Genomic DNA, 72,089 nt, shown 5'->3' with positions numbered 1-72,089 from the left:
CAGACCCCCACATGACAAACAGGGGACCATGACACCCTGGACCTACCGCTGATAGATAATTGAGAATTATACCATTTTACGGAGCGCTTCTAGTTTCCCTGTAGCAGCTTCTAACCTTTGGCACTCTTACAGCGGTCCAGTAAATACACCACTATTACACACATTGTAGAACCTCTCACATTATGTTACTCAGACAATCATAATGCATATCTAATTAGCATTTGAACTTCATTTGGATACTCTACAAGTACTTGTAACTAGTGACTAAATATCTCTAGTTGTACCTCTTAAGAATAACGATTCATAAATACCATCCTAAATACCCGGCAATATATTCTCAGTGTCTACTGTTAAAGCTCCATTGGCAACTTCTAGACTGAACTCAAGAACAATACTTATTTAACCGCTCTCGTCAGCTCTGAAGTCATTCCATAGGCAACGCGGCGGACCTGACGATGACCTTAGTTCTCTACAGAGACCATTTGAAACTTATATCATCATTAGTGTGTTTTTTGTTAGTTAAATCACATTAAAGTCCATTAGGAAAATGATTGTTGGCAGAACTTTGCATTAGCTGCATATCAACAGCCTGACACAGACGACCAGAGAGGAGACGAGAGGACCAGAGAGGACCAGAGAGGACCAGAGAGGAGACCAGAGAGGAGACCAGAGAGGAGACCAGAGGACCAGAGAGGACCAGAGAGGAGACCAGAGAGGAGACCAGAGAGGAGACCAGAGAGGAGACCAGAGGACCAGAGAGGACCAGAGAGGACCAGAGAGGACCAGAGAGGAGACCAGAGGACCAGAGAGGAGACGAGAGGACCAGAGAGGACCAGAGAGGAGACCAGAGAGGACCAGAGAGGACCAGAGAGGACCAGAGAAGAGACCAGAGGACCAGAGAGGACCAGAGAGGACCAGAGAGGAGACCAGAGGACCAGAGAGGACCAGAGAGGACCAGAGAGGAGACCAGAGGACCAGAGAGGAGACGAGAGGACCAGAGAGGACCAGAGAGGAGACCAGAGAGGACCAGAGAGGACCAGAGAGGACCAGAGAGGACCAGAGAAGAGACCAGAGGACCAGAGAGGACCAGAGAGGACCAGAGAGGACCAGAGAGGAGACGAGGATGGATAAACTTCTTCTGAGCGTCGTCGTGGTGTCGGGCAAGACTTTAATATCTTTTATCCTTTTCCCATCTTCTACATTATTATAATACTGTTTCATAATGTGTCCCTGTGACGTTCCTCTGACTTCCACTTCTTTGTTTGTCTTTTGTACTTTTATGTAAAATGATAATCTGAATGAGTGAGTTAGGTTATTAATATTAAATGTAATCAATAAGCTGTTTGTCCATCCAGGACTGTGTGCCGTCTCATCAGCTGCTGGACGTCACTACCATGTTGTTCATGAGCTGAAGACCATGTCTGAAGCCCAGCGTCACTGCAGAGAGAACTACAAGGACCTGGTCACCATACGAGACCTGGAGGACCTGGAGACCCTGAAGACCCTGAAGAGACCGGTCCACTCAGTGAGTTTTACTACGTCAGTGACAGGTGGTCTGAACCTTCTACATTCACACAGTGGAGGACAGTCTGCAGATGAACTGGACCTCAGTGTGTACTTGTACTTCACTTGAGTATTTTAGTTCAATGCCTGAATCTAACATTTCAGAGGGACATTTATTTGATAGAGTTACTTTACAGATTGATATTATTCATATAAAACATGTGATTTAATGCAACATACGGTAACACTTTATAGTAACTACACGCTATTTAGCATTAGTTAAGTATGAGTAAACACTTCATCATTTATAGAGCATTGTTCCAACATTTACACTCATTAGTCAGTAATTCATGAACGCAGTTATAAATGTTTTATTCTCGATTAATAAGCTTAACTATTATGCGTTTCATGATTGGGTTTTCCTACTTCATAAATGATGTATTCTGCATTTGTAAATTAAGTAATATGTATTGCAAACCCTTTATTAAGGACTTATATATGATTAATGAGATCATTTAGTTTTAATTAATGCAGGCAGCTACGAGTCGTTAGTTAATATTGTGAGTGACCTCATCTAAAGGTAGGACGATCTATGCCTTACAAAACATTTATGAAAGACATTGAGAGGCCGGCAGGGCACGAGTGGTGAGTTGTTTCTTAGTGTGCTGGCACATACACATTATTGATTATGAGTATCTAGCCACATGAAAATCATTCCTGGAGCTGCGAGGGGCTGAGAGGGTTCAGACCAGAGGGAACGGACAGGAAATTACACATTTGGAGATCTCGTCTGAATTTTCTGAACTAAATATTCTAATTTCTTTTCTGCTTCACTTCATTACAGTCAACCTTTGCAGAGACACTCGTCACATATGGTCTTATTATTTAGGAGAGGTTTCAACAGGCAGCTGTATCACTCCAAAATGAAACAAACCTGAAACTTTTTAATTTGTGCTGTGTGCCAAGTTAATGTACTAATAACCAGTAACATATAGACTGATATTTACAAATCAGAAAGCTCAACTTGTTATTGTTATTATAACACCAACATTATTAAAATAGCCCATGTGGATGCTTAGATCCACCCTTTTTAGTCTGGGTATGTTCTATTTTTACTTCTAGATAACGTGTAGTTATTATAAAGTGTTACCCAACATTCTGCTAATCTGAACTGGATATTTACAGCATTAATATCTCATCAAACCAACATCGTCCATGTAAATATATAGTGGAGTCATGTTGCCTTTGTTAGCGCCGTTAGCATCGTTAGAAAGTCTCTTTCTTTATATCACAATGAAATATTGCTTTCAGCGAGCCTGGATCGGACTGTACCATTACCTGGACAACTGGAGGTGGTCACTGCCAAACACAAGTTACTACAAACCCGGGGAGACGGAGTTCAGACGATGGAAGTCTGGACAACCGAACAACTTAAAAAATCAACAACACTGCACACTAATGCAAAATACAAATGCGCTATGGAACGACATCATGTGTGAGAAGTCCTACAAGTCAGTCTGCTTCGATGTCAGAGGTGAGAATATTAAAGTTACGAGAACCTTTTCTTCTGTGTGGATTATGGCGCCCCCTGTGGACTAAAGTGGAAGTGTCTCTGAACATCAGGTCTCTTTAGAAAACCTCTCTTTACTGCAGCAGGGTCAGACAGTCTGCCCCTCTCAGTCCTGGTTCTGGTTCTCTTGGTTCCTTGAACTCGTCTTCAGCTACATGAAGGTCCTTTAAAGCAGATTATTGTCTGTTGCCTTTATGAATGTGCATGTTCATATTCACACAGCTCCGTGTTGATTCCACCTTCATGCTCAGATTCATGAAGCAACAACAAACTGGTCTGCATCATGTGGTCTGTTATGGTTCCTCTACTCAGCACTTCTCTCTGGTCTACTTTCAGGGCCAAACAGATTTGTCCTCATTTCCACTGCGATGAATTGGACTGAGGCCCAGAGCTACTGCAGAGAACACCACACAGACCTGGCCCTGGTGAGGAACATGGAGGAGAACCAGATGGTCCAGAGTCTGGATCCCTCTGGAGGAATAGTCTGGATCGGCCTTTTCAGAGATCCATGGAAGTGGTCTGATGGAAGTGACTCCTCATTTAGGAACTGGAATCCTCCGGAGCCTCGTGGACTTAATGGCTCCTCTGAGACTTGTGTGGCAGCAGACTTCAGTGCCGATGGACGATGGGAGACCCTGGACTGTAACGTCAAGTCAGCCTTCATCTGCTACAGTGGTGAGCTGTCAATCACTCTCTAAAGGTGGACTATAGAGTGCTGGCCTGAGTGATGCAACAATGCTAAGTCTATGCTAAGCTAATCAAATGTGTTCTTGTACCAGCCATATTTAAACATTTAGCCATACTTTTCTCTTTTATCATTCATATTTTTAAATATTCAAGGATGTTGATTATTATCATCCAAAATGTGACTGATGATGTTGTTTGTGTTTTAGACGTTCCTGTTTCAAAGCGAGTGGTGAAAGTGAGGCTGGAGAAAAGAAGCTCCTCTCTGGATCTGAATGACCCCGTGGTGATGGAGGACCTCTTGAAGCAGGTACACCTTCATCTCATTAACAACAGAACAACAGGTGATACCTGAGATGTAGTGGACTATTAAGAACAATGTAGAGGTGATACATGAGATGTGGTGGACTACTAAGAACAATGTAGAGGTGATACCTGAGATGTGGTGGACTACTAAGAACAATGTAGAGGTGATACCTGAGATGTAGTGGACTACTAAGAACAATGTAGAGGTGATACCTGAGATGTAGTGGACTATTAAGAACAATGTAGAGGTGATACCTGAGATGTAGTGGACTACTAAGAACAATGTAGAGGTGATACATGAGATGTAGTGGACTACTAAGAACAATGTAGAGGTGATACCTGAGATGTAGTGGACTACTAAGAACAATGTAGAGGTGATACATGAGATGTGGTGGACTACTAAGAACAATGTAGAGGTGATACATGAGATGTAGTGGACTACTAAGAACAATGTAGAGGTGATACCTGAGATGTAGTGGACTATTAAGAACAATGTAGAGGTGATACCTGAGATGTAGTGGACTATTAAGAACAATGTAGAGGTGATACCTGAGATGTAGTGGACTAAGAACAATGAAGAGGTGCTGCATGAGATGTAGTGGACTACTAAGAACAATGTAGAGGTGATACCTGAGATGTAGTGGACTACTAAGAACAATGTAGAGGTGATACATGAGATGTAGTGGACTACTAAGAACAATGTAGAGGTGATACATAAGATGTAGTGGACTACTAAGAACAATGTAGAGGTGATACATGAGATGTAGTGGACTACTAAGAACAATGTAGAGGTGATACATAAGATGTAGTGGACTACTAAGAACAATGTAGAGGTGATACATGAGATGTAGTGGACTAAGAACAATGTAGAGGTGATGCATGAGATGTAGTGGACTACTAAGAACAATGTAGAGGTGCTATGTGCAGTGCAAATGTGGACGCTTCATTATTGAAGCTAGACTTGTATCCAAAAAACATGCAAACAACAAAGATGCAGACCAGAGTTCTTCTAGAGCTTCACATGAGGACAGAGAAAGGAAGCAGGATGTAAGGGAACACCAGTCTAGTGAAGAGCTCTTCTAGAGCTTCACATGAGGACAGAGAAAGGAAGCAGGATGTAAGGGAACACCAGTCTAGTGAAGAGCTCTTCTAGAGCTTCACACGAGGACAGAGAAAGGAAGCAGGATGTAAGGGAGCACCAGTCTAGTGAAGAGCTCTTCTAGAGCTTCACACGAGGACAGAGAAAGGAAGCAGGATGTAAGGGAACACCAGTCTAGTGAAGAGCTCTTCTAGAGCTTCACACGAGGACAGAGAAAGGAAGCAGGATGTAAGGGAACACCAGTCTAGTGAAGAGCTCTTCTAGAGCTTCACACAAGGACAGAGAAAGGAAGCAGGATGTAAGGGAGCACCAGTCTAGTGAAGAGCTCTTCTAGAGCTTCACACAAGGACAGAGAAAGGAAGCAGGATGTAAGGGAACACCAGTCTAGTGAAGAGCTCTTCTAGAGCTTCACATGAGGACAGAGAAAGGAAGCAGGATGTAAGGGAACACCAGTCTAGTGAAGAGCTCTTCTAGAGCTTCACACGAGGACAGAGAAAGGAAGCAGAATGTAAGGGAGCACTAGTCTAGTGAAGAGCTCTTCTAGAGCTTCACACGAGGACAGAGAAAGGAAGCAGGATGTAAGGGAACACCAGTCTAGTGAAGAGCTCTTCTAGAGCTTCACACGAGGACAGAGAAAGGAAGCAGGATGTAAGGGAACACCATTCTAGTGAAGAGCTCTTCTAGAGCTTCACACAAGGACAGAGAAAGGAAGCAGGATGTAAGGGAACACCAGTCTAGTGAAGAGCTCTTCTAGAGCTTCACACAAGGACAGAGAAAGGAAACAGGATGTAAGGGAACACCAGTCTAGTGAAGAGCTCTTCTAGAGCTTCACACGAGGACAGAGAAAGGAAGCAGGATGTAAGGGAACACCAGTCTAGTGAAGAGCTCTTCTAGAGCTTCACATGAAGACAGAGAAAGGAAGCAGGATGTAAGGGAACACCAGTCTAGTGAAGAGCTCTTCTAGAGCTTCACACGAGGACAGAGAAAGGAAGCAGGATGTAAGGGAACACCAGTCTAGTGAAGAGCTCTTCTCTACATGTTTCAGCTCAAACAGAGGCTGAAGGACCAGGGGCTGAACGACGACATCAAACTGAGCTGGAAGAAGCAGTCGGATGGAAAAGTCTTCCACAAGGAAGAGAAGAAGACCTAGAAGAAGAGAACAGATGAGCTGTAATGTTCCTTTCTCCTCCTCTTCCTCCTTCTCTTGTTCCTCTCAATCAATGGTAGAAGAACCAAAGTACCCAAGTCCAGACCCTTTGCTGTGAAGTACCCTGTTTCCATGTCATCGTCCTTTAGACTCCACTACATCGATCTGTCAGCTATAGTTTATACACTCTATGAAATAAGGGTTCCAAACAGGTTCTCCCGAGAACCATTAGCTTCTGAAGAACCCTTTCCTTCTCCAGAAATCTTCTTTATGAACCGCATGAGGAACCCATAGTGAGTCCTAGACAGAACGCTTGGTTCCTGGTAGAACCTTTAGGAAAGGTTCCAGCAGAAGACCCTCCAGGGTTCTAGTTAGCACATTTATTTGTCAGAGTGTAGTTCCTTTGCACAGTAAGATGTTAAATATAAAAAGTGTGATGAGCTTTTAGAATATGAAGCTTTGTTTTGTAGCATCTCAGCTGTTTATTATATTATAATAATAATATATATATACAGTATGATATAATAATGATCCAATTACACACTGGTTATTATATTATAGCTCTCTAAAAGAGTTTATTCTGCATAAAGAGTACTTTTACCTTTGATAATCAAGAACCTTCTTCTGTAGTTTGTACATCCATAACTCTGAATGTAGCTCTTTTATGGGTAAAGGTGTGTTTCCATGGTGACGATGCTTCTTTTGCTTCAATAAAACATTTGACTCAGCGTTCTGCGTCACCACAGTTCTTCATGTCCTTCAGAGTCTGAAGACTGGAACTAAACGAGCCTCAAGAGCAGCGTTCCTGTTATGTTCCACTGAAATATGACATCACGTGAATATGAGATCACATGAATATGAGATCACATGATATGAGATCACATGATTATGAGATCACATGAATATGAGATCACATGATATGAGATCACATGATTATGAGATCACATGACTATGAGATCACATGAATATGAGATCACATGACTATGAGATCACATGATTATGAGATCACATGACTATGAGTTCACATGACTGACACCACATGACTATGAGATCACATGAATATGAGATCACATGACTATGAGATCACATGAATATGAGATCACATGACTATAAGATCACGTATCTATGAGATCACATGACTGACACCATATGACTATGAGATCACATGAATATGAGATCACGTGAATATGAGATCACATGACTGACACCACATGACGATGAGATCACATGACTATGAGATCACATGACAATGAGATCACATGACTATGAGATCACGTGACTATAAGATCACGTATCTTTGAGATCACATGACTGACACCACATGACTATGAGCTCACATGAATATGAGATCACATGATTATGAGATCACATGAATATGATATCACACAAATATGAGATCACATGAATATGAGATCAGATGACTATGACATCACATGACTGAGATCACACAAATATGACATCACATAACTATGAGATCACTATGACATCACGTGAATATGAGATCACATGACTATGAGATCACATGATTATGAGATCACGTGACTGACACCACATGACTATGAGATCACATGAACATGAGATCCCATGAATATGAGATCCCATGAATATGAGATCACATGAACATGAGATCCCATGAATATGAGATCACATGACTATGACATCACATGACTGAGATCACATGAATATGAGATCACATGAACATGAGATCACATGAATATGAGATCACGTGAATATGAGATTATGTGAATATGAGATCACATGACTATGAGATCACATGACTATAACATCACATGACTGAGATCACATGACTATGAGATCACATGACTATGACATCACATGACTATGAGATCACATGACTATGAGATCATGTGAATATGAGATCACATGAACATGAGATCATGTGACTATGAGATCACATGAACATGAGATCATATGAATATGAGATCACATGAATATGAGATCACATGAATATGAGATCACATGAACATGAGATCCCATTAATATGAGATCACATGACTATGACATCACATGACTATGAGTTCACATGACTGACACCACATGACTATGAGATCACATGAATATGAGATCACATGACTATGAGATCACATGACTATGAGATCACGTGAATATGAGATCACATGACTATGAGATCACATGACTATGAGATCACATGAATATGACATCACATGACTATGAGATCACATGACTGAGATCACGTGAATATGAGTTCACATGACTGACACCACATGACTATGAGATCACATGAATATGAGATCACATGACTGAGATCACACAAATATGACATCACATAACTATGAGATCACTGAATATGAGATCACGTGAATATGAGATCACATGAATATGAGATATAGGCTCCAGCGCCCCCGCGACCCTAATGAGGATAAGCGGTTGAAAATGGATGGATGGATGGATGAATATGACATCACATGACTGAGATCACATGACTATGAGATCATGTGAATATGAGATCACATGAATATGAGATCACATGAACATGAGATCCCATGAATATGAGATCACATGACTATGACATCACATGACTATGAGATCACATGACTATGAGATCATGTGAATATGAGATCACATGAATATGAGATCATATGACTATGAGATCACATGACTATGAGATTACATGAATATGACAACACACGTTCCACTCACTGCATAAGGATAATCAGACCCTTGAGAGCTAGTGGCTTGTTGACTTTTGTTCCTATTGGTCTAGCTGTAAGGGAATGTCAGGGTTATGGCAGTCAATTCCTCTGGTGGTTTATAGGGACACGGCAGTTATTCACCACGGTGTCTTTGTGTTTCCGTTCCGACTACATTGAATGGGGACATTATGGAAGAATGCTGCCATATGGAGGACCGATTGTATATGGGTCGAAAAAAATCCTCAAGGGGTGATAGAAGCTAAATACTAAAGAGCATTGCCAAATGGGACCCCTTGGGACATCTTTCAATGGGGAACATGGCAATGATGCCAAATGGGAACGTATCTTCCACTTGGGTCAATTTTCAATGGGGAACAAGGCAATGGTGCCAAAAACATGGACATTATGGAAATGATACCAAAAACATGGAAGTGTGTCAGTTATCACCGTACAATGCCACATTGGACCTTCTGATGAAGATAGCTCATCAGAAGGTTTACACACGACGACAGAGAAAACCCTTCAAGAATCAGTTAGTTGTAGCTCAATAGGAAGTCCCTGAAAAAAGATAGCTTTCCAAAGGTCAGCCCCTATAAATGTGCCATGTGTCCCATACATTCTCTTTTAAATAACATAGTGGACAACAGAGAACACTTATTAATAATCAGTCAGTTTTAGCTCAATTGGGGGTTCCTGGAAAAAGATATCTTTCAAAAGGGTCTGCAGAGTTTTTGCTTTAGGTGCTCATCAAGTTCATTCAAGGAAATGTTTTCTGCAACTTTTAGGCAGTTTGGGCTTTTTCTAATAAGTTATGACCCTTTGAAGGAGTGAAATGTGGGTTTTTAAAACCCCTCCCATGCAGAGATGCTAAGTACTAGAGAGTGCTAGCCAACATGATTGGGCCACATTTGGGAGTGGGTACAGCATAGAAAAGAAAGCAGAGCTCTGATATGTTTAGAAACAAAATTCCTCCAATCTGACAAAATTCTTCAGAGGGTGTCAGACTTGTAAACCCTGACACCCTTCTGAAGTCCATCATTTTAGACAATTAACTCTTGTGAGTGCGTTTGAGGGGTTTTGACCACTTGACCTTATTGTAGACCCTGACCACAGTTTCTGTACAATATATGGAGTGTCTGGGACTAATATTTGAGATATTATGGCCGTTCTTCCATTGGTTAAAAAATACCAAAAGATAAGGGGAAAAGGCCTCAATTTTACCCGTTGGAAGTGTTTTTGGGGACCTTACCTTGCAGTAATCCACACCAACTTGTAGGCATTTCCTATTCAAAGGCACCTCTTTGAATATGAAAAGGATAAATTGCTCTACCTTGATTTATAGTATAACAAATAAATTAAAAGACTGGTGTGACTTCCCGAATGGCAGTTATTGTCCGAAAGCAAGAATTTTTCTGAAAACTCACTTCAGATTCATTCCTGGACTCAAGTGAGATATTGCTGGGTGCACTACAAACACATTTAAACGACTTGAGGTCACAACATTGGCTTATGGTGGACACCTGGGGCCGGTATATCAAAACTTGTAATCCAGATCAGAATGATCCGGATAACCAAATCCCGCTGTCCTCAGCCACGGATCAACCTGATCCATCCCGGTATTTCAAAACTTTGCCGGATTGGTTCAGAGTTATCCTGATACCGCCCCCCCCCCCCCCTGGATCACAGACGAGAAACAGGAAATAGAGCGATCATTTTACCGAAAAAAGGAGAAGCTGGCGCAACTATTGTCTCTAAATGCTAACAAGTTAGTCAATAGGCTAGCGTCTCTATGTCGCAGTCCACATTTTAATGCATTTACTCGCAAGGCATTGTTTGTAGATTTTAAAATGTGTTGTACATATCTTTTTAGGAAACAGTTGTCAACAAAAGGGACAGCCCTAAAACCTTAATATTTGTTTTTCTTTACAGATATTTGTGGAAAGAGAAAACAGCCAGTTAACCTTTTGAGCTTTGGCTCTGAACATTGTGTGATGTGTACTTCAGTTTTTCACAGCAAAGATAATAAACATTGTTCAAACAGCAGTGAAGCGTAGCTATATCTGTATCAAACAAGGAACTTTGGGATCAGTTACACTTAGGCTGTTCAAACCTTTACATGGAATCTCCCTCAAACCCACCTCTGAGGTGGGATCAGGGTAATCCTGTTTTTTAGGATAAAACCGATCCAGATTTCTCACTAAAGTGTTGAAATACTCAACAGCAGTATTTAATCCGGATCAAAGGCAGGATTGGATTACCAAATCTGAATCTTCAGGATCAGATTTAATCCAATCCAGGAGGCTTAATCCTGTGGGATCATTTTGAAATACCGGCCCCAGAGGACACCACTAGCATGCTGCTAATGGAAATTAGTTCAGAGATATGTCTCTTTGGGTGCAAGTTCATGAACTCAGATCGGATGTTTTCTGCAGTTTTCAGACTGTTTATGGATGTTTGAAAAAGTAAGGGCATTTGGGACAATGTCTGCCTTCTGAGAGGACAATTGGCATACAGGATTGGCCCATATAAATGTAGTCGAAATGGCAGTTTTTAGATTTCAGCAATGTTGATGTTGAGACCATATACTGTGAAATTAACCAGATCTCAACAATGGTAAAATTGCTGTTTTGAGTTATAATGGGCTCTGAAATTCAAGTGGGGTTATGATGAACTATAGTACTACTACACCTGTGTGAAGTTTCAAGCACATTGGATGGATTTAAAAATACCTCCAGGAAGGGGGTCACTCTGCTGGGCATGATTTGGGCCACCTTCCTGGGTTAAGATCAGTGCATGTGCCCCCTAAATCTCAAACTCATCTGATTTAGCTGAAACTCGATACACGTAGAGGGCTGATCCTAGGAATGCCCCCCTAGAAGTTGCAGCATGATCCTAGGAATGCCCCCCTAGAAGTTGCAGCATCCTAGACAAGAGCCTACTATAGATATGGTTGGGGCAAGAAGGGATCATTTCTGCCATTTCGGTTAGGACAATTGTACTACATATTTGGCCGCACTAATGTAGTCGGAATGGCCGTTTTTGAATTATTTCTCTCATGTCATTTAGATCAATCATTTCTCACTCCCATTCAAAGTTTTGGAAGGATCAACATGTCTGGGTACAGCTCCCCCACTGAAGAGTTGTGTGCCTCTGGACTCGTATAGGTGAGCGAAAACACACAAACAATCCTGCACATCTTCATACAGTCTATTCTTTTGTAAAGGGAGAGTATGGCTAAGAGGCACATAGTGCACACTCTTTCTCACACATCTGACCTCTGCTGCCCCCCTCAGGTCTGAGCTGAGCCTTCAACCGATAACAGGTTTTGACTGCTTTTGTGTCACAGTTCAAAGAACTGCAACATATTGGAATTAAATGGAGGGATTCTGAAAACAGAGCATACAAGCAAAATTCATTCACTCTGCTCCTCAGATTCCATTGCCCGCCCCCTCCTGAGAAATACCAAACAGTTCAATGGCAAATATGGGTGTGACTTCTGCCTTCACAGTGGCAGTGGCCCATATATCTGGGAATCTCCAGAACCAGCCTTAAGGACAGAGGCAAATCATTTTCAGCATGCTATGCTGGCAACACCTGATAATCCAGTAATGGGTGTGAAAGGCCCATCATCCCCTTTGATGGAACTTGAGAGTTTCAACATGATCACAGGATTTGAGTACCAGCACAGTGTCTGCCTAGGTGTCACCAAACAGATCACAAATGTGTGGCTATACAGCAAGCATCATAATGAAGAGTGGTACCTGGGCTCGAAAGTCAGGGACATAGACCAGGAATTGCTGTCCATAAACCCCCCTGTGGAGGTTGGTCACAATGGTACCAAGATCAGTGAAAGACAGAACATTCTGGAGAGCATCAGAGTACAGGTCATTTTTGTTGTACTATGCTTTGTTTTTTGTTTTTGCTTTATGTTTTGAATGGCATTTTGACAAAGAAGTACTGGAATAATTTATTTTTATTAGTTTTTGAAGTGCAAACCCTTTACAATCTGTACACCTACAACATCCCTGTCCCAGGACCTTACATCGGATCAGGAAAAACTCCCCACAAAATAGAAAAAACCCTTTCAGGGGAAAAAAGGTAAGAACCTTTCAGGAGAGCAACAGAGGAGGATCCCTCTCCCCGGATGGACAGATGAATAGATGTCATGTGTACAGAATGAACAGCATTTACAAAGTTACATAAACACATTACATGAATATGACAATGTATGAATGGAACTCCAATCCATGAAACAGAAGGAGGTAGAGAGGAGGGGGGGCGGGGCATCAGCAGGGCCAATGGGAGGCCGGCTCACCAGCATCAGACACCTCCAGGTCCAATGGACCCTATGAGACGTGAAGTCACAACGACTCTGGGGAGGAAGCAGAGTTAATAAGGTGCAATGGAGAGATGTAAATTCATCCATAAGGAGAGAGAGAAGAGGAGATAGGTGCTCAGTGTATCCTAAAACATCCCCCAGCAGCCTATAAGCCTATAGCAGCATATCAAGGGGCTGGACCAGGGCAAACCTGATTCAGCCCTAACTATAAGCACTATTAAAGAGGAAAGTCTTAAGTCTATTCTTGAATGAGGTGACTGTGTCTGCCTCCCGGACTGAAAGTGGAAGCTGGTTCCATAAAAGAGGAGCTTGATAACTGAAGGCTCTTGCTCCCATCCTACTTTTTAGGACTCTAGGAACCACAAGTAGCCCCGCATTTAGTGAGCAGCTCTCTAGTGGGGCAATATGGTACTACAAGCTCGTTAAGATATGATGGGGCATCACCAATCAAGGCTTTGTAGGTGAGGAGAAGAATTTTAAATGTGATTCTTGATTTTACAGGGAGCCAGTGCAGAGCAGCTAATACAGGAGTCATGTGATCTCTTTTCTTAGTTTTTGTGAGTACACGAGCTGCAGCATTCTGGATCAACTGGAGGGATTTAAGAGACTTATTAGAGCAGCCTGATAATAAGGAGTTGCAGTAATCTAGTCTGTAAGTAACAAACGCGTGAACCAGCTTTTCTGCATCTTTTTGGGACAAGATGTGCCTGATTTTTTAAATGTTACGTAGATGAAAAAATGAAATCCTTGAGATTAGCTTAACGTGGGAGTTAAAGGACAAGTCTCGGTCAAAGATAACGCTGAGATTCTTTACAGTGGTGTTGGATGCCAGGGCAATGCCATCTACAGAAACCACATCACCAGATAATTGATCTCTGAGGTGTTCAGGGCCAGTAAAATAACTTCAGTTTTGTCTGAGTTTAACATCAGGAAGTTGCAGGTCATCCATGTTTTTATGTCTTTAAGACATTCTTGAATTTTAGCGAGCTGGTTGGTCTCCTCTGGTTTGATCGATAGATATAATTGAGTATCGTCTGCATAGCAATGAAAGTTTATGGAGTGTTTCCTGATAATATTGCCCAAAGGAAGCATATATAAGGTAAATAAAATTGGTCCAAGCACAGAACCTTGTGGAACTCTGTGATTAACGTTGGTGGTCATTGAGGCTTCATCGTTTACAAATACAAATTGAGATCGATCTGATAAATAGGATTTAAACCAACTTAGTGCGGTACCTGAAATGCCAATCGACTGATCCAGTCTCTGTAATAGGATGTCATGATCAATGGTGTCGAACGCAGCACTAAGGTCTAATAATACCAGTACGGAGATGAGTCCTTTATCAGCACTAAGGTCTAACAAGACCAGTACAGAGATGAGTCCTTTATCAGTACTAAAGTCTAACAAGACCAGTACAGAGATGAGTCCTTTATCTGATGCAATTAGGAGGTCATTTGTAATTTTCACCAGTCCTGTCTCTGTGCTGTGGTGTTTTCTAAATCCTGACTGAAACTATTCTGATGTAGGAAGTCGCACAACTGATTTGTGACTACTTTCTCAAGGATCTTAGAGAGGAAGGGAAGGTTAGAGATCGGTCTGTAGTTAGCCAACACCTCTGGATTAAGAGTGGTCTTCTTCAGGAGAGGTTTAATTACAGCTACCTTGAAGGAATGTGGTACATGGCCTGTTAGCAAAGACACATTAACAATATCCAGCAGAGAGGTGCCAATTAAAGGCAACACGTCTTTAAGCAGCCTAGTTGGGATGGGGTCTAAGAGACAGGTAGACGGTTTAGAAGTAGAAACCATTGAGGACAATTGGTCTAGGTTAATGGGAGAAAAGCTATCCAAATATACACCAGGGCATACAGCCGTTTCCAAGGCCACTCCTCTTGAGGACAGATCGGCAGTAGTTGAGGGCAAGAGATCATCAATCTTGCCTCTAATAGTTAAAATCTTTTCATTGAAGAAGTTCATGAAGTCATTACTACTGAGGTCTATAGGAATACACGGCTCCACAGAGCTGTGACTCTCTGTCAGCCTGGCTACAGTGCTAAAGAGAACCCTGGGGTTGTTCTTATTTTTCTCTATTACTGATGAGTAATAGGCTGCTCTGGCATTGCGGAGAGCCTTTTTATATGTTTTAAGACTATCTCTCCAAACTAAGCGTGATTCTTCCAGATTGGTGGAACGCCATATGCTTTCAAGCTTTGGTGAAGTTTGCTTTAGGTCGCGGGTCTGAGGGTTCTACCAGGGAGCAAACCTCCTTTGCCTCACTGTCTTTTTCTTCAGTGGGGTTATCGAGTCTAGTGTCATTCTCAGTGAGCCTGTAGCACTATCGACAATATGATCAATCTGGGACGGACTAAAGTTAGCACAGGAGTCCTCCGTCACATTGAGACGTGGTATTGAATCAAATGCAGAAGGAATCGCTTGGGTTTCTGTACTCTGACAGAAGCCAATCGAGTCCAACAATGAGATAAATGCAGTACTAAGGCAATCATTATCAATATCCACATTAATATTAAAATCTCCTACAATAATAACCTTATCAGTTTTAAGGACTAAACTTGATAAACACTCTGAAAATTCAGATATAAATTCTGAATATGGACCTGGTGGCCGGTACAGTATAACAAATAGAATTGCCTGTAATGTTTTCCAGGTTGGATGTGAAAGACTAAGAACAAGGCTTTCAAATGAGTTGTAGTTTAGTTTAGGTTTAGGATTCATTAATAGGCTTGAGTCAAAGATGGCTGCTACTCCACCTCCTCGGCCGGTACCTCGAGGAATGTGAGTATTAATATGACTCGGAGGAGTTGATTCATTTAGGTTGACATATTCTTCATGGCTCAGCCAGGTTTCAGTAAGACACAATAAATCAATGTGATTGTCTGATATTAAATCATTTACTAATACAGCTTTAGATGACAGAGATCTAATGTTTAGGAGTCCACATTTAATTATCTTGTTTTGTTGCACTTTTAAAATAGTGATGTTAACCTCTATGATGTTATTTTGTATGACTCCTCTTCTGGTTACTTTTGATTTAATTAATTTAAGTGGCCGTGGGACAGACACAGTCTCTATAGAGTTAAGGTTAAGGGTGGGTAACTGCTCGGATGGAAGTGAAGAGAAGGGTGGAAGATTACAACTCTGCTTCTGCTTCCTGATCTGAACTCTGGGTCGTGGATTAAGTCCGCTAATCAACTTGGCCATGTTCACAGAAATGTGACGCGCTCCATCCCAAGTGGGATGAATGCCGTCTCGACTCATCAGATCAGGCTTTCCCCAGAAAGTCTGCCAGTTATCTATGTAGCCCACATTGTTTGCTGGGCACCACCTGGACAACCAGCGGTTGAATGACGACATGCGGCTATACATGTCATCATTGATCAGATTGGGGAGAGGGCCAGAGAAAACTACGGTGTCCGACATTGTCTTGGCATAAGTACGCACCGATTCCACATTAATTTTAGTGACCTCCGACCGCCGCAGTCTGGAGTCATTACCGCCGGCGTGTATTATAATCTTACTGTAACTACGCTCGTCTTTAGCCAGCAGTTTTTAACAAGATTCAATGTCGCCCGCTCTGGCCCCCGGGATGCATATGACTTTGGTCCCTGGCTTCCCTATCTTCACGTTTCTGACTATGGAGCTACCTATAACCAGAGTGGGTTTCTCAGCGGGTGCGTCGCTGAGTGGGGAAAACTGGTTCGAAACGTGAAGAGGTTGGCGGTGCTCAGTGGGCTTCTGGTTAGACTTAAAACCCCTTCGAACAGTCACCCAGCCATCCGGCTGCTCGGGGGCTGCCGGGGGACAGCTAACAGAGGCTAACGCTAAAGGCTCCGCACGGCTATGGGGGGAGGCGGGCTAACTAGCGTAACTGTCTGAGCTTTGATGGTGCGGAGCCGTGCATCTAACCCACTTAGAACTGCCTCCAACCAGCAAATGAACTACACTTGTTGCATGTACCGTTATCATTAAGGGAGGCAGAGGAATAGCTATACATGAGACACTCTGAGCAAGAGGGAGCGGGAGGGGGAGAAGAAAACATCGCGAGCTGCGAAGCTGGCAACCGGAAGTGATGCAATACGCTTACTGGAAGAGAGAGAGCGATGCGTTCAGGAACCTCACGAGACGCGGAGCAGAAGGAGACGTGTGAAGGCGAAGGAGAGCCAGGAGAGCTCTATAAGTCCTTAATAAAGGGTCTGTAATACATATTACTTAATTTACAAATGCAGAATACATCATTTATAAAGTAGGAAAACCCAATCATGAAACGCATAATAGTTAAGCTTATTAATCAAGAATAAAACATTTATAACTGCGTTCATGAATTACTGACTAATGAGTGTAAATGTTGGAACAATGCTTTAGAAATGATGAATTAAGTGTTTACTCATAATTAACCTTTTAAAAATGTTGCCCCCTAATTGGGGTGAAATTTACACATTATGGTTAAATTGTGTAAAACATTACACTAAACATGAGCACATATATTTATGATATACATTAAATTAAACAACAGAACATGGGCTGCAATAATTAGTAAGCCATTTCAACACAACTTAAACACCAACTAAAAGAATTATGAAAATATCATAATCATAATTTTGTTAGGAGTCAGCCCACTCATTTCCGGAACTAGCATCCCGTAGCTCGGTGCTATCAGATAAAGACAGATAGCAAAGAGCAAGAGGACTCCACACAGATTCTAAACATCTTTAAAATCCTTCTGCACCAAAGCATCACCGAGATATGAGTCAAAGAACACAGCAACATGAATCGCTTTAGCGCTTACAGTCACAAATGTTCATTATCTTTGGCTTTAAAAAAAAATAAAAATGTTCTTCTTCTAATCAACAAAGACTGCTGTATTTGTATTGAACACCATAAGTAATATACAAGTGAAATATATGGTTTAGTACATGAGAACATTTAAATTGCACAGATGGTGCCCAAATGTCCACTTTGCATAATTAATCCGTATTTAATCCTCTCTAACTTTGTTCTGCTTTACTTATTCAAAGTCAAACTTTTCAGAGAGACTGGTCCCATGTTGTGCTGTGACCTCTGTGGTTTTTGACCTTTGCTCTGCATCCTTCAGAGAGATAATCATCCTGAAAGTGTTTTCTTTTCCTTGGCGAACCTGGAAATTCAACTTTTGCTGTCTTTCATCTTTATTTACTCTTAACCAGTAACAAATATACTAATATTTACACATCTGAACAAAAGCTCCCATGTGTTGCCTTTATTATAACACCAACATTATTCAAATAGCCTTTGTGGTTGCAGAGATACACACCTTTTAGTTTGGGGATGTTATTTCGAGCAGAAACCTAAAAAAGAGGTCAGTTTTTTTAAATGCTAAATAGCGTGTAGTTACTATAAAGTGTTACCGTATGTTGCATTAAATCACATGTTTTATATGAATAATATCAATCTGTAAAGTAACTCTATCAAATAAATGTCCCTCTGAAATGTTAGATTCAGGCATTGAACTAAAATACTCAAGTGAAGTACAAGTACACACTGAGGTCCAGTTCATCTGCAGACTGTCCTCCACTGTGTGAATGTAGAAGGTTCAGACCACCTGTCACTGACGTAGTAAAACTCACTGAGTGGACCGGTCTCTTCAGGGTCTTCAGGGTCTCCAGGTCCTCCAGGTCTCGTATGGTGACCAGGTCCTTGTAGTTCTCTCTGCAGTGACGCTGGGCTTCAGACATGGTCTTCAGCTCATGAACAACATGGTAGTGACGTCCAGCAGCTGATGAGACGGCACACAGTCCTGGATGGACAAACAGCTTATTGATTACATTTAATATTAATAACCTAACTCACTCATTCAGATTATCATTTTACATAAAAGTACAAAAGACAAACAAAGAAGTGGAAGTCAGAGATGGGAAAAGGATAAAAGATATTAAAGTCTTGCCCGACACGACGACGACGCTCAGAAGAAGTTTATCCATCCTCGTCTCCTCTCTGGTCCTCTGGTCTCCTCTCTGGTCTCCTCTCTGGTCCTCTCTGTCAGGCGGAGTGACTGATGATGTGCAGCTCATGCAAAGTTCCTCCGACAATCATTTCCCTAATGGATTTTAATATAATTTCACTAGCAAAGACAATAGTGATGTGGGTGTCAAATGAAATGGTTTATAGAGATGGAACGAGTGAACAAGATATAGGAAGTGGGAAAGGGTTGAGGGAGCAAGGGATGAAGAGAAGGAATTAATTATTATCCATATTATTATAATTATTATATAATAATTAATTTATTATTATTATTATTATAATAATAATTCAAATTATTATTTGTATTATAAATACATTTCCTATCATTATTTTAATCATAATATTAATTATTATTATTATTGTAATTATAATTATTAGAATAATATTGCACATGTTGAGGACTGAATTCTCTAAATCTCACTGTATTTGTGTAAAAACAGAAAACGTGATTCAATTCTCAGTCTTTTATTTTGGAGGACTGCCAACCGGAAGCGGCTCTTATTGCAGTGAGCTTGACCCGCAGCGGGCGGAAGCAGCAGAGAAGCAGAAGTCGTTGATCTCACAGAGAGTTTAGAGTCTGTAACTTGTCTGTTCCGGACTGTTCCGAGGCGGGTGATCCGGGTCCAGGTCTGAAGGCGCCCCCTCTGTGCCGGGTCTCTGTTAGCTGTTAGCCTGTTAGCTTCAGGTAACGTCTCGTGCCATTAAACATGTCGGCAGGAGAGCAGAGAGCGACGTTCCTGTTCCAGCTGCCGCCCGTCGTCCTGTGGGAGTTCTGCCGGGTCATGGACGGGCTGTCGGACATGGACTGGACCCGCTTCGGTGAGTCCGGGAGTAGAACCCGAACCCGGAGCGCCTCACGCTGCTAACGGCAAACAAGGTGTAGCGCTACCTGGAAAGTACCATTACAATATTACCCTGACAACAAGTACCATTAAGTACACAAGTATTACTGACAACAAGTACCATTAAGTACACAAGTATTACTGACAACAAGTACCATAAGTACACAAGTATTACTGACAACAAGTACCATAAGTACACAAGTATTACTGACAAGTACCATTAAGTACACAAGTATTACTGACAACAAGTACCATTAAGTACACAAGTATTACTGACAACAAGTACCATAAGTACACAAGTATTACTGACAAGTACCATTAAGTATACAAGTATTACTGACAACAAGTACCATTAAGTACACAAGTATTACTGACAACAAGTACCATAAGTACACAAGTATTACTGACAAGTACCATTAAGTACACAAGTATTACTGACAACAAGTACCATTAAGTACACAAGTATTACTGACAACAAGTACCATAAGTACACAAGTATTACTGACAACAAGTACCATTAAGTATACAAGTATTACTGACAACAAGTACCATTAGTACACAAGTATTACTGACAACAAGTACCATTAAGTATACAAGTATTACTGACAACAAGTACCATTAGTACACAAGTATTACTGACAACAAGTACCATTAGTACACAAGTATTACTGACAACAAGTACCATTAAGTACACAAGTATTACTGACAACAAGTACCATAAGTACACAAGTATTACTGACAACAAGTACCATTAAGTACACAAGTATTACTGACAAGTACCATTAGTACACAAGTATTACTGACAAGTACCATTAAGTACACAAGTATTACTGACAACAAGTACCATTAAGTACACAAGTATTACTGACAACAAGTACCATAAGTACACAAGTATTACTGACAACAAGTACCATTAAGTATACAAGTATTACTGACAACAAGTACCATTAGTACACAAGTATTACTGACAACAAGTACCATTAAGTATACAAGTATTACCGACAACAAGTACCATTAGTACACAAGTATTACTGACAACAAGTACCATTAGTACACAAGTATTACTGACAACAAGTACCATTAAGTACACAAGTATTACTGACAACAAGTACCATAAGTACACAAGTATTACTGACAACAAGTACCATTAAGTACACAAGTATTACTGACAAGTACCATTAGTACACAAGTATTACTGACAAGTACCATTAAGTACACAAGTATTACTGACAACAAGTACCATTAAGTACACAAGTATTACTGACAACAAGTACCATAAGTACACAAGTATTACTGACAACAAGTACCATAAGTACACAAGTATTACTGACAACAAGTACCATTAAGTACACAAGTATTACTGACAACAAGTACCATAAGTACACAAGTATTACTGACAACAAGTACCATAAGTACACAAGTATTACTGACAAGTACCATTAGTACACAAGTATTACTGACAAGTACCATTAAGTACACAAGTATTATTGACAACAAGTACCATTAGTACACAAGTATTACTGACAACAAGTACCATAAGTACACAAGAATTACTGACAACAAGTACCATTAAGTATACAAGTATTACTGACAACAAGTACCATTAGTACACAAGTATTACTGACAACAAGTACCATTAGTACACAAGTATTACTGACAACAAGTACCATAAGTACACAAGTATTACTGACAACAAGTACCATAAGTACACAAGTATTACTGACAACAAGTACCATTAAGTACACAAGTATTACTGACAACAAGTACCATAAGTACACAAGTATTACTGACAACAAGTACCATAAGTACACAAGTATTACTGACAAGTACCATTAGTACACAAGTATTACTGACAAGTACCATTAAGTACACAAGTATTATTGACAACAAGTACCATTAGTACACAAGTATTACTGACAACAAGTACCATAAGTACACAAGAATTACTGACAACAAGTACCATTAAGTATACAAGTATTACTGACAACAAGTACCATTAGTACACAAGTATTACTGACAACAAGTACCATTAGTACACAAGTATTACTGACAACAAGTACCATAAGTACACAAGTATTACTGACAACAAGTACCATTAAGTACACAAGTATTACTGACAACAAGTACCATAAGTACACAAGTATTACTGACAACAAGTACCATAAGTACACAAGTATTACTGACAACAAGTACCATAAGTACACAAGTATTACTGACAACAAGTACCATTAGTACACAAGTATTACTGACAAGTACCATTAAGTACACAAGTATTATTGACAACAAGTACCATTAGTACACAAGTATTATTGACAACAAGTACCATTAGTACACAAGTATTACTGACAACAAGTACCATTAAGTATACAAGTATTACTGACAACAAGTACCATTAGTACACAAGTATTACTGACAACAAGTACCATTAGTACACAAGTATTACTGACAACAAGTACCATTAAGTACACGATATTATCCTGATACTGAAGTAGACGTACACTAGTATTACCATCAAAGTATTCATTGTCTAGAATGAAGTACTCTGTTGTATTATCGGATTGTATTGGTGTATTAGTATTGTGAACTACTTCAATCAATAAAGTTTAATCGTCATCAATACGTCATCATTTATTAGTTGATTAATAATTTGAATCTGTAAAGTAACTCAAGCTTTCATAAGAATGTAGTAAAAACAACAATATTCAGTAAAGTACCTTGAAGTAGTACACACAGTACTCTGAATGATAAACTGCTCACGTGTATCTGAAGCCTCAGAGGTCCTCGGGGATCAGACCGCCGTACGATTGGCCGAGAGGAGGAAGAGGCGGACCGACTGGGTGATGAACCAATGGGAGAACAGGAATGGTTGTGTATGGGAGCTGATCGACCTGTTGGAGCGTCTGGAGCTGCTCCGCCCCCGTGATATCATCCTGGGCTGTGAGTTTTCTGATGACCTGTGATGACCTCTGACCTCTGTAGAGTGAGGTCAAACACGACAGCTGACTTTTCTCTCTCTGCAGGGGCCTCCAGTCTGAAGGACTCTTCCTCTCCTCCTCCTCCTCCTCCTCCTCCTCCTCCTCCTCCTAAGGCAATGCCCACACTGAGCACCGTCAGACTGAGCTCGACAGGTAACACACACACACAATCACACAGGTAACACACACAGGTAACACTCACATACACACATACAGGTAACACACACATTAAGAACACACATACACAAACACACAGGTAACACACACAGGTAACACTCACATACACACTTACAGGTAACACACACATTAAGAACACACACACAGCTAACACACATACACAAACACACAGCTAACACACATACACAAACACACAGCTAACACACATACACAAACACACAGGTAACACGCACACACACACAGGTAACACTCACAGGTAACACTCACACGCACACACACACAGGTAACACTCACACGCACACACACACAGGGAACACTCACACACACACACAGGTAACACACACACACACACACAGGTAACACTCACACGCACACACACACAGGGAACACTCACACACACACACAGGTAACACACACACACACACAGGTAACACTCACAGGTAACACTCACACGCACACACACACAGGTAACACTCACACACACACACAGGTAACACACACACACACACACACACAGGTAACACTCACACACACACACATACACAGGTAACACACACAGGTAACACACACAGGTAACACTCACAGGTAACACTCACACGCACACACACACAGGTAACACACACACACACTCACAGGTAACACTCACAGGTAACACTCACACGCACACACACACAGGTAACACTCACACACACACACACACAGGTAACACTCACACATACACACACATACACAGGTAACACTCACACGCACACACAGGTAACACACACACACACACACACACACAGGTAACACTCACACACACATAGGTAGCACACACTATCACACAGGTAACACACACAGATGACACACACACACACACGGGTAATACACACTTACAGGTAACACACAGACACGCACACACAGGTAACACACAGACACGCACACACAGGTAACACACACACAGTTGAAGTTTAATATGTATGTTCTTCATGCAATCCAAGAAGGAGGAGGAAGACCCCTCCCCAGACCGGACCCGCCCCCCCCCAATCTGAAGTCTGACTTCTACCAACCCGCCCCGGTAACACACACACACACACACACACACACACACACACACACACACACACACACACACAACCACACACGGTGATGTTCTAATTTAATGATAATGATGATGAGGATGATGTCGCCCCTCAGCACCCCCCGGTGGTCTCAAGCAGCAGTGGGGTGATGTGCTGGTCGTATGAAGAGGTGCATGCCGGGACGATGGGGTTCTCCCCCTCCCTGCAAGTGGGGGAGGGGGGGTTCGGCGTTGTGTACCGAGCGTCTCTGAGGAACACCGACTGTGCTGTCAAGAGGCTCAAACAGGTCAGCCAATCACAGCGCAGATCACATGCGAGTCACGTCACATGATGACCTCACCTTTGCCATGCAGCGGATCAATAACTGGGTCAGATCTGTGTTTCTATTGGCTGGTCTCATAGCGGAGTGACACACCTTTAGGACCTTTTGTGTTTCTACATGCGTCACTGACAGGAAGTGGGCTGTGATTGGTCAGAGTTGTTGTTGTTGTTGTTGTTGTTGTAGGACTGTCTGCTGGACTGGACTCTGCTGAAGGAGAGCTTTCAGACTGAAGTGGACAAACTATCAAAGTGAGTACAGCTTTTATATATTTATATATATATATATACTTTTTAAAAATGTATATATATATATTTATATATATATGTTTTTTTACAAATATATATATATATATAAATATTTATATATATATATATATATAGTATATATATATATTTTTTTTTTTATAAATAAATGTATATGTATAAAAATATATATATATATATATTTTTATATAAATAAATATATATGTCTACCTGTGTTTGTGTGAGATCTGATAACTTTTTGTTGTTCAGGTTCAGACATCCGAACATCGTGGATCTGTTGGGCTTCAGTGAAGGACCAGAGTCAGTGTGTCTGATCTACAGCTACATGGAGCTCAGATCACTGGAGGACCAGCTACACAATGTAACACACAATGTAGCACAAATATAACACACGTAACGTAACACACACACAATGTACACACACAATGTAACACACAATGTAGCACAAATATAACACACGTAACGTAACACACACACAATGTACACACACAATGTAACACACAATGTAGCACAAATATAACACACGTAACGTAACACACACACAATGTACACACACAATGTAACACACAATGTAGCACAAATATAACACACGTAACGTAACACACACACAATGTACACAGACAATGTAACACGTATAACACACACAATGTAACACCCACATAATACAATGTAGCACACAACACACGCGTAATGTAACACACACACAATGTAATACAAAAAAACACATAACACACATAACACAATGTAAAACACACAACACATGTAACACAAAAACCACACACAATGTAACACTTATATAACACACACATAACGTAACACGCACACAATGTAACACACAAAACACATAATGTAACACAACATAACACACACATGTAAAACACAATGTAACAAACAACACACAGGCCACGTGTTCTCATGTGTTTTAAGAGTTTCTATCCTGTGTGTGTGTGTGTGTGTGTGTGTGCGCGCTGTCAGGAGTGTGTGTCCCTGTCCTGGCCTCAGAGAGTGGGCGTGGTTAAAGGAGCCTCGGCAGCGCTGCAGTTCCTTCACTTCCCACCGGGCGGACACGCAACGCTGATCCACGGAGACGTCAAGAGGTCTGCAGACGCTCGCCGTTCAACACGAGTTCCGCCGTTCGGTTCGCTCTGAATTCTGAATTCTGAGGTCTTCTGTCCGTCTTCGTCTCCGCAGTTCAAACATCCTGCTGGACCGCCACCTGGTGGCCAAGCTGGCGGACTTCGGTCTGGCTCGGTTCGCGGCTCGCGGCTCAGCGGGGCGCTCGGCGGCTCAGACGGCGTCGGTGGGTAAAACGGCGACGGTCAGAGGAACGCTGGCATACCTGCCCGTCGAATATGTGCGGGACGGGGAGCTGGGGACGGCTGTGGACGTCTACAGCTTCGGAGTGGTGAGACACCGCAGGGGCTGCTGGGAAATGTAGTCGGTTCACCCGAGACGGAAGATCGCCGCTGTGATCATCAAAGACTTTAAATTCTCTGAATGTCAGCAGAACCCCAATCTAGTCCTGATCCCTCTAGTCCTGTCTCTCTATTCCTTATCTCCTCTAGTCCTGATCTCTTTAGTCCTGATCCACTCTAGTCCTGATCCACTATTTTCCTTAAACACTCTAGTCCTTATCCAAGCTTGTTACCTCTAGTCCTGATCTTTTTAGTCCTAATCCTCTCTAATCCTGACCCACTCTTGTCCTGACCCACTCTTGTCCAATCTAGTTCTGATCCACTCTAGTCTTGATCCACCACAGTCCTTATCAATTATAGTCCTGATCCAATATAGTCTGGATCCAATGTTGTCCTTATCCACTCTGGTCCTGATCTACTTTAGTCCTGATTCTGATGTTCTGGTCATCCTTTCTCATTACGTATCATGTGTTTCAGGTTTTGATGGAGGTTCTGACCGGACGTCGAGCTCTGCAGACGGACAGGAAGTCAGGAGAGACATACCTGGTCAGAACACACACACACACACACACATACACACACGGCTGCTGATTGATTGTCTCTGTGATGTGGTTCTGGTTCTGGTTGTATAGAAGGACCTGGTGGAGGAGGTTGAGGACAGTCTGACTGGTTCGCCTGCAGAGGCCTGGAGGAAACAGCTGGACCACCGGCTGATCACAGGTCAGTCTCTGTGTGTTTGTACGAGCTGGTGTTCCTGCTTGTTACCTGCAGCTCCTGCAGTACTCCTGTTGTGTCTTCAGGGGGCGCTGCAGAACCTGCTGGCTGCATGGAGGTGGTGGCTCTGGCCTGCAGGTGTCTGGACAAGAAGCGGAAGAAGAGACCAGCCATGACAGAGGTCAGAACCATTTATTAAAGGGGCTTCTAGAAGCAGTTGGTCCGACACCAGCTCAATTCTAGTCCAAGATCAGCTCAATTCTAGTCCAAGATCAGTCCAATTCTAGTCCAAGATCAGTCCAATTCTAGTCCAGCACCAGTCCAATTATAGTCCAAGACCAGTCCAATTATAGTCCAGCACCAGTCCAATTATAGTCCAGCACCAGTCCAATTATAGTCCAAGATCAGTCCAATTATAGTCCAGCACCAGTCCAATTATAGTCCAAGATCAGTCCAATTATAGTCCAGCACCAGTCCAATTATAGTCCAAGTTCAGTCCAATTCTAGTCCAAGACCAGTCCAATTATAGACCAGCACCAGTCCAATTATAGTCCAAGTTCAGTCCAATTCTAGTCCAAGACCAGTCCAATTATAGACCAGCACCAGTCCAATTATAGACCAGCACCAGTCCAATTATAGTCCAAGATCAGTCCAATTATAGTCCAGCACCAGTCCAATTATAATCCAAGACCAGTCCAATTATAGTCCAGCACCAGTCCAATTATAGTCCAAGACCAATTATAGTCCAATTCTATTCTAATTCTATTCTGACACTAGTCCAATTCTAGCGCCAGAAATTAAATAGAATTTTGATAATTGTGTTTTTATTATTGTAGAATCACCGTAAACTAGGTCGTCTTCGTCAGAGTGAGCTCTTCATGTCTACTTAGGGACCTGAAGTTATGGTTCTTCTTCAAGGAGTCCTCCATGTTGCTCCTCCAGGTTTCTACAGCTCAGAACAGACAAACCAAACACTGACTTTGTGACGTCACCTGAAGGCGCCGTAGTTCTCCTCACAAGTGACCACTAGAAACCTCTGAATCCTAAACGCTGCTCCTCTAATCGTAGGTTCCAATCTAATATTTCTTCCTTTCAAGCTAGTTTTATTTGGTTCGACACAATTTAAAAATGTAACTACGATGTAATCAGGTTTAAAATCCTTGTTTATTTAAAACAAGCAATGGCGTTCCTCAGGGATCCTGGTCGGATCCTCTTCAGTTCCTCATGTCAATGTTCTCCTTGCAGGTGTTTGACAAACTTCAGGATATCCATGTCATCGCGAGCAAGACCAGGTCCTCCCCGCCCCTCCGTTACCCTCCTCACCCTCGTCTTCAACCGCGCCCCCTGGACTCCAGTATGGGAGTGCTGTCCAGCCAGCTGTCCAAACTGGGACCACTAGAGGATAGCTACCAGCTCTCCCAGTGCTCTCGGTTGTCCTCTTCCTCCTCTTCCTGCTCCCTCACCCCTCCTCACGCGCTACACTCCTCCTCCTCCTCCTCCTCCTCCTCTTTCGCCGGTCCGTGTGAAACCGATGAGAGTCGAGGCTTCTCCCAGTATGACATTCGCTCCCAGTTCAGCTCTAACGGGACCAGCTTCAGGTCTCAGTTTCCATCCCTCAGAGACCAGTATCACAGTCCAACTGGGTCCACAGAGTCCCAGTTGAGCCAGCCCTCTGTCCCCACTGAAGACCAGTACCAGTTCTCTCCCCTCACAGGGCCCCCCCCAGGACCAGACACTGAAGGGCAGACCACAGCAAGACTCTATGGTGTCCCAGAATGCCTCTCTCCTGGGGGGTCCCTACAGTCGTCGTCTCCGGAGCCCTCAGGTACATCAGCCGATTGTTAAAGGACTCAATTAAAAGTTACGTTTATTCTCTTGTGAGACTCATAAATCAAAAGCACTTGTTAACAAGGGGACGCTTCATGAATGAATCTTGTGTTTCAGTCCTCGTGACCTGCAGTGAAAAGAAGCTGCTGTCGCCTGACGACCTCTGTACGTAAAACACGGAGACATCTCATATCTTTTTTTTAATCTTGGCATATTTAATGTCCTCATCTCAGTTCAACCCGTCATCATATTCATATCAAATGTTTTTTTTGTCTTCTCGTTTCATCTCATCGTGTCTCCCGTTCATCTCGTCCATTGTCTCGTTGACGTCAGATGAAGGGAGGAGCTCAGAGCGAGGACCGGAGGAGAGCGACGAGCTGGATTATCTTCCTGCTGAGCGCGACCGGCCTGAATTGTGAAGACTTTTCTAAATGTGTTAATGAACTGAAAGGAGGCCGCAGTGGGTCCATGTGAAGCAGAACTGAAACGATTCATTCACTAACTTTATACAAATCAATAAACACGGTCACGTGAAGTTATGACGTGACACCTGTGACTGTGTCCTGATGCCAGTAACTTTGTGTTGTGTTAAGGTTCAAAAGAATCTCAAGCTGCCTGGTGCTTGGAAGAAGAAGTCCAGAGATGTATAATAAACAGTATTTAATTTAACAAACAAGCATCATCAGTACGTACATATACGTGACTGCAGGTCCACAGCCCATTGGCTGAAAGCCAATAGTTCCCGTCTGTCTGCTTCCCCGCGAGGGGACGAATTTGCGTCTTATAAAGAGTTTTATACGCAATTGAGCCGCTGAGTGCGAGGCTTCCCATTGGCTTGTGGAGGTCACATGCAGACACCCTTCAATGACACAGCATGCTATACGCTAACCGCTAAAGAGGAGAAGAGGCTTCCCATTGGCTAGTGGAGGTCACATGCAGACACCCTTCAATGACACAGCATGCTATACGCTAACCGCTAAAGAGGAGAAGAGGCTTCCCATTGGCTAGTGGAGGTCACATGCAGACACCCTTCAATTACACAGCATGCTATACGCTAACCGCTGAAGAGGAGAAGAGGCTTCCCATTGGCTAGTGGAGGTCACATGCAGACACCCTTCAATGACACAGCATGCTATACGCTAACCGCTAAAGAGGAGAAGAGGCTTCCCATTGGCTAGTGAAGGTCACATGCTGACACATTTCAATGACACAGCATGCTATACGCTAACCGCTAAAGAGGAGAAGAGGCTTACCTCACCGTTCGACAGCTGTTTCCCACTTTCAGTTTCCCGAAGACTCTTCAAAATAAGATGGCTTCAAAATAAAAGCTTCATTCTGGCTGGAAACTACGTCCCATAATCAATACATTTCATTCATACCCAAGTCACCCTACGGAGGAAGCTCATTTCGGCCGCTTGTATCCGAGATCTCGTTCTTTCGGTCACGACCCAGAGTTTGTGACCATAGGTGAGGTTTAGAACGTAGACCGACCAGTAAATGGAGAGCTTTGCCTTCCGGCTCAGCTCCCTCTTCACCAAGACGGACCGGTACAGCGCCTGTTTTACTGCTGCAGCCGCACCGATCCGCCTGTCGATCTCCCGCTCCACCTTACCCTCACTCGTGAACAAGACCCCGAGATACTTGAACTCCTTCGCTTGGGGTAGGCAGTTTTCCCCCACCTGGAGGGAGCAATCCGCCGGTTTCCGGCAGAGCACCATGGCCTCAGATTTGGAGGTGCTAACTCTCATCCCTGCCGCTTCTCGGCTGCAAAACGCCCCAGTGAATGCTGGAGGTCACGGTCCGAGGAGGCAAACAGGACCACATCATCCGCAAACAGTAGAGAGGCGATCCCGAGACTCCCGAACCGGATCCTCTCCGCCCCCTGGCTGCGCCTAGATATCCTGTCCATGAAGGTCACGAACAGGACCGGTGATAAAGGGCAGCCCTGGCGGAGGCCAACACCCACCAGGAACGTGTCTGACTTACTACCGAGGAGACGAACACAGCTCCTACTGCAGGCGTACAGAGACCGGATGGCCCGTGCCAACGGGTCCGGCACCCCATACTCCCGCAGCACCCCCCACAAAAACCCCAGAGGGACCCGGTCGAAAGCCTTCTCCAGGTCTACAAAGCATATGTAAACTGGTTGGGCAAACTCCCAGGACCCCTCCAGTAATCTTGCGAGGGTAAAGAGCTGGTCCACTGTTCCACGACCGGGACGGAATCCGCACTGTTCGTCTTGAATCTGAGGTTCGACAAGCGGTCGGAGCCTCCTCTCCAGCACCCTGGCATAAGCTTTTCCCGGGAGGCTGAGCAGTGTGATACCACGATAGTTCGAGCACACTCTCCCGTCCCCCTTCTTGAAGATGGGAACCACCACCCCGGTCTGCCAGTCCATGGGCACTGTTCCCGACCCCCATGCGACACTGAAAAGGCGTGTCAACCAAGACAGCCCAACAATGTCCAGCGCTTTCAGCATCTCAGGGCGGATCTCATCCACCCCTGGCGCCTTGCCACCAAGGAGCTTTTTGACTACCTTAGCGACTTCTGCCAGGGATATGGGTGAATCCACCCCAAAGTCTGCTGGCGCTGCCACCTCTCCGGGGGACATGTTGGCCGGGTTTAGGAGTTCCTCAAAGTGCTCTTTCCACCGCCCGACGATGTCCCCAGTCCGGGTCAGCAGTTCCCCCCCCCTGTTGAGAACAGCCTGGGGTAGACCCTGCTTTCCCTTCCTGAGCCGTCGGATGGTTTGCCAGAACTTCCTTGAGGCTCCTCTCTTCACCCGAGTGTCCAAGACATACGGCCGCAGATCAGATGATACGATTACAAAGTCGATCATTGATCTCCGGCCTAAGGTGTTCTGGTACCAGGTACACTTATGAGCCACCTTATGTTCGAACATGGTGTTCGTTATGGACAAACTGTGGCTAGCACAGAAGTCCAACAACAAAACACCATTCAGGTTCAGATCGGGCAAGCCGTTCCTCCCAATCACGCCCCGCCAGGTTTCTCTGTCATTGCCCACGTGAGCGTTGAAGTCTCCCAGGAGAACTATGGAGTCGGCAGGCGGCGCCCTTTCCAGGACCCCTCCCACCGACTCCAAGAAGGCCGGATACTCCGAAATGCTGTTCGGTGCATAAGCACAAACAACAGTCAGAGCCTTACTCCCCGCAACCCGTAGGCGCAGGGAGGCGACCCTCTCGTTCCCCGGGGAAAACTCCAACACAGCGGCGCTCAGCCGGGGGCTCGTGAGTATCCCCACTCCCGCCCGGCGCCTCTCACCCTGGGCAACTCCAGAAAAGGACAAAGTCCAACCCTTCTCCAGAAGCTTGGTTCCAGAGCCCATGCTGTGCGTGGAGGTGAGCCCAACTATATCTAGCTGGTACTGCTCCACCTCCTGCACCAGCTCCGGCTCTTTCCCCGCTAGTGAGGTGACGTTCCACGTCCCTAGAGCTAGTCTATGCCGCCAGCGATCGGCCCGCCCAGGTCTCCCGCCTGGCCCGCCACCCGGTCTACATAGCACCCGACCCCGATAATTCTCCCTGCGGGTGGTGGGTCCACAGGGTGACTGCTGCTCCATGGTGTTTTTTCGGGCTGAGCCCGACCGGGCCCCATGGGCGAAAGCCCGGCCACCAGACGCTCGCCGACGAGCTCCCCTCCTGGGTCTGGCTCCGGGAGGGTGCCCCGGTTTCCCTTGTCCGGGCAAGGTAGCTTCAGTCCGTGGGCTGCTTATCATCAGGGTTTATTTAACCGCTCTTAGTCTGGGCTCTCCCCCGAGACCTGTTTGCCTTGGGAGACCCTACCAGGGGCTGATGCCCCGGACAACATAGCTCCCAGGATCACTGAGCCACTCAAACTCCTCCACCACGTTAAGGTGGCGATTCATAGGAGGAGTTAAGGTGGCGATTCATTCTTCATAATATCCCTTATTAATTATCATATCTTTCTTATGTATTAATTTAAAACATACTCTCATTTAAATGTGCAAGTATATATAAAAACCATTACAACTCCACAGTTACCAGTGACTTTGTGTGACTGAGGTGACCAATGGCATCGCAGCAACCGCAGGGGTGAGAGACTACAACAGAGGCACAAATAACAACAACAGAGGCACAAATAACAACAACAGAGGCACAAATAACAAGCCAACAACACGATTTCAACATGGTGACAACATACTCCTGCAGGACACTTCCTCTGAGGACGATTCCTCTGGAGGACGATTCCTCTGAGGACGATTCCTCTGGAGACGCTTCCTCTGAGGACGATTCCTCTGGAGGACGATTCCTCTGAGGACGATTCCTCTGAGGACGAATCCTCTGGAGACGATTCCTCTGGAGACGCTTCCTCTGAAGACGATTCCTCTGAGGACGAATCCTCTGGAGACGATTCCTCTGGAGGACGATTCCTCTGGAGGACGCTTCCTCTGGAGACGATTCCTCTGAGGACGATTCCTCTGGAGGACGCTTCCTCTGGAGACGATTCCTCTGAGGTCGATTCCTCTGGAGGACGCTTCCTCTGGAGACGATTCCTCTGAGGACGATTCCTCTGGAGACGATTCCTCTGGAGGACGATTCCTCTGGAGACGATTCCTCTGAGGATGCTTCCTCTGGAGACGCTTCCTCTGGAGACTATTCCTCTGAGGACAATTCCTCTGGAGGACGATTCCTCTGGAGGACGATTCCTCTGGAGACGCTTCCTCTGAGGACGATTCCTCTGAGGACGATTCCTCTGGAGACGATTCCTCTGAGGACGATTCCTCTGGAGACGATTCCTCTGGAGACGATTCCTCTGGAGGACGATGCCTCTGGAGACGATTCCTCTGGAGACGATTCCTCTGAGGACGATTCCTCTGGAGACGATTCCTCTGGAGACGATTCCTCTGGAGACGATTCCTCTGGAGGACGGTTCCTCTGGAGACGCTTCCTCTGAGGACGATTCCTCTGGAGGACGCTTCCTCTGGAGGACGCTTCCTCTGGAGGACGATTCCTCTGAGGACGATTCCTCTGAGGACACTTCCTCGGAGGACGATTCCTCTGGAGACGATTCCTCTGAGGACGATTCCTCTGAGGACGATTCGTCTGGAGACGATTCCTCTGGAGGACGCTTCCTCTGGAGACGATTCCTCTGGAGGACGATTCCTCTGAGGACGATTCCTCTGGAGGACGCTTCCTCTGGAGACGATTCCTCTGAGGACGATTCCTCTGGAGACGATTCCTCTGGAGGACGATTCCTCTGGAGACTATTCCTCTGGAGGACGATTCCTCTGGAGACGATTCCTCTGGAGGACGATTCCTCTGGAGGACGCTTCCTCTGGAGACGATTCCTCTGAGGACGATTCCTCTGGAGGACGCTTCCTCTGAGGACGATTCCTCTGGAGGACGCTTCCTCTGGAGACGATTCCTCTGAGGACGATTCCTCTGGAGGACGATTCCTCTGAGGACGATTCCTCTGGAGGACGATTCCTCTGAGGACGATTCCTCTGAGGACGCTTCCTCTGAGGACGATTCCTCTGAGGACACTTCCTCGGAGGACGATTCCTCTGGAGACGATTCCTCTGAGGACGATTCCTCTGAGGACGATTCCTCTGAGGACGCTTCCTCGGAGGACGATTCCTCTGGAGACGATTCCTCTGAGGACGATTCCTCTGAGGACGCTTCCTCTGAGGACGATTCCTCTGAGGACGCTTCCTCGGAGGACGATTCCTCTGGAGACGATTCCTCTGAGGACGATTCTTCTGAGGACGATTCCTCTGAGGACGCTTCCTCTGAGGACGATTCCTCTGAGGACGATTCCTCTGGAGACGATTCCTCTGAGGACGATTCCTCTGGAGGACGATTCCTCTGAGGACGATTCCTCTGGAGGACGATTCCTCTGAGGACGATTCCTCTGAGGACGCTTCCTCTGAGGACGATTCCTCTGAGGACGCTTCCTCTGGAGACGATTCCTCTGGAGACGATTCCTCTGAGGACGATTCTTCTGAGGACGATTCCTCTGAGGACGCTTCCTCTGAGGACGATTCCTCTGAGGACGATTCTTCTGAGGACGATTCCTCTGAGGACGCTTCCTCTGAGGACGATTCCTCTGAGGACGATTCCTCTGGAGACGATTCCTCTGAGGACGATTCCTCTGGAGGACGCTTCCTCTGGAGACGATTCCTCTGAGGACGATTCCTCTGGAGGACGCTTCCTCTGGAGACGATTCCTCTGGAGGACGCTTCCTCTGGAGACGATTCCTCTGGAGACGATTCCTCTGGAGACGATTCCTCTGAGGACGATTCCTCTGGAGGACGATTCCTCTGGAGGACGCTTCCTCTGGAGACGATTCCTCTGGAGACGATTCCTCTGGAGACGATTCCTCTGAGGACGATTCCTCTGAGGACGATTCCTCTGGGGACGATTCCTCTGAGGACGATTCCTCTGGAGGACGATTCCTCTGAGGACGATTCCTCTGGAGGACGATTCCTCTGGAGACGATTCCTCTGAGGACGATTCCTCTGGAGACGATTCCTCTGGAGGACGATTCCTCTGAGGACGATTCCTCTGGAGGACGATTCCTCTGGAGGACGCTTCCTCTGATTGGTTACCGAGGAGGTATGTGATTGGTTACTGAGGAGGAGGAGGACTGTAATTGGTTACCGGGGAGAAGGACTGTGATTGGTTCCTGAGGAGGAGGAGCACTGTGATTGGTTCCCGAGGAGGAGGAGGAGGACTGGGATTGGTTCCCGAGGAGGAGGAGGAGGACTGGGAATGGTTCCTGAGGAGGAGCACTGTGATTGGTTTCCGAGGAGCACTGTGATTGGTTCCAGAGGAGGAGGAGGAGGACTGGGATTGGTTCCAAGGGAGGAGGACTGGGAATGGTTCCTGAGGAGGAGCACTGTGATTGGTTCCAGAGGAGGAGGAGGAGGACTGGGATTGGTTCCAAGGGAGGAGGACTGGGAATGGTTCCTGAGGAGGAGCACTGTGATTGGTTCCCGAGGAGGAGCACTGTGATTGGTTCCCGAGGAGGAGGACTGGGATTGGTTCCAAGGGAGGAGGACTGGGATTGGTTCCTGGGGAGGAGGCGGGGCTCTGACCCAAAGGAAACTTGACAAAATAAAAGACGAATGATTTCTCGGACATCATCAATCAAACAGAACGCTGATTCTTTTTTTTAAAGGTTTGGTTGTCATGGAGACGGCGAAGGGTGGAGTCAACAGTTTTCAGTTTATTAAGCCAGATGAAGGGGGTTCAATTATCTTCTTCCTGTGGCATCAAAGTATTTGGTTTTTCCTTTTTTTCTGAACTATTTTCTTCTTCTGTGGTTTCTTCTTTTATTGAAGTGATTGTTGCTGCAGGAAGTGTTTGTGAATATTCTCAACAATAAAGGTCCAGATTCTGTTCTGTTTTAATAACAAAATTAATTATTAATAAGAATAAATATATTATAGTAATAATAATAGTAAAAATATAATATTTATCCATAAATATAATATTTATATATATATATATATATATATATATATATATATTATATTTATTATAAACTAACATTAAATCTTTAAGAAAACTTCATTTTCTTTATTTAGTTGTGATTTTAAATCGTTTTGTGTCCAAATACAAAAACATTTCAACATTATTAATAAAGAAAAACTCGATCGATTAGCTCATGATCAATAAGCAACACGGACTCATAGTTGTTATCGACCTCATAGTCTGCGTGCGCGCATGTACGTGCGCGCAACCGCAGCGTCGTGAGCGCGCCTCGCGGTGCTGATGGAGCGCAGCTTTATTCAGTCTGCTGCTGTATCGATGAAGAGGAGGAGGAAGAGGAGGAGAGGGAGGATGAAGAGCAGGGATCCTCCATCCGATCAGGTCATCGATCCGCGATGATCGATCCTCGGCGCGGCCGCGCTGATCGGCTCGTTTGATCCCGGAGCGGCTGCACGAGGACGACAATCAATTACTCGATCGATCGAACAGGTGTGAGCCCATCAGCTGACCGGAGGACGGGTTCTGGACCGCGGGCTGGTTTCTGGGTCACGTGACCGACGAGCCGCAGGTTCGAACCCCGCCCCAGGTGAACAGTCGGCCCTCAGGTGATCCAGGTAGGACGCGCGCGCCAGCCTCCATTTAAAGGGTGGTCGTTTTAAGGTCGCGTCGCTCGTGGCAGCGGGTCACAGTGTGCACATCAAAGAGGAGTCGTGCACCCGCACTGTCACGAGCTTCTCTTTCATTCGGCTCGCGGTTCACCAAGAGCAGAGTAAACAACAATAATAACAATAATATCAATAATATCTCGTCCGGCGATGAAACCTTTTACTGTCTGTTATTCAGCGTGTTGTTATTATGGGATGTCCCCACCCTGCGCCACGTGCCAGCGTGCGTGCGTGTGTATGTGCGTGCGTCTGCGTGTGTGTGTTCAATTTTATTTTGAAGGGCTCCCCCTCACCTGTTCCCCCGACTGATGAAACAGGAAGTCGGTCTGTTGTTCTGTCGTCACGTGGTTCATCAGTGACGACACGATTAATCGATTATGAGACATTTGATAATCGATCAGGAGGTCCAAGGAGCCTTCAATGAGTAAACAGGAAGTCACAGAAACAGTGACTTCCTGTTAGATCTGTAGACTACTAGTAGTTTACAGATATGTGTTTTTAAAAGTAATATACTATATATATATATATCAATATATTTAAATACATATATTTAAGTGTAAATATATATTTATGTGTAATTATGCACACATGTGTAAATACATATTCATTTGTAAATATATATTTGTCTGTATCTGCATTGTGAGTTATTCTTTGTTCTTTTTACGTCTGTAAAACACTTTGCTGCTAGTTTTATGTTAACAACATTTATTATTATTTTTATTTATTTGTATTTTTTATTATTAATACAACATATGTCTTTAATTAAACCTGAGACAATAATAAAGAGTCAACAATCGAGCGTTGAAAAATAGGATTTAATACTAAACGTGGTGTTTGTTGTTAAATCTAAGAGCCGGCCAGGCGTTTCCCATCATGCACTGGGTCAAGCAGTCTGGCCTCGCTCTCGTGAGGTCATCATGACGTCAGAGCAAGTCGGACACAAATCTACCCAGAATGCATTGCTTTTTCTATATTTCTCATGAACATTTGTAAATGTGTTACATGAACATAAAGTAATGAAAGATATTGTTGGTTTCTAAATACAGGACATCTTCATCATCACCACCATCTTCATCATCACCGTCAACATCTTCATCATCACCATCCTCATCACCATCATCACCGTCAACATCTTCATCATCCTCACCACCATCTTCATCATCACTGTCAACATATTCATCTTCATCATCATCATCACCACCATCCTCATCACCATCTTCATCATCACCGTCAACATCTTCATCATCACTCCTCATCACCATCTTCATCATCACCGTCAACATATTCATCTTCATCATCACCACCATCATCCTCATCATCATTACCATCTTCACCATCATCATCACCATCATCATCTTCACCATCCCCACGGTTTCTGTCTCCACGACTGTTGTTTGATTGGACGACACAACTTCCACGGCTGCGTCTCATTGGCTCGTTCTGACTTCACAGCAGGAAGTAAACGTGGTGCAAAGCATCATGGGAGTAAAGAAAAGGAATATAATTAGTTTTAAACGTTTTTCATATGTTGAAATATATGAACTTTATATTACATACAACCATAAACTATATATCAACCTTATATTATACATTAACTTTATATTATATATTAACTATATTATATGTAAACATATATTATATATAAACCTTATAATATACATTAACTTTATAATATACATTAACTTTATATTATATATAAACCTTATAATATACATTAACTTTATATTATATATTAACTATATTATATGTAAACATATATTATATATAAACCTTATAATATATATTCACTTTATATTATATATAAACTTTATAATATACATTAACTTTATATAACACTTAAATGGCATTTACTTGGATTCTTGTCCTGAGTTTTTACTTATTGTTGAATGCACTTATTTTAAGTCACTTTGGATAAAAGCGCCAGCCAAATTAAATGTAATGTAATATTATACATTAACTTTATATACCTTAACTTTGTATTATATATAACCATTTATTATATATCAACTTTATATTACAAATAACCATTATGTATAAAGCTTATATTATACATTAACTTTATATTATACCATAACTTTATATTATATATAAGCACATATACATTAACTTTATATTATACCATAACTTTATATTATATACAAGCACATATACATTAACTTTATATTATACATTAACTTTATATACCTTAACTTTGTATTATATATAACCATTTATTATATATCAACTTTATATTACAAATAACCATTATGTATAAAGCTTATATTATACATTAACTTTATATTATACCATAACTTTATATTATATACAAGCACATATACATTAACTTTATATTATACATTAACTTTATAATATATATAAGCTTATATTATACATTAACTTTATCTTATACATTAACTTTATATTATATATTAACTTTATATTATATATAAGCTTATATTATACATTAACTTTATATTATATACAAGCATATATTATACATTAACTTTATATTATATATAAGCATATATTATACATTAACTTTATTATACATTAACTTAAAAAATGTTTATTATTAAATTTCTTAAATGTAATATTCTCTGCTATTTTATTGTATTTTATTGTATATATGTAACATGTTTGATGCTGCTTCAAGAAATGTCCCCCTGGGGATGAATAAAGTAATATATTATCTTATCTTGTATATAACCATATATTATATATTAACTTTATATTATATATCAACCTTATATTATACATTAACTTTGTATTTTATATAACCATATACATACACTTTTTATTACACATTAACTTTATATTACATCAAATAATAAATGATATACTAACTTTATATTATAAATAACCATATTTCATATTGACATTTTATATTACATATTAACTTAATATTATATACTACAATAAATTATATATTCTTTTTATATTTATATATAACCATATATTATACATCAACTTTATTTTACATATAGGCTATATTATTAACTTTATATTATAGTTATATTGGTTTAAGATTGTGTTTCACCTTCTTTCCAATTCTAAATGTTTCCAAACACTACATTACCCATGAGCCTCTGCTTCTGTTGCTATGGAGACGCCTCCATCCAGAGGAGTGATGTCACGGTTACATCATCAGAACTGAACTCAGCTGCTGCCCGACAACAGTCTGAAGCGCTCTGATTGGACGGCTCTTACAGCAAGGCACTCTGGGACTTGTAGTTTGAGTCGTGTAGAGGTTCAGGTCTGTTTATTTGTTCTGTCTGTGACTACGCCCCCTCACCTGCTGTACGTGTGATGTCACTGTGATGTCACCCAGACGACAGTCTACTGTAACACACACACACCCACACACGCACACACACACACTAACGCCCCGTGGGTTGAAAGGTTATTGGCTCCCTGGCTGGAGCTTCGGCCAATCAGATGTGAGTATTCACAGTTGGGATTTTCTACATTGTTGCTATGCGGAGAATCTGCTGCCTGACCTACATTTATCTTCACAGAAACACACACACACTCACACACACACACACACACACACACACACACACACACACACACACACACACACACAGGCAATAGGAGGATGATGCTGCTTCACATTTACACAAACTAGTAAAGTATTAAAGGTAAAGAGTTAAAATATTAAAGTATAAAGTAGTATAAATTATGATTTTAATAATTCCTTTTTGTTTCAATGAATTATGTTAAAGTTATTTTTATTCTAATTACAATAAAAGCAGCTGTTAACATGTCTGAAAGGAGAAGGTAGACAAAATATATTTATTTGTGGTCGACAGGAACTGCAAGATGAATAAACTACTACGTGCTTTGAGAAGTAATACATGTATATATATATATATGTTTATATATATATATATCATATATGTTTATATATATATATCATATATATGTTTATTTATATATATGTTTATATATATATATCATATATATGTTTATTTATATATATGTTTATTTATATATATATATATAATGTGTGCATATATATATATATGTATATATATATATATGTATATATATATACATATATATATATGTGTATATATATGCATGATAACTGTACTGTAGTGGAACCTCCTCTTTAAGATGGTCAATGTAGTGGAACCTTCTCTTTAAGTTGGTCATCGGAGTGGAACCTCCACTTTAAGTTGGTCAATGTAGTGGAACCTCCTCTTTAAGTTAGTCAATGTAGTGGAACCTCCTCTTTAAGATGGTCAATGTAGTGGAACCTCCTCTTTAAGTTGGTCAATGTAGTGGAACCTCCTCTTTAAGTTAGTCAATGTAGTGGAACCTCCTCTTTAAGATGGTCAATGTAGTGGAACCTCCTCTTTAAGTTGGTCAATGTAGTGGAACCTCCTCTTTAAGATGGTCAATGTAGTGGAACCTCCTCTTTAAGATGGTCAATGTAGTGGAACCTCCTCTTTAAGTTGGTCAATGTAGTGGAACCTCCTCTTTAAGTTGGTCAATGTAGTGGAACCTCCACTTTAAGTTGGTCATCGGAGTGGAACCTCCACTTTAAGTTGGTCAATGTAGTGGAACCTCCTCTTTAAGTTGGTCAATGTCAATGTAGTGGAACCTCCTCTTTAAGATGGTCAATGTAGTGGAACCTCCTCTTTAAGTTGGTCAATGTAGTGGAACCTCCTCTTTAAGATGGTCAATGTAGTGGAACCTCCTCTTTAAGATGGTCAATGTAGTGGAACCTTCTCTTTAAGATGGTCAATGTAGTGGAACCTTCTCTTTAAGTTGGTCAATGTCAATGTAGTGGAACCTCCTCTTTAAGTTGGTCAATGTAGAACCTCCTCTTTAAGTTGGTCAATGTAGAACCTCCTCTTTAAGATGGTCAATGTAGCAGAACCTCCTCTTTAAGATGGTCAATGTGGAGGAACCTCCGCTTTAAGTTGGTCAATGTAGTGGAACCTTCTCTTTAAGTTGGTGAATGTCAATGTAGTGGAACCTCCTCTTTAAGTTGGTCAATGTAGTGGAACATCCTTTTTAATATGGTCAATGTAGTGGAACCTTCTCTTTAAGTTGGTCAATGTCAATGTAGTGGAACCTTCTCTTTAAGTTGGTCAATGTAGTGGAACCTTCTCTTTAAGTTGGTCAATGTCAATGTAGTGGAACCTTCTCTTTAAGTTGGTCAATGTAGTGGAACCTCCACTTTAAGTTGGTCAATGTAGTGGAACCTCCTTTTTAAGATGGTCAATGTAGTGGAACCTTCTCTTTAAGATGGTCAATGTAGTGGAACCTCCTCTTTAAGATGGTCAATGTAGTGGAACCTCCTCTTTAAGTTGGTCAATGTAGTGGAACCTCCTCTTTAAGATGGTCAATGTAGTGGAACCTCCTCTTTAAGTTGGTCAATGTAGTGGAACCTCCTCTTTAAGATGGTCAATGTAGTGGAACCTCCTCTTTAAGATGGTCAATGTAGTGGAACCTCCTCTTTAAGTTGGTCAATGTAGTGGAACCTCCTCTTTAAGATGGTCAATGTAGTGGAACCTCCTCTTTAAGTTGGTCAATGTAGTGGAACCTCCTCTTTAAGATGGTCAATGTAGTGGATCAGATCGGAACTAACAGGAAGTCACTGTTTCTGTGACTTCCTGTGTAGTCTTTGAAGGCAGCTGAAAACAGTTTTTTGCCCCCTGATGACGACTCGTCTGCTTTCCAGGCGAGAGCAGTTCATCTCGAACGGACCGAGTGTGTGTGGAGGTGAGGAGGCGGGGTCACATGGGAAACACCAGCCATGGAGGTCAAAGGTCAACTCATCTCAACATTTGGTAAGAACGAACAGCAACAACATGTTGGTGATGTGTGTTAACGAGGACAGGTGTTACAGTGTGTGTCTGTGTGTGTGTCTGTATGTATGTCTGTGTGTCTGTGTGTGTGTCTGTGTGTGTGTGTGTATGTCTGTGTGTGTGTGTATGTCTGTGTGTGTGTGTGTGTGTGAGCAGACCCTTTCACCTGTCCAGAAAGGAAGCACAAGGAGCGAATGGCAGAGCTGCAGGAGAGGAGGCGGGGCCTGCAGGCGCTGCTGAGCACACGATTGGCTGAACTGAGACGCATCTGTCTGCAGGAGGCGGTGAGTGATGTCATAAATTGACCCCTCCCTCCAACAGGGATTATCCAATCAAAGCTCAGCACAGGTGCATCGGTGCGAGAGGCCAGACAATCCGTTTCATACAAAACTTGTGTATTAAACTGTAACACTGAACAAACACTTTCCCAGAATGCAACAGGTCAAAAGTAAAAATGTACCCAAAGTAGAACTGTATGTAAACATTTACAGCACCAACACATTCCAAATGTAAACAGAGAACTACAAACCTCTCCCGGGCCGGGTCCGGGTCGGACGTTAACCTGGACTGGACCTGGTCCGGGTCGGACGTTAACCCGGACTGGACCGGGTCCGGGTCGGACGTTAATCTGGACTGGACCGGGTCCGGGTCGGACGTTAATCTGGACTGGACCTGGTCCGGGTCGGACGTTAACCTGGACTGGACCGGGTCCGGGTCGGACGTTAATCTGGACTGGACCGGGTCCGGGTCGGACGTTAATCTGGACTGGACCTGGTCCGGGTCTGACGTTAACCCGGACCGTCCTGGGTCGTGAACTCGTTGTCCGTACGAGGTCTGATCAGGTGTGCTGTCATTGGTCAGGAGCTGACCGGTGCGGTGCCGACTGACTTCCCCCTGGAGGCCGGCGAGAAACCCCCTTGTGTCAGACGGAGAGGTGGGACGGCTCGCCAAGGAAACAGGAAGTCTCGATCAGAGGTGAGACATGTGACCAGAGACATGTGACCAGAGGTGAGACATGTGACCAGAGACATGTGACCAGAGGTGAGACATGTGACCAGAGACATGTGACCAGAGGTGAGACATGTGACCAGAGACATGCGACCAGAGGTGAGACATGTGACCAGAGACATGCGACCAGAGGTGAGACATGTGACCAGAGGTGAGACATGTGACCAGAGACATGCGACCAGAGGTGAGACATGTGACCAGAGGTGAGACATGTGACCAGAAGTGAGACATGTGACCAGAAGTGAGACATGTGACCAGAGGTGAGACATGTGACCAGAGGTGAAACATGTGACCAGAGACATGTGACCAGAGGTGAGACATGTGACCAGAGACATGCGACCAGAGGTGAGACATGTGACCAGAAGTGAGACATGTGACCAGAAGTGAGACATGTGACCAGAGACATGTGACCAGAGGTGAGACATGTGACCAGAAGTGAGACATGTGACCAGAAGTGAGACATGTGACCAGAGGTGAGACATGTGACCAGAGGTGAAACATGTGACCAGAGACATGTGACCAGAGGTGAGACATGTGACCAGAGACATGCGACCAGAGGTGAGACATGTGACCAGAGGTGAGACATGTGACCAGAGACATGCGACCAGAGGTGAGACATGTGACCAGAAGTGAGACATGTGACCAGAGACATGCGACGAGAGGTGAGACATGTGACCAGAGGTGAGACATGTGACCAGAGACATGCGACCAGAGGTGAGACATGTGACCAGAGGTGAGACATGTGACCAGAGGTGAGACATGTGACCAGAGACATGTGACCAGAGGTGAGACATGTGACCAGAAGTGAGACATGTGACCAGAAGTGAGACATGTGCTAATATATAAATATGCTAATATTGAGGGTTCAGTAATAATAATATAATAATAATATAAATATACCTTTAAAGGTGTAAAATCAGATGTGAATGATATATTATAGGTTAGCATGCTAACCAACTAGCCGCGGTCCGTCCTGTCTCGTGATACCACTCGTAACCTGTGGGGGCGATCAAGAGTCCATTTATCACTGAATCAGCTGACACATGATGTAGAAGATCATATCTGTCTGTGTTTGTGTGTGTGTGTGTGTGTGTGTGTGTGTGTGTGTGTGTGTGTGTGCGTCTTCAGGATGAAGACTCTCAGCGTTCAAAGCCGAAGAAAACTTTATTCAGTGGAGCTCTGAGGAAACACAACGACCCCGAACACAACACACATATTCATACACACCACGGCAAGAGGACTGTACACAGAGGCTGCCACACAGGTAACACACACACTCACACACACACACACTGACACACACACACACACACACACAACGAGGAAACGTGTTTCTTCCTGCCTTTATTCTGAATGTGTGTGTGTGTGTGTGTGTGTGTGTGTGTGTGTGTGTGTGTGTGTGTGTGTCCAGACACTGTGAGGTCAGAGAGCAGCTCCACTTCTGACTCCCCAGGAATAGAAAACGGTAACTTTCATCCATTTGGGCTTTTAAACATTGACATCACTGTGATGTCACATTCTACTTCATGTTGCACTTTTGGTTTCACTTTGAAGTCTTCTGAACACAATTATGCACCTGTCTGTCTGTCTGACCCCAGACGACGGGGGGTCCCGGCCCCTGCTGGTCTCTGCTGGTTCTCCGGTAGTCCTCTTCCAGAACAAAACCAGGAGGAGCTCTGTGCACATCAGGTACACACACTCGTGCTTTTCTTACTGCCCGTGTGGGGACACAGTGGCATCACAGCAGTGTGATCTATCATCAAAGGGGGCGTGACCGAACAGGTTTGGGAACCACCGCTTACATTAATATGTAAAATATCATTTAAATCCAGATATTAATATTCACATGAATATTAAATAGATATTACAAATGAATTATTATTATTTAACTTTATTTATTATAATACATGGAGCCTTATTGCTTGTAGCAGATTCAATGAATATTAATGAATTAATATATAACAATTATTAATAACTCAATTATGAGATCACCTATATATACACACACACATATATATATATATATATATATATATATATATATATATATATATATATATATATATATATATATATAAGTTAATGGTTTTACTGGTCTGGGCCACCTGGTCATGTGACCAACCAACAGATGATTCAGTCCTTCGTTTCTTTCAGGACTGACCAACCAGAGACTCTTCAGACCCTCAAGCCCCTCCCCCTCCATCCTCCACCCCCCCGCTCCCAGGACTCCTCCTCCTCCTCCGGCCCATCCGATACAGGACCGGCGGTGGGGGGCGGGGTCAACGCAGCGCGTCATAGCAACAGCTCCGACGGCCTCCTGGATCGCATCGCCCTCCTAAAGGACGAGGTGGGGTCGCATCAGAGGGGATTGTGGGTAAGAGGAACGAACGGCGCCGGAGCATTCAGGAGCTCAGAGACGCTGACGGGGGGGCAGGCGAGGGCGAGCAATGGACTCCCCGACGGAGGGGGGGTGGGGCGCGGAAAAGTGGGCGGGTACAGCGACGTCCTGCTGGACTACGTTTGGGGGAAGCAGCAGCAGCTGCAGCTTCAGCAGCCCAACAGCAGGCATCCAATCACATCGCAGCACCAGCTGCTCTTCAACGGCTCCTCCCCCCAGCCCCTCGGAGCCCCGCCCACTTACCGTGACCAGCGCCGAGTCAAAGTGACCCGCACTAAATCCTGCGGCCCCTTCCTCCCGGTGCAGCAGGGCCCGTCTGAGACCCACAATCCTCCCCCGGCTGCCATTCAGCCAGACCCCCACCCTCACCTGTTGCCCCCCCGGCCACCACAGCTGCCCCCCGCCCAGGACGCACAGCTGGAAGAGGCCACCAGAAGCCTCCACAAGGCCCTCGCCCTGGAAGGTAAACTTCCTGTTCCACCAGTCCTCCATTAATGCAGTTTGCCATTAAACAGCAAGGCTGGAATAGTGACCTGGTCTCCAGGTGACCTGTGCTCCAGGTGACCTGTACTCCAGGTGACCTGTGCTCCAGGTGACCTGTACTCCAGGTGTCTTGTTCTCCAGGTGACCTGTACTGCAGGTGACCTGTACTCCAGGTGTCTTGTTCTCCAGGTGACCTGTACTCCAGATGTCTTGTTCTCCAGGTGACCTGTACTGCAGGTGACCTGTACTCCAGGTGTCTTGTGCTCCAGGTGTCTTGCACTCCAGGTGTCCTGGGCTCCAGTTGTCCTGTACACCAGGTGACCTGTTCTCCAGGTGACTTGTAATCCAGGTGACCTGGGCTCCAGGTGACCTGTGCTCCAGGTGTCTTGCACTCCAGGTGTCCTGGGCTCCAGTTGTCCTGTACACCAGGTGACTTGTTCTCCAGATGACCTATACTCCAGGTGACTTGTTCTCCAGGTGACCTATACTCCAGGTGACTTGTTCTCCAGGTGACCTGTACTCCAGGTGTCCTGTACTCCAGGTGACCTGTACACCAGGTGACCTGTACACCAGGTGACCTGGGCTCCAGTTGTCCTGTACACCAGTTGTCCTGTACACCAGGTGACCTGTACACCAGGTGACCTGGGCTCCAGGTGTCCTGTGCTCCAGGTGACCTATACTCCAGGTGTCCTGTGCTCCAGGTGACCTGTTCTCCAGGTGACTTGTAATCCAGGTGACCTGGGCTCCAGGTGACCTGTGCTCCAGGTGTCTTGCACTCCAGGTGTCCTGGGCTCCAGTTGTCCTGTACACCAGGTGACCTGTTCTCCAGGTGACTTGTAATCCAGGTGACCTGGGCTCCAGGTGACCTGTGCTCCAGGTGTCTTGCACTCCAGGTGTCCTGGGCGCCAGTTGTCCTGTACACCAGGTGACTTGTTCTCCAGGTGACTTGTTCTCCAGATGTCCTGTACACCAGGTGACCTGTTCTCCAGGTGACTTGTTCTCCAGTTGTCCTGTACACCAGGTGACCTGTTCTCCAGGTGACTTGTTCTCCAGTTGTCCTGTACACCAGGTGACCTGTTCTCCAGGTGACCTGTTCTCCAGGTGTGGACCGATGTTGGAGGCACTAAGACAGTAGAGGCCGAGGTTACCTGCTAATCTTTGAGGTGTGTTATTGACAGGTCTCAGGGACTGGTATCTGAGGAACACGAAAGGCTCCACCCACCCAAACCCGGCCAATGGAAAGGTCAACGCGGGGGTCAACACTAAGGTAAATGGGGGGGTCAAAGGTCAGGCCGGAGGGGGAGGAGCTCTGCAAAGCAGACCGAGGACTCGCGGTGTAATCCAGCAGTCGACCTGTCGGACGGAGACGAGTCCTCATCACGACCTGCAGCGCCACAAAAAGACGCTGCCCCATTCGGCCACGTTCCACGGTCACCCGCTGCACGGCAGGTAGGGGCCCGCTCACCTGCACAAGTATCGACCCGGCCGGGAGAACACCTGCACACCTGTACCTTACCGGCTGACTCTCTCCCTCTCTTAGGTCCGTGGACTCCTTCCCTCCTCAGACACAGGAAGACCAGCCGTCTCCTGGAACTCTGGTCTGACTCACCGACCAATCAGGGCGCAGACCAGGACGGACAGCTCCACGGACCAATGCCAGGCCGGCTTTTTCTGGGACCAACACCTCTCTGGACCTGCCTCTCTCTTACTTCCGGCGGCCGTCACGTCACATGAAGGGTGATGATGTCACCGTCCCGTGACCTCAGGGTGGCGTCCCAGGTGTCACAGCTCAACCCCAAAGGGTTTCTGGGTAAAAAAAAAAAAAAAAAGCTGCAGGTTTTTTTTCTTTTTTCTAAGATGACGTCTTTTATCTGCTCAGACAATCAGGACAAAACCAGACTTTTATATTAACTTTTGATGACGATGATGATGATGATGATGATGATGAAGAGGACAGATAATCACCAGCTCAAACCAGCCGACCTTTTAATGACGTGTAAGTGATCAGATCAGGTGACCCTCAGGTGAGTCCAGACAGGTGAGACTCTTCAGGTATTCTTAGTTTGGACTCAATGTCACTTCCTCCTTCCCTGCACCCTGCGAAGAACCAGGACCACCAGTTACACCAGGGCCACCAGTAACACCAGAACCACCAGTAACACAAATTACACCAGTAACACCAGGACCACCAGTAACACCAGTTACACCAGGGCCACCAGTTACACCAGTTACACCAGGGCCACCAGTTACACCAGGGCCACCAGTTACACCAGGACCACCAGTAACACAAGTTACACCAGTAACACCAGGACCACTTGTAACACCAGTACCACCAGTAACACCAGTAACACCAGTTACACCAGGACCACCAGTAACACAAGTTACACCAGTAACACCAGGACAACCAGTAACACCAGTAACACCAGGACCACCAGTTACACCAGGACCACCAGTAACACCAGTAACACCAGTAACACCAGTAACACCAGGACAACCAGTAACACCAGTTACACCAGGGCCACCAGTTACACCAGGACCACTTGTAACACCAGTACCACCAGGACCACCAGTAACACCAGTAACACCAGTTACACCAGGACCACCAGTAACACAAGTTACACCAGTAACACCAGGACAACCAGTAACACCAGTAACACCAGGACCACCAGTTACACCAGGACCACCAGTAACACCAGTAACACCAGGACAACCAGTAACACCAGTTACACCAGGGCCACCAGTTACACCAGGACCACCAGGACCACCAGTAACACCAGTAACACCAGTAACACCAGGACCACCAGTTACACCAGGACCACCAGTAACACCAGTAACACCAGTGTTGAAGCAGCATCAAGGCTCTAAACTAAATGTTTAAATTGTAGAAAATTAGAAAGTTTAAATTGTAATAATTACACTATTCATGTATTTTATCTATATTATTATTATTAATTATATTATTATATATATTGTTATCATTAATTATACTATTATTATTGCTAATTATATTATTATCTATATTATTATTATTTATTATATTATTATATATATTATCATCATTAATTATATTATTATTATATATTATATATATTATTATTAATTATATTATTATTATTATTAATATTATTTATAATGATTTAACAAACTAAAAGAGAAACACTAAAATACACTAATTATTGACACTAAATAAAACAGAATTAATGAATTAATCAAGTGAAATTTAATTTGAAAATTGATCCGATCAATATTGATCAGTTCTAAGTAGGTCTTACAGGAGGTCCTCAATGTGGTCCAGACCACCTCTGAATGTGGTCTGATGGGGTCCAGCAATAAGAGGACCAGGGGGTCCCTGATGGGTTCTGAAGAACCTCTTCAGGATGAAAACCAATCGCAGCGACAATCAGACGATGATGTCACAGTGTTGATTGATCGGTTTATTGATCGACTGCACTGAGCCTGTTTTGTTTTGAGCTTTACTGAAACTCTTTTATACGGATGTCCTTGAACTCAACATGAATGGAATGCAACTTTTTTAAATCGTCTGACGGACTTTGATGACCCACCAATGCGTTGATTAATCAGTATATTGATTATTAATCAATTACATGTGTCTCAGTGTTGTGATGTGTCGTTTGTACTGAGTTCAGTTCTTCACACAAACCATCAAAAGATATCTATATATATATATATATATATATATATATATATACTGTATATGTATAGATATATACATATACAGTATATCTATATATATATACATATACAGTATATATATCTACATATATATGTTGATATATATAGATATGTAGATATATATATATATATACCTATAGATATATATATGTAGATATATATAGATATGCATATATATACATCTATATACCTATATAGATGTATATATATGTACATATATATGTATGTATGTATACATCTATATGTATATATATATAGATATGTAGATATATCTATATATATATGTAGATATATACATCTATATATATATATATATATATATATATATATATATATATATATATATATATATATATATATATATATGTGTGTGTGTATAGATGAAGTCTGATTGGCTGCACTAACTGTCAGGTGATCGAGCTTCGGAGGAGCAGAAAGTCCCAGCATGCACCTCTTCTTAATCACGCCAAAGCAGAACAGAATACTCAGTGATGTGTTCAAGAACCCTGAATACTGCGGTACTAGTAAGTACTACTATGCAGTAACACCAAACTCTGTACAGACTTCTGAGTATTTAAAAAGTATCTGTATGTACCTGAGTTACTGTAGCTAGTACTCTACCTGTGTAGTCGGTGTCCTCCTTCAGGTCCAGGACCACCTGATGTCTCCGCCATGGTGCGTTCAGGGTCACTCTGTACAGTTGTTTTCTTTCACTTCATTTTGAAACAATCTAAACTTTCTGAAAAATACTTTTCTATCTTTTTTCACTCGTTCTGCTGTTTGATGTGAAGATGTAAATAAACGATGGATATTATGAAGTTTTCTCTGAACATAATATTTACTGTATTGTTATTATTACTTTGTTTTATCTCTACAAGCAATGGGTTCAATCCAGGTGTGCTCTCTTTTACTCTTATGTGCAAGGAGCCTGAACGCCACATGATACATGTAATAAAGCTTAAATTATATATAGTTTTAAACCAATCACTTTATTTAGTTCTACATGTGTGTCTCTGTGTAGGAGACGTGGGAGGAGGGGTCCTCGGTATTGGGACAGGACTCAGATCTACAGATCTGGGATCGTGTGAACAGGTCTGAGAGCAGATCTGGGATCATGTGATTAGGTCTAATAGCAGATCTGGGATCAGATGATCGGGTCTGAGAGCTGATCTGGGATCAGATGATCGGGTCTGAGAGCTGATCTGGGATCAGGTGATCGGGTCTGAGAGCTGATCTGGGATCAGATGATCGGGTCTGAGAGCTGATCTGGGATCAGATGATCGGGTCTGAGAGCTGATCTGGGATCAGATGATCGGGTCTGAGAGCTGATCTGGGATCAGATGATCGGGTCTGAGAGCTGATCTGGGATCAGATGATCGGGTCTGAGAGCTGATCTGGGATCAGGTGATCGGGTCTGAGAGCTGATCTGGGATCAGATGATCGGGTCTGAGAGCTGATCTGGGATCAGGTGATCGGGTCTGAGAGCTGATCTGGGATCAGGTGATCGGGTCTGAGAGCTGATCTGGGATCAGGTGATCGGGTCTGAGAGCTGATCTGGGATCAGGTTACACTTTGAACTCTACCAGCTTCCTGCTCCATTAGCTGCTTTTAAAACTCGGGTGAAACTTTTTAGTTCGGTTTGGTTTCGGGACCGGAACTTACGGAACCGGGACTGACGGGACCAAGATCTACGGGACCGGGACGTACTTCCATGTGTTTTAATCTGGAAATCTGAGAAGAAGAATACATAACGGCAGGTTAGCTAACGGTAACGGTGTTTATCGGAGAGGTCAAAGGTCAACCGCTGCGGAAGAGGGGACAAAGGTCACGTGACACAAGTCTAGTAGTATATAAATACACTAATACATATACTAATATATATATAATATATATATATATAATATATATTTTAGCATGTATATGTTGGTAAGTATATATATTAATATGTATATATATATATTAGAGTGTATATATATATATATATATATATATATATATATATATATATATATATATATATATTTATATATATTTATTAGTACTAATTTGTATATACTAATATGTATATGTATATATATATATGTAAGTGTATATGTATATATATATATATATATATATTAGTGTGTATATATATCTTAACAGGTGATCCACTGACAGGTGATCTTACGCTATTTGCAGTTGGAGCATCATGCCCTGAGGTCAACATGCTGTTTCCATGACAACAAGGTCCATAGTGGATCCCTCTTGGACCAGAATCTGTCCGGACCCTTCTTGGACCAGGTTCAGTCCTGACCCCTGTTGGACCAGGAACAATCCGTTTCAATCTTGGACCAGAATCCGTCCGGACCCCCGAGATGCTACTTTCCTCTGATAGGTCACACCTGCCTGTCAGGATGCAGCTGACCTATCAGGAGCTGCAGGCTCAGTGGAGGCGGAGCCCCAGACTCAGGAAGCTGGCGGCTGCTCTGATTGTTGCCTACGGCGTCAAGAAACTGTCTCCCTATGTTTGGGGGAGGATACAGGTGAGACACACACACACACACACACACACACACACGCACACACACACACACACACACACTGCAGGTAACTCTGGGTGTGTTTGTCTTTTTTTTAGAGGAGTGCAGCAGGTAAACAGCTGGGTGGGGCTAATCTACCTGTGGGCGTGGTCAGCACCTCCAGCTGTGTGGACGTTGGAGGAAAGAAGAAGAGAGACAGCAGGTGTGTGTGTGTGTGTGTGTGTGTGTGGTTCTGGTCTCCCTAACCCACTCCAGTATGTGGTTCTGGTCTCCCTAACCCACTCCAGTATGTGGTTCTGGTCTCCCTAACCCACTCCAGGATGTGGTTCTGGTCTCCCTAACCCACTCCAGGATGTGGTTCTGGTCTCCCTGATCCACTCTAGTATGTGGTTCTGGTCTCCCCAACCCACTCCAGTATGTGGTTCTGGTCTCCCCAACCCACTCCAGGATGTGGCTCTGGTCTCCCTAACCCATTCCAGGATGTGGCTCTGGTCTCCCTAACCCACTCCAGGATGTAGTTCTGGTCTCCCACTCCAGTATGTGGTTCTGGTCTCCCTAACCCACTCCAGGATGTGGCTCTGGTCTCCCTAACCCACTCCAGGATGTGGCTCTGGTCTCCCTAACCCACTCCAGGATGTGGCTCTGGTCTCCCTAACCCACTCCAGTATGTGGTTCTGGTCTCCCTGATCCACTCTAGTATGTGGTTCTGGTCTCCCCAACCCACTCCAGTATGTGGTTCTGGTCTCCCCAACCCACTCCAGGATGTGGCTCTGGTCTCCCTAACCCACTCCAGGATGTAGTTCTGGTCTCCCTAACCCATTCCAGGATGTGGCTCTGGTCTCCCTAACCCACTCCAGGATGTAGTTCTGGTCTCCCACTCCAGTATGTGGTTCTGGTCTCCCTAACCCACTCCAGGATGTGGCTCTGGTCTCCCTAACCCACTCCAGGATGTGGTTCTGGTCTCCCTAACCCACTCCAGGACGTGGTCTTGTGTCCTCAGGTCTCCGTCAGTGAACAGGGAGTTCCTCCTCAGACTGTCTCGTCTGTTGAAGCTGCTGTTCCCCCGGTTCCTGAGTCCAGAGGTCGGCCTGCTGGTTCTGCACTCCCTCACCCTGATGTCCAGAACCTTCCTGTCCATCTACGTGGCAGCTCTGGACGGTCAGCTGTGTACACACACACACACACACACACACACAGAGTATACATGTCCGTGTGATGCAGTACTGCTGGCCCCGCCCCCTCAGGTGTGATCGTGAGGTGCATCGTGCAGAAGGACCCTCAGGCCTTCGTGCTGCAGCTCTCCAAGTGGCTCCTGGTCGCCGTTCCCGCGACCTTCATCAACAGCGCCATCAGGTTCCTGGAAGGTCAGCTGTCCCTCAGGTTCAGGAGCCGATTGGTCGACCACGCCTACCAGCTGTACTTCACCAACCAGGTACCGGCCGCATTGCATTGACCCACGTTCTCGTTGTGGTTCCTGAACGCCTCACGCTGCCCTCGGTCTCCGCAGACGTTCTACCGCGTCAGCAACATGGACGGCCGGCTGTCCAATCCGGACCAGTCGCTCACCGAGGACATCGTCATGTTCTCCGCCTCGGTCGCTCATCTCTACTCCAACCTCACCAAACCCATCCTGGACGTGGTGGTGACCTGCTACACCCTGCTGAGGACCGCTCATTCCAAAGGTACACCTGGTACACGCTGTGCACCTGGTACACGCTGTGCACATGGTACACCTGGTACACGCTGTGCACCTGGTACACATGGTACACGCTGTGCACCTGGTACACGCTGTGCACCTGGTACACGCTGTGCACCTGGTACACGCTGTGCACCTGGTACACGCGGTGCACCTGGTACACATGGTACACGCTGTGCACCTGGTACACATGGTACACGCTGTGCACCTGGTACACATGGTACACGCTGTGCACCTGGTACACGCTGTGCACATGGTACACCTGGTACACGCTGTGCACCCGGTACACCTGCTACACCCTGCTGAGGACCGCTCATTCCAAAGGTACACCTGGTACACGCTGTGCACCTGGTACACGATGTGCACATGGTACACGATGTGCACATGGTACACGCTGCGCACCTGGTACACGCTGCGCACCTGGTACACCTGCTACACCCTGCTGAGGACCGCTCATTCCAAAGGTACACCTGGTACACGCTGTGCACATGGTACACGCTGCGCACCTGGTACACGCTGCGCACCTGGTACACGCTGCGCACCTGGTACACGATGCGCACCTGGTACACGCTGTGCACCTGGTACACGATGCGCACCTGGTACACGCTGTGCACCTGGTACACGCTGTGCACCTGGTACACGATGTGCACCAGGTACACGATGTGCACCTGGTACACGATGCGCACCTGGTACACGCTGTGCACCTGGTACACGATGTGCACCAGGTACACGCTGTGCACCTGGTACACGATGTGCACCAGGTACACGATGTGCACCCGGTACACCCGGTACACCTGGTACACGATGTGCACCCGGTACACCCGGTACACCTGGTACACGATGTGCACCCGGTACACCTGGTACACGATGTGCACCCGGTACACCTGGTACACGTTGTGTACATGGTACACCAGGTACACGCTATGCACCCGGTACACGTTGTGTACATGGTGCACCTGGTGAACCTGGTACACATAGTACATTTTGGTCCTCTTCCTCGTTGCAGGAGCAAACACCACATGGCCGTCCGTCATCGCCGGCCTGGTGGTGGCGCTCACCGCCAAAATCCTTCGCTCCTGCTCGCCTCGATTCGGCAAGCTGGTGGCCGAGGAGGCGAAGAGGAAGGGCGACCTGAGGTACATGCACTCTCGCATCATCGCCAACTCCGAGGAAATCGCCTTCTATGGCGGACACAAGGTGAGCCTCCTCTAGCTGGGTGCGTTTGATTCGCAGGTGGAGATGGCCCCGCCCCGATAATAACGAGTGTGGGTGCGTTTGATTCGCAGGTGGAGATGGCCCCGTCCCGATATTAACGAGTGCGGGTGCGTTTGATTCGCAGGTGGAGATGGCCCCGCCCCGATAATAACGAGTGCGGGTGCGTTTGATTCGCAGGTGGAGATGGCCCCGCCCTGATAATAACAACGAGTGCGGGTGCGTTTGATTCGCAGGTGGAGATGGCCCCCCGCCCTGATAATAGCAAAAGTGCGGGTGCGTTTGATTCGCAGGTGGAGATGGCCCCGCCCCGATAATAACGAGTGTGGGTGCGTTTGATTCGCAGGTGGAGATGGACCCGCCCCGATAATAACAACGGGTGCGGGTGCGTTTGATTCGCAGGTGGAGATGGCCCCGCCCCGATAATAACAACGAGTGCGGGTGCGTTTGATTCGCAGGTGGAGATGGCCCCGCCCCGATAATAATAACGAGTGTGGGTGCGTTTGATTCGCAGGTGGAGATGGCCCCGCCCCGATAATAATAACGAGTGTGGGTGCGTTTGATTCGCAGGTGGAGATGGCCCCGCCCTGATAATAATAACGAGTGTGGGTGCGTTTGATTCGCAGGTGGAGATGGCCCCGCCCTGATAATAACAACGAGTGTGGGTGTGTTTGATTCGCAGGTGGAGATGGCCCCGCCCTGATAATAACAACGAGTGTGGGTGTGTTTGATTCGCAGGTGGAGATGGCCCCGCCCTGATAATAACAACGAGTGTGGGTGTGTTTGATTCGCAGGTGGAGATGGCCCAGCTGCAGAGGAGCTACGCGTCCCTGTCCTCTCAGATCCACCACATCCTGCTGAAGCGCCTGTGGTACGTCATGCTGGAACAGTTCCTCATGAAGTACGTATGGAGCGCCTCCGGCCTGGTGATGGTCGCGGTGCCCATCATCACCGCCACGGGCTACTCCAGAAACGGTGAATACAGACCTGCCGTGACCTTTGGCCTGTGACCTCAGCAATGCCCTCCCGTGCCCTATTTAACCACTCTCGCTGTGACCTTTGACCTGTGACCTCAGACTCTGAGGAGGTGAAGCAGGCGGCCCTGCTGATGGAGGAGGAGGAGCTTGTGAGTGAGAGGACGCAGGCGTTCACTACGGCCAGAAACCTCCTGAACGCGGCCGCCGACGCTGTGGAGAGGATCATGATCTCATATAAGGAGGTGCACATCCCACTCCTCTTTAACTCCTCCCACTCTTCTTTAACTCCTCCTTCTCCTATTTAACCCCTCCCACTATTCTTTAACTCCTCCTTCTCCTCTTTAACTCCTCCCACTCCTCCCGCTCCTCTTCCTTCACTTCTCCTGTTTCTCCTACCTCCCCAAACAACCCACACTCATTTTAGCTCCCAAATGCCTGTATAAGTAAAGCCTAGATTAGTAAAACCTGGATAAGTAAATCCTGGATTAGTACAGCCTGTATAAATCAAGCCTAAATTAGTAAAACATGGATAAGTAAAGTCTGGATTAGTGAAGCCTTATTAGTAAAACCTGGATAAGTAACGCCTGGATAAGTGAATCCTAGATTAGTCAAACCTGGATAAGTAAAGCCTGGATTAGTACAGCCTGGATAAATGAATCCTAGATTAGTCAAACCTGGATTAGTAAAGCCTGGGTAAGTAAAGCCTGGATTAGTACAGCCTGGATAAGTGAATCCTAGATTAGTCAAGACTGGATTAGTAAAGCCTGGATTAGTAAAGCCTGGATTAGTACAGCCTGGATAAGTGAATCCTAGATTAGTCAAGTCTGGATTAGTAAAGCCTGGATTAGTCAAACCTGGATTAGTAAAGCCTGGATTAGTACAGCCTGGATAAGTGAATCCTAGATTAGTCAAACCTGGATTAGTAAAGCCTGGGTAAGTAAAGCCTGGATTAGTACAGCCTGGATAAGTGAATCCTAGATTAGTAAAACCTGGATAAGTAAATCCTGGATTAGTACAGCCTGTATAAATCAAGCCTAAATTAGTAAAACATGGATAAGTAAAGTCTGGATTAGTGAAGCCTTATTAGTAAAACCTGGATAAGTAACGCCTGGATAAGTGAATCCTAGATTAGTCAAACCTGGATAAGTAAAGCCTGGATTAGTACAGCCTGGATAAATGAATCCTAGATTAGTCAAACCTGGATTAGTAAAGCCTGGGTAAGTAAAGCCTGGATTAGTACAGCCTGGATAAGTGAATCCTAGATTAGTCAAGACTGGATTAGTAAAGCCTGGATTAGTAAAGCCTGGATTAGTACAGCCTGGATAAGTGAATCCTAGATTAGTCAAGTCTGGATTAGTAAAGCCTGGATTAGTCAAACCTGGATTAGTAAAGCCTGGATTAGTACAGCCTGGATAAGTGAATCCTAGATTAGTCAAACCTGGATTAGTAAAGCCTGGGTAAGTAAAGCCTGGATTAGTACAGCCTGGATAAGTGAATCCTAGATTAGTAAAACCTGGATAAGTAAATCCTGGATTAGTACAGCCTGTATAAATCAAGCCTAAATTAGTAAAACATGGATAAGTAAAGTCTGGATTAGTGAAGCCTTATTAGTAAAACCTGGATAAGTAACGCCTGGATAAGTGAATCCTAGATTAGTCAAACCTGGATAAGTAAAGCCTGGATTAGTACAGCCTGGATAAGTGAATCCTAGATTAGTCAAACCTGGATTAGTAAAGCCTGGGTAAGTAAAGCCTGGATTAGTACAGCCTGGATAAGTGAATCCTAGATTAGTCAAGACTGGATTAGTAAAGCCTGGATTAGTAAAGCCTGGATTAGTACAGCCTGGATAAGTGAATCCTAGATTAGTCAAGTCTGGATTAGTAAAGCCTGGATTAGTCAAACCTGGATTAGTAAAGCCTGGATTAGTACAGCCTGGATAAGTGAATCCTAGATTAGTCAAACCTGGATTAGTAAAGCCTGGGTAAGTAAAGCCTGGATTAGTACAGCCTGGATAAGTGAATCCTAGATTAGTCAAGACTGGATTAGTAAAACCTGGATTAGTAAAGCCTGGATAAGTGAATCCTAGATTAGTCAAGACTGGATTAGTAAAACCTGGATTAGTAAAGCCTGGATTAGTACAGCCTGGATAAGTGAATCCTAGATTAGTCAAGCCTGGATTAGTAAAGCCTGGGTAAATAAAGCCTGGATTAGTAAAGCCTGGATTAGTACAGCCTGGATAAGTGAATCCTAGATTAGTCAAACCTGGATTAGTAAAGCCTGGGTAAGTAAAGCCTGGATTAGTAAAGCCTGGATTAGTAACGCCCGGTGTGCCTGCAGGTCACAGAGCTGGCGGGCTACACCTCTCGGGTCTCTGAGATGTTGGATGTGTTTGAAGACGTGAATAATGGAGTCTACCGGCGCTCTGACAGAGAGGAGGAGCCAGCAGGAGACGTGGTTCAGCACGGACACCGACTCACCGGCCGCCTGGAGATCAGAGGTAGAACCACACAGTGGAACCAGATCAGAGGTAGAACCACACAGTGGAACCAGATCAGAGGTAGAACCACACAGTGGGTCCAGATCAGAGGTAGAACCACACAGTGGAACTAGATCAGAGATAGAACCACACAGTGGAACCAGATCAGAGGTAGAACCACACAGTGGAACCAGATCAGAGGTAGAACCACACAGTGGAACTAGATCAGAGATAGAACCACACAGTGGAACCAGATCAGAGGTAGAACCACACAGTGGAACCAGATCAGAGGTAGAACCACACAGTGGAACCAGATCAGAGGTAGAACCACACAGTGGAACTAGATCAGAGGTAGAACCACACAGTGGGACCAGATCAGAGGTAGAACCACACAGTGGGACTAGATCAGAGGTAGAACCACACAGTGGGACCAGATCAGAGGTAGAACCACACAGTGGAACCAGATCAGAGGTAGAACCACACAGTGGGACCAGATCAGAGGTAGAACCACACAGTGGGACTAGATCAGAGATAGAACCACACAGTGGGACTAGATCAGAGGTAGAACCACACAGTGGAACCAGATCAGAGGTAGAACCACACAGTGGGACCAGATCAGAGGTAGAACCACACAGTGGAACCAGATCAGAGGTAGAACCACACAGTGGAACCAGATCAGAGGTAGAACCACACAGTGGAACCAGATCAGAGGTAGAACCACACAGTGGAACCAGATCAGAGGTAGAACCACACAGTGGAACTAGATCAGAGGTAGAACCACACAGTGGGACCAGATCAGAGGTAGAACCACACAGTGGGACTAGATCAGAGGTAGAACCACACAGTGGGACCAGATCAGAGGTAGAACCACACAGTGGAACCAGATCAGAGGTAGAACCACACAGTGGGACCAGATCAGAGGTAGAACCACACAGTGGGACTAGATCAGAGATAGAACCACACAGTGGGACTAGATCAGAGGTAGAACCACACAGTGGAACCAGATCAGAGGTAGAACCACACAGTGGGACCAGATCAGAGGTAGAACCACAAAGTGGAACCAGATCAGAGGTAGAACCACACAGTGGAACCAGATCAGAGGTAGAACCACACAGTGGAACTAGATCAGAGGTAGAACCACACAGTGGGACCAGATCAGAGGTAGAACCACACAGTGGAACCAGATCAGAGGTAGAACCACACAGTGGAACTAGATCAGAGATAGAACCACACAGTGGGACTAGATCAGAGGTAGAACCACACAGTGGAACCAGATCAGAGGTAGAACCACACATTGGAACCAGATCAGAGGTAGAACCACACAGTGGAACTAGATCAGAGGTAGAACCACACAGTGGAACCAGATCAGAGGTAGAACCACACAGTGGGACCAGATCATGAGTATTACATGTACAGTACATGAGTACATGAGTATTCCATGTACAGTACATGAGTATTCCATGTACAGTACGTGAGTATTACATGTACAGTACGTGAGTACATGAGTATTACATGTACAGTACATGAGTACATGAGTATTACATGTACAGTACGTGAGTACATGAGTATTACATGTACAGTACGTGAGTACATGAGTATTACATGTACAGTACATGAGTATTACATGTACAGTACATGAGTATTACATGTACAGTACATGAGTATTACATGTACAGTACATGAGTATTACATGTACAGTACATGAGTATTACATGTACAGTACGTGAGTACATGAGTATTACATGTACAGTACGTGAGTACATGAGTATTACATGTACAGTACATGAGTATTACATGTACAGTACGTGAGTACATGAGTATTACATGTACAGTACATGAGTATTACATGTACAGTACGTGAGTATTACATGTACAGTACATGAGTACATGAGTATTACATGTACAGTACGTGAGTACATGAGTATTACATGTACAGTACATGAGTATTACATGTACAGTACATGAGTACATGAGTATTACATGTACAGTACATGAGTATTACATGTACAGTATGTGAGTACATGAGTATTACATGTACAGTACATGAGTATTACATGTACAGTATGTGAGTACATGAGTATTACATGTACAGTACATGAGTATTACATGTACAGTACGTGAGTACATGAGTATTACATGTACAGTACATGAGTATTACATGTACAGTACATGAGTATTACATGTACAGTACGTGATTACATGAGTATTACATGTACAGTACATTAGTATTCCATGTACAGTACGTGAGTACATGAGTATTACATGTACAGTACATTAGTATTCCATGTACAGTACGTGAGTACATGAGTATTACATGAGTGAGTACATGAGTATTACATGTACAGTACATGAGTATTACATGTACAGTACATGAGTACATGAGTATTACATGTACAGTACGTGAGTACATGAGTATTACATGTACAGTACATGAGTATTACATGTACAGTACGTGATTACATGAGTATTACATGTACAGTACATGAGTATTCCATGTACAGTACGTGAGTACATGAGTATTACATGTACAGTACATGAGTATTCCATGTACAGTACGTGAGTACATGAGTATTACATGTACAGTACATGAGTATTCCATGTACAGTACGTGAGTACATGAGTATTACATGTACAGTACATTAGTATTCCATGTACAGTACGTGAGTACATGAGTATTACATGAGTGAGTACATGAGTATTACATGTACAGTACATGAGTATTACATGTACAGTACATGAGTACATGAGTATTACATGTACAGTACATGAGTATTACATGTACAGTACATGAGTATTACATGTACAGTACATGAGTACATGAGTATTACATGTACAGTACATGAGTATTACATGTACAGTACATGAGTACATGAGTATTACATGTACAGTACATGAGTATTACATGTACAGTACATGAGTACATGAGTATTACATGTACAGTACGTGATTAGCCTATAGATGACCCCTATTGTCAAAGACATGATTGTTTTCATGATGTCATGAGCAGCCTTTTGATTGACATCGTGGGGACATTTGATGGTTCAGCCCACTGACTCTGATGAGCTCCCTCATGAATAGTGATGGGAACGCATCTTCATTACATGGAGAAACATTCAATATTCAATCTCCTGCAATCCCACAGAAGCCCTCTTTGATTGCTTTCAGTCAGAGAACGTGAGAACACTTCCTGAAGAACTCTGGCTATGAAACATTAATGTGACTAACATCACTCTGAGGAAGGAGCTGCCAGCTTATCCAGCTAACCTAAGATAGCCTGCGCTGGAGGTTCAAGTTTATGGATGTGTTGCCGTGGTGATTTTGCCAAACTTGCTTCGTGGAACCGAAAAGCCTGACTTGTGTAATCTTATCCTGAAGATTATCCAGCTAACTACGTTAGCCGGGTACGAGGAACGGGGCCCAGGTCAGAGGTAGAACCACACAGCGAGGTAGAACCACACAGCGAGGTAGAACCACACAGCGCGGTAGAACCACACAGGGAGGTAGAACCACACACCGAGGTAGAACCACACAGCGAGGTAGAACCACACAGCGAGGTAAAACCACGCAGCGAGGTAGAAACACACAGCGAGGTAGAACCACACAGCGAGGTAGAACCACACAGCGAGGTAGAACCACACAGCGCGGTAGAACCACACAGCGAGGTAGAACCACACAGCGAGGTAGAACCACACAGCGAGGTAGAACCACACAGCGCGGTAGAACCACACAGCGAGGTAGAACCACACAGCGAGGTAGAACCACACAGCGCGGTAGAACCACACAGGGAGGTATAACCACACACCGAGGTAGAACCACACAGCGAGGTAGAACCACACAGGGAGGTAGAACCACACAGCGAGGTAGAACCACACAGCGCGGTAGAACCACACAGCGAGGTAGAACCACACAGCGAGGTAGAACCACACAGCGAGGTAGAACCACACAGCGCGGTAGAACCACACAGCGAGGTAGAACCACACAGCGAGGTAGAACCACACAGCGCGGTAGAACCACACAGGGAGGTAGAACCACACAGCGCGGTAGAACCACACAGCGAGGTAGAACCACACAGCGAGGTAGAACCACACAGCGCGGTAGAACCACACAGGGAGGTAGAACCACACAGCGCGGTAGAACCACACAGGGAGGTAGAACCACACAGCGAGGTAGAACCACACATTATGGAAACCTAACTTGTGTATTTAAATGTGCAGGTCAGGTGATCAGTGTGGAGAAGGGGATTCGCTGTGAGAACCTGCCAATCATCACACCCAATGGAGACGTGGTGGTTTCTAGCCTCAACATCCAGGTAACACACACAGACACACAATAACAAACACACACAGACACACAATAACAAACACACACAGACACACAATAACAAACACACACAGACACACAATAACAAACAAACACACACAGACACACACTAACAAACACACAATAACAAACAAACACACACAGACACACAATAACAAACACACACACACACAGACACAGAATAACAAACAAACACACACAGACACACAATAACAAACACACACAGACACACACTAACAAACACACAAACACACAATAACAAACACACACACACACAGACACAGAATAACAAACAAACACACACAGACACACAATAACAAACACACACAGACACATTCACCCTGAGCTCGGGATGCAGTGTGTGTATGTGTCCACATGGTGTCAGTGTTGTCATGTGATAGCAGAATGTACTGCAGTACTTTTACTTCAGTACACATTTGAGGTACTTGTTCACTACATTCATGAGATATATTTACTTTACACTCATTTGAATGTAGTATTAGTACTTTTACTGTAACAGAGTATTATTACTGTGTAGTATTAGTACTTTTACTGTAACAGAGTATTATTACTGTGTAGTATTAGTACTTTTACTGTAACAGAGTATTATTACTGTGTAGTATTAGTACTTTTACTGTAACAGAGTATTATCACTGTGTAGTATTAGTACTTTTACTATAACAGAGTATTATTACTGTGTAGTATTAGTACTTTTACTAAATCAGAGTATTATCACTGTGTAGTATTAGTACTTTTACTGTAACAGAGTATTATCACTGTGTAGTATTAGTACTTTTACTATAACAGAGTATTATCACTGTGTAGTATTAGTACTTTTACTGTAACAGAGTATTATTACTGTGTAGTATTAGTACTTTTACTGTAACAGAGTATTATCACTGTGTAGTATTAGTACTTTGACTAAATCAGAGTATTATCACTGTGTAGTATTAGTACTTTTACTATAACAGAGTATTATCACTGTGTAGTATTAGTACTTTTACTATAACAGAGTATTATCACTGTGTAGTATTAGTACTTTTACTGTAACAGAGTATTATCACTGTGTAGTATTAGTACTTTTACTATAACAGAGTATTATCACTGTGTAGTATTAGTACTTTTACTGTAACAGAGTATTATCACTGTGTAGTATTAGTACTTTTACTATAACAGAGTATTATCACTGTGTAGTATTAGTACTTTTACTATAACAGAGTATTATCACTGTGTAGTATTAGTACTTTTACTATAACAGAGTATTATCACTGTGTAGTATTAGTACTTTTATTATAACAGAGTATTATCACTGTGTAGTATTAGTACTTGTACTGCAGTAAAGGATCTGAGTACTTGTCAAACTACATTATTAAAATACTTCAGTAATAATAGTTTTATTGATCTTCTGTCCCAGAGATGTCACTGTGCTACTGAGCATGCTCAGTGCGGTCCTCCTTTCATCCTCATTCTTTCCACCAGTTTTACATTTCTGACTGAGGTCAAAGGTCAGCGCTCATTAGCATTGTGTGTGTGTGTGTGCGTGTGCGTGTGTGTGTGAGACACACACACAATGGAGGGCTTATAAAGTGGCATTTTGAGGGTCACACTGAAGGAAACATGAAGAAGAAGAAGAACATTGATGGAAACAGAATCTCCTCTCTGTCGGCCGATTCGTGACCTTTGACCCCTCTGCTCTGACAGACGCTCTGTGATTGGTCCGTTCTCTCAAATTTCAGGCATCAGTTTACAGCTGTTTCTCACACACACACACACACACACACACACTAGTGCTGAACGTTCCGGTTCACATGTAGCTTTATGTTCGTGATGTGGAACCAAAGCCAGCTGATTGGCTGTTTGGACGTCAGCTGACCCGTTGAGGCTCAAAGATGGCGGCTGTGTCTCTGGCCTCAGGTGGAGGAGGACATGAACGTGTTGATCACCGGGCCGAACGGCTGTGGGAAGAGTTCCCTGTTCAGGATCCTCAGTGGACTGTGGCCGGTTTATGGAGGAGTCCTGAACCGCCCCGATCCAGAGCACATGTTCTACATCCCACAGAGGTAACCCCCCTAACCCACACTATGGACCTGAACCAGGCCTAACTATAGACCTGAACCAGGCCTAACTATAGACCTGAACCAGGCCTAACTATAGACCTGAACCAGGCCTACCTACAGACCTGAACCAGTCCTAACTATAGACCTGAACCAGTCCTAACTATAGACCTGAACCAGTCCTAACTATAGACCTGAACCAGGCCTAACTATAGACCTGAACCAGGCCTAACTATAGACCTGAACCAGGCCTAACTATAGACCTGAACCAGGCCTAACTATAGACCTGAACCAGGCCTAACTATAGACCTGAACCAGTCCTAACTATAGACCTGAACCAGGCCTAACTATAGACCTGAACCAGGCCTAACTATAGACCTGAACCAGTCCTACCTAGACCTAAACCAGCCCTAACTATAGACCTGAACCAGTCCTAACTAGACCTGAACCAGTCCTAACTATAGACCTGAACCAGGCCTAACTATAGACCTGAACCAGTCCTACCTAGACCTAAACCAGCCCTAACTATAGACCTGAACCAGTCCTAACTAGACCTGAACCAGTCCTAACTATAGACCTGAACCAGGTCTAACTATAGACCTGAACCACTGAACCAGTCCTAACTATAGACCTGAACCAGTCCTACCTATAGACCTGAACCAGTCCTAACTATAGACCTGAACCAGTCCTAACTATATACCTGAACCAGGCCTAACTATAGACCTGAACCAGGCCTAACTATAGACCTGAACCAGTCCTACCTACAGACCTGAACCAGTCCTACCTACAGACCTGAACCAGCCCTAACTATAGACCTGAACCAGTCCTAACTAGACCTGAACCAGCCCTAACTATAGACCTGAACCAGTCCTACCTATAGACCTGAACCAGCCCTAACTATAGACCTGAACCAGTCCTAACTATAGACCTGAACCAGCCCTAACTATAGACCTGAACCAGTCCTAACTAGACCTGAACCAGGCCTAACTATAGACCTGAACCAGTCCTACCTAGACCTAAACCAGCCCTAACTATAGACCTGAACCAGTCCTAACTAGACCTGAACCAGTCCTAACTATAGACCTGAACCAGCCCTAACTATAGACCTGAACCAGTCCTAACTAGACCTGAACCAGGCCTAACTATAGACCTGAACCAGTCCTAACTATAGACCTGAACCAGGTCTAACTATAGACCTGAACCACTGAACCAGTCCTAACTATAGACCTGAACCAGTCCTACCTATAGACCTGAACCAGTCCTACCTATAGACCTGAACCAGTCCTACCTATACACCTGAACCATTTCTACCTATAGGCTCTCTCTAGTACTGTTCTAATAATGTAGTGATGAAGTAGTACTGTGTTCTGTAGACCCTACATGGCAGAGGGGACCCTCAGGGACCAGGTGATCTACCCGGACTCGGTGGAGGAGATGGTCCAGAGAGGAATCACAGATTCAGGTCTGGAAGAGATCCTTGGCACGGTCCACCTGCTGTACATCCTGGACCGAGAGGAAGGTCAGTGTGTGCGTTGAGGAATAGTACTCGTACTACTAGTACTGTTAGCGTGTAGTACTTCATGAAATACTGTGATTGATCCTGTGGGGCTTCTTCAGGTTGGGAGTCGGTCAGCGACTGGAGAGACGTTCTGTCTGGAGGAGAGAAGCAGAGGATGGGGATGGCCCGCATGTTCTACCACCGGTACTTTATATTTATACAGTCTGAAGGTCTGGATCTGGTGGTGGACCTATGGTTCTGGTCTCTGAGAGCCTCTGCTGGCTCCAGGACCTGGTCTAACCCCCCCCCCCCCCCCCCCTCTCTCTCTCAGCCCTCGGTACGCTCTGCTGGATGAGTGCACGAGCGCCGTCAGCATCGACGTGGAGGGAAGCATCTTCCAGGCTGCAAAGGATGCTGGGATATCCCTGCTGTCAATCACACACAGACCCTCCCTGTGGTCAGTACACACACACACACCTACACACACAGATGCACACACACACACTGTTTGTGTTATCAGAATCATCTTTATTGGCATCTATGTCTGTTAGAGGGTTATTGATTATTGATAGTGTTTGACTGATGCCCCGCCCCCAACAGGAAGTACCACTCTCACCTGCTCCAGTTTGATGGAGAAGGAGGATGGAAGTTTGAGCCTCTGGATGCGTCCACCCGCCTCTCTCTGCAGGTGTGTCTCTGGAAACCACTTCCTGTCATGTGACATCTTTCTTAGCTTTATGATCAATAATAAAACACCCAACAACTGCCAAGTCCTGTCTTTAAGCCTTTGGGCCGTGCAGTGTATATATATATATATATATATATATATATTAATTTATTTATATGAACAGCCAGTCAGTAATATATATATTTATAAATAAATATATATATATTTATATATTTATTTATTTATATGAACAGCCAATCAGTAATATATATATATATATATATATATATATATATATATATATATATATATATATATTTATTTATTTATTTATTTATATATATATATATATTTATTTATTTATATATATATATATATATATATATATATATATATATATATATATATATATATATATATGAACATGGCTTCCAACAGTGTCATGTGACTCATTAAACTTTGTGTGTTCAGGATGAGAAACAGCGTTTGGAGAATCAGCTGTCCGGAATTCCCAAGATGCAACAGAGGCTGACTGAGCTGTGTGTCCTGCTGGGGGTGAGACAGGAGGGGGGAGGGGTAAGACAGGAGGAGACAGAGGAGGAGAGAGAGACTGGGTGAGGAGGAGAGAGGTGGGGTGAGAGAGGAGGAGAGAGAGACTGGGGGAGATGGGAGGCGAGAGAGGAGGAGGAGAGAGGTGGGGTGAGAGGAGGAGAGAGACTGGGTGAGATGGGAGGAGAGAGGAGGAGAGAGAGAAGGAGGAGACGGGAGGAGGAGAGAGGAGGAGAGAGAGAAGGAGGAGAGAGGAGGAGAGAGAGAAGGAGGAGAGAGGAGTAGAGGGGGTGAGACAGGAGGAGAGGGGGGGGGAGAGAGGAGGAGAGAGAGACTGGGTGAGATGGGAGGAGAGAGGAGGAGAGAGAGAAGGAGGAGACGGGAGGAGGAGAGAGGAGGAGAGAGAGAAGGAGGAGAGAGGAGGAGAGAGAGAAGGAGGAGAGAGGAGTAGAGGGGGTGAGACAGGAGGAGAGGGGGGGGAGAGGAGGAGAGAGACTGGGTGAGATGGGAGGAGAGAGGAGGAGAGAGAGAAGGAGGAGACGGGAGGAGGAGACGGGAGGAGGAGAGAGGAGGAGGAGAGAGGAGGAGAGAGAGAAGGAGGAGAGAGGAGTAGAGGGGGTGAGACAGGAGGAGAGGGGGGGGAGAGAGGAGGAGAGAGAGACTGGGTGAGATGGGAGGAGGAGAGAGGTGGGGTGAAAGGAGGAGAGAGACTGGGTGAGACAGGAGGAGAGAGGAGGAGAGAGAGAAGGAGGAGACGGGAGGAGAGAGGAGGAGAGAGGAGGAGGAGAGAGGTGGGGTGAGACAGGAGGAGAGAGTAGGAGAGAGAGAAGGAGGAGACAGGAGGAAAGAGGAGTAGAGGGGGTGAGACAGGAGGAGAGAGAGGAGGAGGAGAGAGGTGGGGTGAGACCCTGATGTCCGTTTCCACGGTTACGGTGCAAACAGGAAGTGGGCGGAGTCACAAGCATGATTCTGTCACATGACTCATTCACTTCTGCCAATTTAAATATTGTATTGTTTTTTAAATCTATAAATCTATATTTTATCTATTTATGACGATAAAGAAGATGATAAAGAAGATGATGATGATGATGAAGATTAAAACCTCTATGTGTCCAATGCTTTTCAAAATAAAGTTATGATCAAGAAACTTTTGTATCAAAGTGTTTTATAAACATAAATATTTATGATGAGTGATCGATATTGGTGGAAGGTACTCATGAGTACTATTCAGAGGTACTTGTACTTTACTTTAGTATTCATACTTGTACTGACAGACACTGGTGACTTTTCAGAATAAGAGCTCACAAACAAAATGTGATGATTTGTGAAAACCAAGAATATGAAGAAAATCTAACATTAAAGTAGAAATTAGTACTTTATGAAATATTTACATACTTTAAGAAGTACTTATGTACTTTATGAAGTACTTATGTACTTTATGAAGTGATTTGGATACTCCATTACTGAAACACTGAGTACTTTACGATAGTATTATTGAACTTTATGATAGTATTAATGTACTTTATGATGGTATTAATGTACTTTATGATATATTAATGTACATTACGATAGTATTAATGTACTTTATGATAGTATTAATGTACTTTATGATAGTATTAATGTACTTTATGATATATTAATGTACATTACGATAGTATTAATGTACTTTATGATAGTATTAATGTACTTTATGATAGTATTAATGTACTTTACAATAGTACGAATGTACTTTATGATAGTATGAATGTACTTTATGATATATTAATGTACTTTATGATAGTATTAATGTACTTTATGCTATATTAATGTACATTACGATAGTATTAATGTACTTTATGATAGTATTAATGTACTTTATGATATATTAATGTACTTTATGATAGTATTAATGTACTTTACGATAGTATTAATGTACTTTATGCTATATTAATGTACATTACGATAGTATTAATGTACTTTATGATAGTATTAATGTACTTTATGATATATTAATGTACATTACGATAGTATGAATGTACTTTATGATATATTAATATACTTTATGATAGTATGAATGTACTTTATGATAGTATTAATGTACTTTATGATATATTAATGTACTTTATGATAGTATTAATGTACTTTACGATAGTATTAATGTACTTTATGCTATATTAATGTACATTACGATAGTATTAATGTACTTTATGATAGTATTAATGTACTTTATGATATATTAATGTACATTACGATAGTATGAATGTACTTTATGATATATTAATATACTTTATGATAGTATGAATGTACTTTATGATAGTATTAATGTACTTTACGATAGTATGAATGTACTATATGATATATTAATATACTTTATGATAGTATGAATGTACTTTATGATAGTATTAATGTACTGTACGATAGTATTAATGTACTTTATGATATATTAATTGACATTATGATAGTATTAATGTACTTTATGATATATTAATGTACATTGCGATAGTATTAATGTACTTTATGAAGTACTTATGTACTTTATGAAGTGATTTGGATACTCCATTACTGAAACACTGAGTACTTTACGATAGTATTATTGAACTTTATGATAGTATTAATGTACTTTATGATGGTATTAATGTACTTTATGATATATTAATGTACATTACGATAGTATTAATGTACTTTATGATAGTATTAATGTACTTTATGATAGTATTAATGTACTTTACGATAGTATTAATGTACTTTATGCTATATTAATGTACATCACGATAGTATTAATGTACTTTATGATATATTAATATACTTTATGATAGTATGAATGTACTTTATGATAGTATTAATGTACTGTACGATAGTATTAATGTACTTTATGATATATTAATTGACATTATGATAGTATTAATGTACTTTATGATATATTAATGTACATTGCGATAGTATTAATGTACTTTATGATAGTATTAATGTACTTTATGATATATTAATGTACATTATGATATATGAATGTACATTATGATATATTAATGCACTTTATGATAGTATTAATGTACCTTATGATATATTAATGTACATTACGATAGTATTAATGTACTTTATGATATATTAATGTACATTACGATAGTATTAATGTACTTTATGATATATTAATGCACTTTATGATAGTATTAATGTACTTTATGATATATTAATGTACATTATGATATATTAATGTACTTTATGATAGTATTAATGTACTTTATGATAGTATTAATGTACATTATGATATATTAATGTACTTTATGATATATTAATGTACATTATGATATATTAATGTACTTTATGATAGTATTAATGTACATTATGATATATTAATGTACTTTACGATAGTATTAATGTACATTATGATAGTATTAATGTACTTTATGATAGTATTAATGTACTTTATGATATATTAATGCACTTTATGATAGTATTAATGTACATTATGATATATTAATGTACTTTATGATAGTATTAATGTACATTATGATATATTAATGTACTTTACGATAGTATTAATGTACATTATGATAGTATTAATGTACTTTATGATAGTATTAATGTACTTTATGATATATTAATGCACTTTATGATAGTATTAATGTACATTATGATATATTAATGTACTTTATGATAGTATTAATGTACATTATGATATATTAATG

General features: G+C 43.6%; 3 protein-coding genes across 7 annotated transcripts; all 3 read left to right on the top strand.

Annotated features, from left to right (window-relative positions):
• Positions 1–1,080: 1,080 nt before the first annotated feature.
• LOC117733061 (macrophage mannose receptor 1-like) lies at positions 1,081–6,768 on the top strand. The gene is made up of 6 exons (XM_034536400.1): positions 1,081–1,160; positions 1,356–1,525; positions 2,815–3,037; positions 3,410–3,748; positions 3,967–4,067; positions 6,208–6,768. The coding sequence occupies exons 1-6, from the start codon at positions 1,124–1,126 to the stop codon at positions 6,310–6,312; spliced, it is 975 nt and encodes a 324-aa protein (XP_034392291.1). The 5' UTR covers positions 1,081–1,123; the 3' UTR covers positions 6,313–6,768.
• Positions 6,769–19,853: 13,085 nt separating this feature from the next.
• irak1 (interleukin-1 receptor-associated kinase 1) lies at positions 19,854–29,494 on the top strand. 2 transcript variants are annotated; one of them, XR_004609685.1, is made up of 15 exons: positions 19,854–20,156; positions 22,949–23,116; positions 23,200–23,307; positions 24,312–24,388; positions 24,508–24,678; positions 24,898–24,962; positions 25,227–25,338; positions 25,953–26,074; positions 26,169–26,382; positions 26,870–26,938; positions 27,025–27,112; positions 27,193–27,287; positions 28,352–28,966; positions 29,051–29,098; positions 29,267–29,331. XR_004609685.1 is itself a non-coding variant. In XM_034536350.1 (15 exons), the coding sequence occupies exons 1-15, from the start codon at positions 20,045–20,047 to the stop codon at positions 29,350–29,352; spliced, it is 2,115 nt and encodes a 704-aa protein (XP_034392241.1). In that variant the 5' UTR covers positions 19,854–20,044; the 3' UTR covers positions 29,353–29,494. The 2 variants fall into 2 exon arrangements, 1 of the variants encoding a protein (XP_034392241.1); XM_034536350.1 differs by having other exon boundaries at positions 28,352–28,931; positions 29,267–29,494.
• Positions 29,495–50,943: 21,449 nt separating this feature from the next.
• On the top strand, positions 50,944–68,502 carry abcd1 (ATP-binding cassette, sub-family D (ALD), member 1). Of its 4 annotated transcripts, none has more exons than XM_034536349.1 (17): positions 50,944–50,980; positions 52,635–52,978; positions 53,074–53,177; positions 53,976–54,133; positions 54,220–54,407; positions 54,483–54,657; positions 55,678–55,868; positions 56,678–56,858; positions 56,960–57,102; positions 59,198–59,357; positions 63,551–63,645; positions 65,571–65,716; positions 67,084–67,229; positions 67,328–67,412; positions 67,540–67,665; positions 67,809–67,896; positions 68,347–68,502. In XM_034536349.1, the coding sequence occupies exons 2-17, from the start codon at positions 52,811–52,813 to the stop codon at positions 68,491–68,493; spliced, it is 2,301 nt and encodes a 766-aa protein (XP_034392240.1). In that variant the 5' UTR covers positions 50,944–50,980; positions 52,635–52,810; the 3' UTR covers positions 68,494–68,502. The 4 variants fall into 4 exon arrangements, with proteins under 4 accessions (XP_034392240.1, XP_034392237.1, XP_034392239.1 ...); XM_034536346.1 differs by lacking the exon at positions 50,944–50,980 and adding an exon at positions 51,922–52,213; XM_034536348.1 differs by lacking the exon at positions 50,944–50,980 and adding an exon at positions 51,922–52,213 and having other exon boundaries at positions 52,599–52,978.
• The last annotated feature ends 3,587 nt before the right edge of the window (positions 68,503–72,089 follow it).

Source organism: Cyclopterus lumpus, chromosome 7 (assembly GCF_009769545.1).
Source record: "Cyclopterus lumpus isolate fCycLum1 chromosome 7, fCycLum1.pri, whole genome shotgun sequence".
In the NCBI taxonomy this organism is placed as follows: domain Eukaryota; kingdom Metazoa; phylum Chordata; class Actinopteri; order Perciformes; family Cyclopteridae; genus Cyclopterus; species Cyclopterus lumpus.
This window is presented reverse-complemented; position numbering and strand designations above follow the sequence as displayed.

Excerpts from the sequence above, each read along its gene's own strand:
- irak1 (XM_034536350.1), top strand. The coding sequence starts at position 20,045 with ATGTCGGCAGGAGAGCAGAGAGCGACGTTCCTGTTCCAGCTGCCGCCC. Across the intron at positions 27,113-27,192 it reads GGACCACCGGCTGATCACAG|GGGGCGCTGCAGAACCTGCT; the intron begins GTCAGTCTCTGT and ends TTGTGTCTTCAG. Across the intron at positions 27,288-28,351 it reads AGAGACCAGCCATGACAGAG|GTGTTTGACAAACTTCAGGA; the intron begins GTCAGAACCATT and ends TTCTCCTTGCAG.
- abcd1 (XM_034536349.1), top strand. The coding sequence starts at position 52,811 with ATGCTACTTTCCTCTGATAGGTCACACCTGCCTGTCAGGATGCAGCTG. Across the intron at positions 54,408-54,482 it reads AGCTGTACTTCACCAACCAG|ACGTTCTACCGCGTCAGCAA; the intron begins GTACCGGCCGCA and ends CGGTCTCCGCAG. Across the intron at positions 67,666-67,808 it reads ACACACAGACCCTCCCTGTG|GAAGTACCACTCTCACCTGC; the intron begins GTCAGTACACAC and ends CGCCCCCAACAG.
- LOC117733061 (XM_034536400.1), top strand. The coding sequence starts at position 1,124 with ATGGATAAACTTCTTCTGAGCGTCGTCGTGGTGTCGG. Across the intron at positions 3,749-3,966 it reads AGCCTTCATCTGCTACAGTG|ACGTTCCTGTTTCAAAGCGA; the intron begins GTGAGCTGTCAA and ends TTTGTGTTTTAG. Across the intron at positions 4,068-6,207 it reads TGGAGGACCTCTTGAAGCAG|CTCAAACAGAGGCTGAAGGA; the intron begins GTACACCTTCAT and ends TACATGTTTCAG.